Source organism: Mugil cephalus, chromosome 16, assembly GCF_022458985.1.
Source record: "Mugil cephalus isolate CIBA_MC_2020 chromosome 16, CIBA_Mcephalus_1.1, whole genome shotgun sequence".
Lineage (NCBI taxonomy): Eukaryota > Metazoa > Chordata > Actinopteri > Mugiliformes > Mugilidae > Mugil > Mugil cephalus.
The window spans coordinates 3,083,190-3,134,799 of NC_061785.1; the positions used below are offsets into that span (position 1 = coordinate 3,083,190).

The 51,610-nt window shown below is 42.2% G+C and overlaps 3 protein-coding genes across 3 annotated transcripts; all 3 read right to left on the minus strand.

Moving 5' to 3' along the window:
* Window positions 1–14,045: 14,045 nt before the first annotated feature.
* On the minus strand, window positions 14,046–31,447 carry LOC125022795 (mucin-13-like). Its single transcript, XM_047609721.1, has 14 exons — window positions 31,401–31,447; window positions 21,372–21,632; window positions 19,777–20,231; window positions 19,251–19,514; window positions 19,043–19,165; window positions 18,528–18,637; window positions 18,351–18,412; window positions 18,085–18,245; window positions 17,669–17,794; window positions 17,521–17,563; window positions 17,344–17,381; window positions 16,726–16,813; window positions 16,295–16,565; window positions 14,046–14,758 (listed from the first exon to the last, which is right to left on the minus strand). Exons 1-14 carry the CDS (start codon window positions 31,445–31,447, stop codon window positions 14,711–14,713), a joined length of 2,097 nt encoding a protein of 698 aa, XP_047465677.1. The 3' UTR covers window positions 14,046–14,710.
* Window positions 31,448–33,114: 1,667 nt separating this feature from the next.
* LOC125022365 (mucin-13-like) lies at window positions 33,115–36,467 on the minus strand. The gene is made up of 11 exons (XM_047608990.1): window positions 36,394–36,467; window positions 36,188–36,310; window positions 35,865–35,974; window positions 35,699–35,757; window positions 35,378–35,544; window positions 35,157–35,282; window positions 35,015–35,057; window positions 34,858–34,895; window positions 34,431–34,518; window positions 34,015–34,258; window positions 33,115–33,719 (listed from the first exon to the last, which is right to left on the minus strand). Exons 2-10 carry the CDS (start codon window positions 36,219–36,221, stop codon window positions 34,045–34,047), a joined length of 879 nt encoding a protein of 292 aa, XP_047464946.1. The 5' UTR covers window positions 36,222–36,310; window positions 36,394–36,467; the 3' UTR covers window positions 33,115–33,719; window positions 34,015–34,044.
* A 6,487-nt stretch (window positions 36,468–42,954) lies between these two features.
* LOC125022797 (mucin-1-like) lies at window positions 42,955–49,542 on the minus strand. The gene is made up of 6 exons (XM_047609722.1): window positions 49,192–49,542; window positions 48,695–49,113; window positions 47,376–48,600; window positions 47,178–47,265; window positions 46,778–47,025; window positions 42,955–44,625 (listed from the first exon to the last, which is right to left on the minus strand). Exons 1-5 carry the CDS (start codon window positions 49,511–49,513, stop codon window positions 46,782–46,784), a joined length of 2,298 nt encoding a protein of 765 aa, XP_047465678.1. The 5' UTR covers window positions 49,514–49,542; the 3' UTR covers window positions 42,955–44,625; window positions 46,778–46,781.
* Between the last annotated feature and the right edge of the window lie 2,068 nt (window positions 49,543–51,610).

Sequence of the window (51,610 nt, forward strand, 5' to 3'; positions counted from 1 at the left end):
GTTGTTGTCACTTCTGGGGCAACTGTTGTTATCGTCTCGACTGGAGATGCTGTTGTTGTTTGGAAGTTGTTGTATCGGGATGCACTTCTGTGGTGTGGCTTGGGAAACTGTTGTTTGTTCTGGAACTGTTGTTTTGTTTGGGGCAACTGTTGTTGTGCTTCTGGGGCAACTGTTTGTTGTTTGGGTGTGTGTGGCTTCTGGGGCACACTGTTGTTGTGGCTACTGGGCAACTGTTTGTTTGTTCTGGAACCTGTTGTTGTGCTTCTGGGCAACTTTGTTGTGGTACTGGGCACGTTTTGTGTGGTCGAAACTGTGTTGTTGCTTCTGGCAACTGTTGTTGTGGCTCACTGGATTGTTGTTTTGTCTGGCTGGCAACTGTGTTGTGGCTACTGGTCAACTGTTGTGTGTGCTTCCTGGGAGCAATGTTGTTGTCGCTTCATGGAATGCTGTTTGTGATGTGCTTATCTGGTCAACTGTTGCTTATCGGCTACTGGAACAACAGTTGTTGTGGGCTTCTGGGATATGTTGTTGTCAGCTCTCTAATCAACTGAATTTTGATCACTATTCGGAGCAAACGTTGTTGTCACCTCGGGCAACCGTTGTTAATCAGTCTGACTGGTGATGCTGTGTGGATGTGGCTTCTGGGCAACTGTTGTTGTGGCATACTGGGACACTTATTACACAACTATGTTGTTGTGGCTCCTGGCAGATCTGGTGTCACTTCTGTGGCAACTGTTGTTGTCATTCTGGCATACTGTTGTACGCTCGACTGAGATGCGTTGTGGATGTGGCTTCTGGGCAACTGTTGTTGGGCACTGGACAACTATTGTTGTGGCTTCGGAGATACTGTTGTTGTCACTTCTGGGGCAACTGTTGATGTTGTCTTGACTGCGATGCTGTTGTGGATGTGGCTTGGGGAAACGGTTGTTGTTGCTTCTGGGGCAACTGTTGTTGTGGCTTCTGGGGCAACTGTTGTTGTTGTAGATTCTGGGGCAACTGTTGTTGTCACTCCTGGGGCAACTGTTGTTATCGTCTCGACTGGAGTTGCTGTTGTGGATGTGGCTTCTGGGGCAACTGTTGTTGTTGCTTCTGGGGCAAATGTTGTTGTCACTACTGGGGCAACTGTTGTTATCGTCTCGACTGGAGATGCTGTTGTTGTCACTTCTGGGGCAACTGTTGTTGTCACTCCTGGGGCAACTGTTGTTATCGTCTCGACTGGAGATGCTGATGTGGATGTGGCTTCTGGGGCAACTGTTGTTATTGTGGCTTCTGGAGATACTGTTGTTGTTGCTTCTGGGGCAACTGTTGTTGTCACTTCTGGGGCAACTGTTGTTGTCACTCCTGGGGCAACTGTTGTTATCGTCTCAACTGGAGATGCTGAGGTGGATGTGGCTTCTGGGGCAACTGTTGTTGTGGCTACTGGGACAACTGTTGTAGTTGTGGCTTCTGGAGACACTGTTGTTGTTGCTTCTGGGGCAACTGTTGTTGTGGCTACTGAGGCATCTGTTGTTGTTGTGGTTGCTGGAGACACTGTTGTTGTTGTTGTCGCTTCTGGTTCAACTGTTGTTGTGGCTCCTGGGGCAATTGTTGTTTTTGTCACTTCTGGGTCAACTGGGCTAGATGTGGAAGTTGTGACCGTGTCAACTGTTGCTGTTCTCACTTGCGGAGACAAAGTTGTTGTGGCTTCTGGGACAACCGGCACTGTTGTTAAGATAAAGTACAACGTCATTAATCATGAAGTAAATTATCATCATATATCGAGAAAGAAACGTCAGAGCAACAACACACACACAGCCCAGTGCATCCATCAGTGGCGCACTCAGGGTGATTTTTTTTCTCCGAATCTAACAGGCTACTACTAATCCCATTCTACCATTTCATAAATCCACTACAACTTATCTAAAGCACAATAGTCAGCAGTTAGTTGTTGCAGCGCCGTGTGCAGCCCAGTAAGGAATAACACAGAGGTAACTAGAAAAAAAGGTGTGTGTTGGTGTGTGTTGTTGTAACATAATTGTGTGGGACACAGGGATCAGCTGTATTAACAGCAGAGACAGCTGATTAATGAATTGGTCTCAGCTGTGGCCCAGAGCTGAGGCTCAGGGGTTGCCGTGGCAACTCACAGTGGTCGTCAATGACGATGGAAGCGCGCTGGAGCCAAGACACAGAAAAGAGCTAAATTTCCTGGTCTTAAATTTCCTGGTCTCACATTTGGGCTCACTGTGGCACAACAGTAGCTCCTATCAGAGCTGTCTTTCTAGAGTAAATATTTTGGACACACTCGCGAGTTAAAAACAAAGGTCCTTCTTTTCTCAGAAAATCTTTGCATTGGAGAGAATCGAGAGGAGACAGGTACTTTACCACGAACAGAGGCTCGCAGTTGTAATTCTGTACATTGTGAGAGACACAAGTTTGTCTACAACTGTGGAAAGAATCATGTGTCTAGTGTGTAAATTGTGGCTGGGACGAGCGTGGAAAGATAAAAATTTCAGGCAATTTCACACACGTTCTCTCACTCTAAGTACCAACATTCCGCACTCTAAAATGTTTTTTTTTCGAAAAAGATCATGGTCATTGAACAGTGATTGATCAACAACGATAAGACCTATCAAAACAGAAATAACACACCAATACACAAGGCTTGTGTCTACATTTTAAAGTTTAAATGAAGTCTGTAGGTGAAAGTATGCCTGAGCAGAAGACCTTTGAAAAACTGTGTTTTTTTTCGGCCGTCCTATTCATTCTCAATGGGAAATTTATCACAGTTTTTATCGCACCGATCCCGATCAAGACAGACATTTTGATATATAACTTAAGGGACGAAAAAAAAGAGGAATATGAAAAATAATAATAAGAAGAAACGCGCGGGATAACAATAGGGGCTCGAGGCAAGTCTACAGCTTGCTGCTGTAGACTGGAGGCTCAGGCTTTGCCCCGTAGCCCCTAATTACGTGTTGCTAGCTAGCTTAATTGGATCAGGAAGCAGAAAGAGCATAGCGTTACATGCAGCAAGTGGACTACTAGCTAAAGCTAGTTTACCTTGGAGGACAACTGACTAATGCTTGTTAAATAAATAATAGCAGCAAGAGTAATCATCAGTGACTCCCACCTGCTTCTGTGTTGCTTCTATGCTGCATAGACATCCAACATTAGTCTGGGTGACATGACCCAAAATCTCATTTGAGGCTGAATGGAATTTTCACTAATGTAATGCTGCCTCCAGGTAGTTCACTGCTGCATTATTCATGTTGTTGCACGTAGTCTTTTAAGCAATACTGGTATTTCACTATATTTATATTTTGTTATTTCTGCATTGGGTTCTGTTATATTTTATTTTGTGCAATAAGTATCTTGTTTATATTGTGATTCATTATGGGTACATTTTGAATGCATTTTAATTGTTTTGTACTTTGAATTGTATTGTTATCACCCTTATATATTTTTTTATTCTTTGATGTCTAAGTTTATTTCATAAAGTGAAGTTAGGTGGAAACTGAATTGTACCACTTGTTTTTAACCTATCATTATTTCAGCCTACTTGTAAAACAAACACATAAACAAACAAAAAAATATAGGACATATCCAAAGTAAATTGAATGTTGTTCATGAACATTTTGGAGCTCCTGCATGGTCTTAGTCTTGGCCTTTGAAAGCCAAGACTCTGATTACTCAAGATCGATAACACTTGATTCTGACTTTTGTGATAGAAACTTCAAAATGACACACAGTTAACATGGCTTGAAATATACTGCTGGTTTGCGGGTATCACAAATGATATGATAGTTTCTTGAAAATCTAGCTCTTATAATGCAGGAAATTCCACACATCAGACTTTATTGAGGTTTCATCAATATATTTTGTGATCAAACTTTCAAATCAAACTCTAATAGTCAAACACTTTTCTAAGACTGAAAAAAAAAAAATGTTGAAAGACAAACCTTGTGTCTTTGTTGTCAACTTTTAAATAATGCAGGTAATTGTGAGTCTGCACTTTGAGTTTGTTTAAATTCAAAAACCTGAGCATAGCCTTTTGGCAGGTCATGTAGTCAAGCCTAAATTAATGGTAAAAGCAAGCAGCTACTTCGAACAGCTGATGACTCAGCAGACCTCCCCACATCCTCATACTGGACAGTGCTTTCAGCACGCCCTATTTAAATATGTTCTACCTTTGCATCTTCCTCTGCTAGCTTTCCAGCAACCCACCTCCTCACCAGCTCCTCTGTTGTTCTAGTTTACCCAGTACCAAGCTATCTCATTATCATTACCTTTTCATCCTACTAGTCAGATGTACATATGTATCTATGGTAGTTGCATGTTTATCTAGTTTTTCCTGCTGTTCTCTTTCTCTCTGTTCTCATTTCTACCTGGCTGGCCTTAGGCAGATGGGTTCCTCTATATGAGTTGGGTTCTGCTCAATGTTGAAAGGGATTTTTTTTCCTGGTCACCATCGCCTTCAGGCTTGCTCTGGAGGTTTCGAGCTGTTTTTTATAAAACACTTTGACTCAATCTGTCACTTCTGCAATCTTATTGTAAATATATGAATATAAATGACTTGAATCTATGTTTCTTTGGCTCTATGCGGTTGTTCTTTGCTGCTGCAGACCCTGCTGTAGCCCTTCATGATGGCTTGTGAAGGGCAGGAAGGTGTGCTCTGCCCGGCTTTCCATGCAACACGTGGACGAGCAAGGGTCCCAGAACAGAACCAGCCACAGAACAGGACCATACCGCCAAAAATAACTTGTGCATATAAATAAAGTTTAATTTTGACAAGTAATCCTGACTGAATATGCAATATTAACTTTTAAAGGCCAGTTGTGAGCTCATTTAACCCATCAATTTCCTTTTTATCATTGGGGTTAATTGAACCTCAGCAATTTAAAAGATTATCACAGTTAAACAATATTCATATGTCATATAAGTACATATTCTTGCTATCTATAATATTTGGTATTTGGTGACCCAATTAAATTAGGAAAAGTCATTAAATATGAAACAAAACAAATCATATATTTACAGTACAAATTTACATTAAACCAAACTGAAATTCAGTTAAAGGCGCTGGAATCAAAAGACAAGTATATTCTTCTCAATTGTAAAGGTAACATATGGTGGGAGTTTTTGATCGTCTGCTTCTCTTATCATCAACAATAAAGACTTTGCATGTGAAAGATTTGATGAAATCAGGATACTTACCAATAATTGTAACAGCTATCCAAAGCACAGTGCAGATTTTGAAGTATTGAGCCATTTTCAGTAAATGAAAGCACAAAACTCCAGTAAAAGAAAAACAGACACTGAGAGCTATGAGTGGAAGAAGCTTCAGTGCTGAACAACCTTGAAGGACAAGAGTTCAGGTGTCTTGGACTGATGGTTTTAATTGTTTGCCACTCCTTTTTGGGTGGTACAGTGTAATTATGTTTCCCACCCAGAAAAATGGCACTTATCAGTTTTCCATTGGCTATTTTATCTCCTAACCGTCAGTTAACAAATGATACAACACTAAACATCCTCTGACGCCCTTAAAGTTATATAAGATGTGTCACTGCATCTGCATGACAAGAACTTATGGCATCCTGTAAAACATATGGGTGTAAATATGGCTGGACAGAACAGTTTCACAATATTTTATAGATGGAGATCATACCTGTTCACATATCATGTTTCTTACTCATAATTTATGCACAAAATACTATCAATCAGTTTACTATTAATCAATTAATGATACTATTAATCAGTTTGATTGCCCTATGACCCTAGGGGCTATGCGCTCTGGAGCATTCTGCCCCTTGTAGGGTCTCCCAAGGCAGATTGGTCATAGGCGAAGGGTCAGACAAAGAACGGTTCAGGATCAGGCAGAGCCCAGCCCAAAATTAATATCTGGACTGTTCCTTGGTTATGGAAGCTGGCTCTTGGAACATGAAATGTCAACTCTCTGGCGGGGAAGGAGCCAGAGCTTGAGGAAGAGATCAAATGCTATTGAATAGATATCATGTTCGAACATAATAAGGTTGTTCATCTGTGCTCTTCTCCATGATGGAGAAGATCGTAGGTTGATGATTGACTTTGTAGTCCTGCCATCTGACCTGCGACCGTATGTTCTGGACACTCGGCTGACGAGGGGCAGAGCTGCCAACTGATCACCACCTGGTGGGGAGTTGGATCAGATGTACGGTTGAAGACGCTGCACAGACCTGGTAGGCCCAAATAAATAGTGAGGGTCTGCTTGGAACGCCTGCAGAATGACGACAGGCTTGAAGAAAGGAGGCCTACGGGGCATGGTCGGTCTGTAGGTCTTTGGAGGCAGCTGACTGGTACTGGATGGTTAAGTGGTCCGTGGCCAGGGCAGTTGCTGAGGCAAAAACTTGGGTGTGGGAGGAGTTCATGAGGTTATGGAGGTAGTTGTGGGTAGTTATTTGCCATCCATAATTTGTTGTCTTGGAGGCAGTCAATTATGGACTCCAAGGAAGAGTTATTACTAAGACCAGGTTCAGGTGGGAGGTATAATTGCGTATCATCACCAAAGCAATGATATGACATATTGTGCTTTTGAAAAATGGAGCCAAAAGGGAGCAAATATAGGGCGAATAGAATTCTGTCATAGTTCATCACAAGTGAGGACAGAAACTCAAATTCAATGAGGAGAGTCATAATAATAATGATAATACATTTTATTTAAAAGCGCCTTTCAGAACCTCAAGGTCACTTTACAATGAAATAAAATGAAGGTGAAATACAAAATAAAATAAAAATGAAAATAATAATATATAACAGATCACCAAAATAAGTAAATAAGTAATTAAATAAACAAGGAGACGATAACATAGAGATACCATAAAATCAAAAGTCAGTTTGAGGGTGGGTAGGCCAAAGTGAATAGATGAGTCTTTATGGTGGTTTTGAATGTGGTGAGTGAGTTAATGTTCCGGATATGGGGAGGAAGGGAGTTTCAGAGGCGGGGTGCTGAGTGGCTAAATGATCGGTGGCCAAAGGACGAGATGTTTGCGGAGAGGTAGATTGATTAAGAGGTTAGAAGAAGGATCTTGAATGTGATGCGTTAACGGATGGGTAGCCATTGGAGTTGCTGTAAAACTGGTGTGATGTGACTGGTGGTGGGAGTTCTGGTTATGATACGGGCTGCAGTGTTCTGGACCAGTTGAAGTTTGTGAAGTGATTTTAGGGGGAGACTGGAGAGCAGAGAGTTTCGGATTCCAGTGTGAGGGAGGGGCATAGGCGGTTGATCGTGCAAAGGTGGAAGTAGGTGGTCCTGGTGACTTGGTTAATGTGGGCCTGTAGTGAAAGTGTGGAATCCAGAGTAATGCCGAGGCTCTTGACCTGGGGGGATGGTGAAATGGTGGTGGAGTTGCTGAGGGGTAGTGAGAACCTGCGGGATTTGGAAAGGGTAGATTTTGTGCCAACCAGGAGGATTTTGGTCTTGTCACTGTTTAATTGTGGAAAGTTGAGTGTGAACCAGAGCTGGAGTTCCTTTAGGTAGTCTGAGAGGGACATTAGGGGGAAGGGTGAGGTGGGTTTGGAGGAGAGGTAGAGTTGGGTGTCGTCGGCATAGCAGTGAAAACTGATATTGTATTTTCTAAGGATGTGGCCAAGGGGAAGGATGTAAATAAGGAAAAGGAGGGCTCCTAGGACAGAGCCTTGGGGAATGCCGGATGTGAGGGGGAAGGGTTGGGAGCAGTGGGAGTTGACCTTGATGTAGTGGAAGCGGCCGGAGAGATGAACCATCTATGATTTGAACCAGAGGTCAGTGATGCCAATGGCGGAGGGTCTATTGATGAGGATGGAGTGGGAAATTGTATCAAATGCAGCGGTAAGGTCGAGGAGGATGAGGATGGACAGGAAACCGGAATCGGCAGCAATCAGGAGGTCGTTGGTAATTTTAAGTAGAGCTTTCTGTGCTGTGGTGGGGACGGAAACCAGACTGAAATTCTTCGTAAAGTTTATTGTGGGATAAGTGGGAGTGAAGCTGAGAGGCGATTGTTTTTTCTATGATTTTGGATAAGAAGGGGAGATTTGAGATGGGCTGAGGTTGTTGAAATCATTGGGATCTGAGCCAGGTTTTCTGAGAATGGGGGTTATGGCAGCTGTTTTGAGTGATGAGGGAAGTATGCCGGAAGAGAGCGAGGAGTGGATGATTGCAGTGATTACTGGTGCTAGGGCAGGGAGACAGGCTTTAACTAGGGGTGTGGGAAGGCTATCCAGGTGGCAGGTGGAGGGCTTTGATTTCAGGATAAGGGCAGTGATTGTCATGATGGGGAGTGTGAAGGAAGTCAAAAGGCGGGACCAGCTACAGGAGAGAACAAGTGAATTAAAGTTGAGAGGGGCAGTGAGGGAGAGTTGTTGGTGGATTTTGGAGATTTTCCTTGTAAAGAATGTCATGAGGGCCAGCACAGTGGCTTGGTGGTTGGCGCTGATGCCTCCCAACACGAAGGTCCGGGTTCGAGTCCAGGTCGGGCCTATTTGGGTGGAGTTCGCATGTTCTCCCTGTGTTCGCGTGGGTTCTCTTTGGGTACTCCGGCTTCCTCCCACCTCCGAAGAGGAGCTTGTTAGGCAGTGACTCTAAATTGACCCTAGGTGTGAATGGTTGTATGTCTCAGTGTCGCCTGCGATAGCCGCCCCTTGCCCGATGCCAGCTGGTATAGGCTCCAGCAGGATTAAGCGGTACGGGAGATGAGAAGAACGACATGAGTGAATTGGAGAGGGGGAGTGAGGCTAGGGGGTCTGGAGGGTACGTGAGTTTTTGAACCAGGGAGAACAGTGTCAGATGATATGAGTTTAGTGTAATATGAGGTTTTGGCTGAGGAAAGAGCTCCTTTGTACTGTAGGGTTTTCAGTGGGGCAAAGGCATTGAGGAGATTGTGTAGATTGGTGTTGTAGTGGTTGACCAGATCATCGGGTGAGAAATATGGGGCCATTGGGGGGAGGCAGTCGATGGCAAATGACAGAGCACCAATGTTTAAGTTTTTGATGTTCCGGAAGGAGATCTGGCGAGGTGTGCTGGTTTTTGAGTGGGGAAATGAAAGATTGGAAAAAATGGGGATGTGGTCTGAAAGAGGGAATATTGGAGGGGGTAACACCAGAGCAATGAGTGGACACCTTTACAGTGAGTGGGATAGTCGATAAATTGACAGATGGCAAAGCTGTCCAGACAGGAGGAGAGGTCGATAGTGAGAGGGTTGGAGGCATTGCTCATGTGTATGTTGAAATCTCCAAGTAAATAATGTTTGCAGAAGGAGTGCATAGGTGAGAAAGGAGAGAACGTATTTCCGGAATAAAGCCACTGTTAGTTTTAGAAGGGTGGTAGACTATGATAAGGGGGTATGGGCCGTTTATTAAACCTGCAGAGCATTCGAATGAACTGGGGACTGGAACAGTGACAGGGGAAACAGTCCAGGTGTTGCAGATAATCAGTGCAAGGCCGCTGCTTCGACCAGTGAGTCATGGTTGAGATCTAGCCTCCAGCCTGGGGGGACGATACACCACTAAAAAGAGGATGATCCATAGAGTCCCCTTACTAACAACATCTTGTTGCCAGACACCACAGGACACCCTCAGAAGGCCCAAGTCCATTCCTTGATGGGTCACAACTGTTTTGGAAGCACAATGGAGGCCTACACTATATTATGAAGGTTGTCATAATTCCTAATCAGTGTGTACTTTGGATATTCATCCAAAACATTTGGTTGTCTTGGCATTATTCAGCTACTTTTCTCACGCACACATCACAATTTCCAAGTTACAGGTGAGGTCCATAATGAAACAGTGGAAAAAAGATTACATATCTTGGCAGCGTTTTTTATGGATTTATGACAATTCCACCAAACAGAGACCTATTTTTCAAATGCCATCTCCTTGCAGGTGACCCAACTCAACCACACGTGTCCCCACACCACTACTCAGAAGTCTGTGTAAATTAAGTCCAGCGTAGTCACTAACAATAAAACTGAAAAGAAAATGTATCATCAACAACTAAAAGTGGAACAACACGTCACAGGATGACACAAGCAGGGTGTAAAAGAACATAAATTAAGTAAGTAAAAATAAATAAATATAATTTTATAGATGTAATCAGATAATTCTGCCACTCATCTGATTACCATCCATAATATTGTATCATTACCATCCATAAAATTATATCATTAGGTTGCATAACCAACTTAACATTCAACTGAATGCTTACGCAACTTCACCGTTGTCTTGTTTGTCACTGGAAATAAAACAGAATGGCTAACATGACCTTAAACCAAAGAGGTTAGGGCTTAAAAAGGGATAACTGGACTTGCATAGTTTCTTGAAGACATTTTGCTGCTCATCTGAGTAGCTTCTTCAGTTCTAAGGGACTGGTGGGAAGTTTAGGTTTAAATAGGACACTTTGTGGGTGAAATCCATCCGAATCTTGCTTGACTTGTTTCTGTTTCTGGTGCCACTAATTGCCATTAACAGATGGATATTTTAACAGGAACCCTAAAGTGGACAGGTAGCCAGTAGTGGGGGGCCAAAATGGGAGCCATGTGCTCTCCCTTTCATCACATCAAATCATCATCAAATCAAATCAAACTACAATGAGAAGAGTACAATGATAGCGGTGTCATGCGCAAACCACAGGAGTTTCACACAAGAGTCACCAGAGAACACAACCCAGCACCAGTGCTGAGAGTCTGGGTATTAGATGTGAACCTTCACAGTCTCACCTGCTGCCTCCCATTATTCAGCAGAGAAAACAGAATAACTGAGGGAAACACGTCCTTCTCCACACTAGGGGGTAATATGTGTCTTTTCAGCTGGATAATACCACGTTAATATGGTTCGTTTTCTGGTTGACCTATTACGTCATATAATAAATAAGAGTCGTTGCGGTAGACTGGCATTTAAACAACAACCAGACGGATAATAGTACAGTTCTTTTAATCTCCTACATAATGTGTGCGCTACTTATGATGCAGGTAAGATATGTGCTATGCCTCAGACAGTCCTGTTACCGTCTTCTTCTGCTTTCTTCTATGTTTTTGTTCTGGGGTCATACACCAGTTCAGCGGTTGTGGAGCATGTGCACACGCATTATGCAATTAAGGCGTGTACATGGCAGAGAAAACCGAATTCCAATCGCATTATATGGGGAGAACTCTGATTTTAGTCAGAGTGTTTACATGCACTCACGTTGTCCAGCTAGAGTCAGATTAAGGCAATAATTTGTTTTATGGGAGCTAGGACAGCTTGTGATGGAGGAACTCTGGGACGATCGTGCTGAATGCAGAGCTGAAGTCCACAAACAAGACCCATGCGTAGGACCCTGCCAAGTCAAGGTGGTTCAGGATAGTGCAGAGTCATGTTGACTGCATCATCCATGGATCTGTTAGTCCTATAGGCAAACTGAAGGGGGTCTAGCAGCAGGTTAGTGATGGTCTTCAGGTGAGCCAACACCAGTCGCTCAAAGGATTTCATGACCACAGACGTCAGGACGGCTGGTCTGTTGTCATTTAATCCACACACACAACCCCATATACAAACACAAGCTGTTAATGAGACATCGCAGGGCACTGAGGTTTGAATACCTAAGTGCAGAGCATCCAACCACCCAGGGCAAAGGGACCCAATGGATGGCACCCCTAGGGACAGACAGGAACAGCCCTGAGTGTGGCAAGCCCCCATGAGGAAACACTGGAGAAATAAAAAACTAAAACAGTAAGATGATGTAAAAAAAAAAAAAAAGAAAGAAAAAAGAAAAGAAAAGAAAAAAAGGAAAATAATTAAAAAAAAATAAATCAGTAAATAAAATAAAAATATGTTTTTTATATGAGGAGTAAAAGTCAGCTCATAGTCAAAGATCACACCCAGGTTCTATAACCAAGGCTACCTTTCACAATGCGTAAAGTTTCTCTCTCTGGGATTCAGGACCAATGACTAGAACCTCTGTTTTGTCCTGGTTGAACTTCAGGACATTCTCTGCCATTCTGGAGCAACTGGAGACGTGTGAGGGAGGACCGGCTGACCTCAAAATAAGATGTGTTACAGTAATCCAGCCAAAATGGGATGAAGGCATGGATTACTGTCTCAAAGTGTTGAGGTGCATGAAAGGGCTTCACCTTTGGCAGCCGCCTTAGGTGAGATAAACTTAACTTCTGCACCAATTCGATTGGTTTTCTTGTAACTTCTGATCTTGGCAGAGGGGAGGAATGTTGTTACTTTGTTATACTTTTTTAAATTTTTTTTTTTTATCAGAAATGTCACAATTATTGAATAACTGTGTAACAGGTCAAATTCAGTCATATCAACTTGTTCCCATTAACTAATTACAATATAAAACAATTTAACGCTATGAAAAATAAATACCGTATTTGGGGTCGGCTACAACCCTAATATATTTATAGTATATTAATGGTTGTACCAGGTTTAAATTTAATAAAAACAAAAAACAAAAAAACAATAAAATATTTAACGCCTTCATGTCAGTTGCATGGATTGCAACAGCTGAGTAGTGGCAGTTGTTCTATGTAGGTCATCTGCTCTGCAGAAACAAGGTCACACTTCCATTGCTCTCCACACCCAAAAAACACCACCCCCTACATTTATCTGAACTATTTAAAGTATTAATGCTTCATATGGACTTTTTCTCATAACCTGGAAGGGTGTTTGGGGTGGGGATATTTCTATGGGTTGTTTTTGTTGTGCTTTGCAGACGCCTGGGAAGGTTCACCATTGTTCCATGTTTTCTCCATTTCAGGATAATGGATATCGCTGTGGCTGTGGAGTCCCAAAGCTTTAGAAATGAGAAACTTTTGGCCTACTTTGTCATGCAGGTCCTATTTAAGTGATTTCTTGACTGAGAACAGGTGTGGCTGTAATCAGGCCTAGGTGTGGTCTGAACTCAGGCACAATAAACCACAGTTTAGTTATGTTTTAACAGGAGGGGCAATCACTTTTTCCACACAAGTCTTCTATAAAGGAATATTACATGAGTAAATACAGATGTATTCGCTACAAGTAGGAGGAGATTTTTTATACACATGAGACAAAGAAACTGCGAGAGCAGTTTTTGAATATTCTGAACCAGTCAAACATTTCTAATTCTATATAGATTATAATAACCTCAGCATGCTTTGATGAACAGATCCAAAATTACAAATTGTGCCAGTGTTCAAAATGCTCAGATTGAGTTTGTTTGTAATATGAAAATGTTGTGTTCTCTTCTGCATTCAGCTAACCGGCGTGCTTTAGCTTATGCGGTGAGCTAAACATGGATGACTTCAGTAATCTCTTGTGAGACTTGTACTGTGTTCTTCTGAGCTTTACTGGTGTACCATTTGTTGTTTGTAATTCAATGTAGAAACATAAATACCACATAGAAAACTATTTCAATGTGTAAAATAACAACCTCAAGTCTTCACATCAGCAACACGTGACATATCAAATAGTGATCAAAATGCTTTACGATAACATGCAGCTTTCTCTAATTAAAACTTTAGTTGACCTTAAAAACACAAATGAAGGCATCCATAACCAATCATTTTACACTGAACTTATAGATTATGCCATTCTAAAGTGCAACAAGTGAAGAAATCAGCAGACACAACACACAGGACTAACATGTTTTGAGAACTACTGACCTCTCGCTCCCAATACAAACTCACTTGCTGATTCCGCTATACCCCACTTAAAGGCACATTTACCAGACTAACCAAGATAGAAGCAAGCAGAATTGGTCACATACCAAATCTTAAGTGCAAAACATACTGACAAAACAAAACTGAGGGACAGAATAGTCCTCATCTGAGATCAGTAAGATGTCACAACTGCAAACCCAGGCCCACTGTTTTTAAAGGATATGAGAAGTCTCTCAGATATTGTTCTTTGGTATGAGCAGGATGACTTTACTGATAGGTCAGGTACAGTCTCTGTTTATCGCTCTGTTCATCTTTTAGGTTCTGCACCACGTTCCATGTGCCTGATGTCATCTACATTTTAGCTTTCTCCAATTAAACAACAAGTCAACTGTAAGAACACAAATAAAGGCACCAATATGCATCCACAATCAGTCATCTTTGCATTGAATTTACTGATTATGCCATTCTTGAGTGCAACAGATGAGGAAATCAGCAGACACAACACACAGGACAGACATGTTTTGAGAACTCCTTGGCTGCCCTCTTGCTGCCGATATAACCTCACTTGCTGCTTCTGCTCTACGCCACTAGATGGCGGTGATTGTCATCAAACTCAAAATCAATGCACTTGTCTTAAAGACACATTTACCAGATTAACCAAGAGAAAAATAAGTAGAATGTTACATAACAAATCTTAGATGAGAAAACATGCTGACAAAACAAAACTGAGAGAACGAAACATATAGAATATATATTTGCATAAAAGGAGAAAACAATAACTCACAAAATATGATAGACTTAATAAACAGAAATAAATACAGAATTACACTCTTGTTAAATGACCGCACTGATCTCTTTATAACTCACCAGCCATGGTGACTAAATGTCCAGTGATTGCACATGTTAACACAGAAGTATTCATTAACAGCAACAGAAATGAATAAGATAAATTTGTTAAGAGATATCATATCCCAAACTTCATGGTGGGAAAAACATTACATCACTTTCAGTCTTTGAGAAGTTAATTTTCATTGTCTCGCGTGTAGTAAGGGTTGTTGTAGCCCCCGCTCTGATCACCCCACTCTGATGTTCTGGGATCAAGCCCAAGTGGATGTGTTACTGGCACCGTGGTTGTTGTTCAGCCACTGAAGAAGAAAACAAAAGATTGTACATCAGAGGCGTTTGTGCAAATAGGCCAAGGAAGCACAGAGCTAGATGACAACACAGTCAATTGCAAGACTGAGCTTCCTTCAATATTATTTTATTCACATTAATTTAAAACACTAAAGAAAGGCAACTAGACATTCAGGATTTCTTCAAGATGTTTGGTCATAGTCAGTGGTTCTAAAGGACTGTAGGGATATTGGGGAACTAGGACTAGAACATTGGTGAGTGTTACCCATCAAAAACTCACATGACTAGAGTTTGTTAGCAGCCAGATACAGTCGTTGGTGGAGACTGTTTGACCATGTGCCCTTTGTTGTAGACAGTGTTGGACAAGTAATTAGTTACATTATAATATTGCTTTTTGAATTGTAAGTCATTCCATCGCTTTTGCATTACTTTTAGTAGATGTTATTGAATTCAGTATAACAGCTGTAACAACAGCACAGTATAATGGCTGCAGTTATGGCTCATGGCGCAATATATATTGTGATAGAGATACTGTAAATTTACGTGGATTGTGAGAATTATTTTGAATATGTATACTCTCTCTGCAATCTTTCCCCCATTGTCTTCACACCTTTACACAATAATGTTGATGTACCTGCCTGTCACATTCTAATTTTGTCACTGGACAGCCAGTCAGACTGTGTCATTGTCGAAGCTGCAGGCCTGCGAGCAGCTCAAGAACAGAGCAAAGTGTTGGTCTACTCCCATAACACCACTCTGTGAAGGGCAGAGATATATGTCCATTTTTTTTTTAAATCAAACAAATGAAGTTGCTGCAAACAATTGTTAATTGAGGTGCATAGGTGAATTAAATAATATGTTAATGTTCTTTGTATCACTTTCTCTGCATTCACCAGATATGCTCATTATTTTCAGAGTCCTACTCTGCAGTTAACATTTGTTTTTTGTTTTTCTCCTCTGCTAAACCCGAATTTGTATAAAAACACACAACTTAGTTAATTTAATTTATTAATTCATTTCGGGTTTAAAATCCATTGTAACATGCGTTACTGACATTTGTACCGAGTACAATCATATTACAATTATTTTTTGTAATGCCTTGTATTACCGCGTTACAGCAAAGAGTAATTGCGTTACTTTTGTAATGCATTACTCCCAACACTGGTTGTAGATAGATGTCAGTTTATATCTCAGTCCATTTCCCCAAGTTCAGGGTGGATTCTCCAACAATTGCCAGAGATGTCACATCTTTTGTCTTCTCTGGCTAAAATGTGGAAATAGTCTTCGAAGGAGCATCCTTTGTTCTTCAGTTGTAGGTGGATTCAGCTGACTCGTGTGAGTTTGTGATGGGTAACATCCACAGAGGTTACTGTTTAAACCCCAACTCCCCATCAGTCCTTCAGAACTGAAGACCATGAAAAAACATCTTAAAGAAACCCTAAAATCCAACTGCCTTTCTTTAATGTGATTTGAATATATCATGACCTGGATGACTGAGAACCTAAACGGACACATTTTCTTTATACACAGACATAGGGAATACCCACCGAGTTCCTGCAGGCAGGAAACAGGTTTTGCCGACTGTTGCTGGCAGTCATCTCCAGGTTGGTGCTGCTGTTGTTGATCGTTGCCCGTGGAAGTCTGAGAACTCCATCCTGGGTGTAAGCTCCCAAGCCAGTGATTGACCCCTTATCAAAGACTGATCCCTGGCTGTTGACTGAGTGGACATTGATCAATGGTGCTTTGGGAGCAGACAGGTTGGCGTAGGGCATTCTGACAAATTTGGTAGCGTTTGTCTTCAACTTTTTCTTTGACAGCCTAACAACATTAAAGGAAAACATCAATTAAAAGGTACATATATGACTTTCTAGGTAAAGGTGTGTATTAGAGTCTCATGTGAGTGACGGAGAAACATGGCAAAGTCTTGACAGAGGCAGTGGATGATGTGTGAAAGTGCGCATATATGTAACATACTCACTTGCAAGTGACTAAGGGTTGAAGAATGACGGCTATGAGCAGCAGCGCACCGAACACGGAGCAGATGATCACCAGGATGAGCTGCCATGCTAACAAACAACAATGTAGAGGACATTAATATAAAAGTATCACAGCAACACAGGTTTAAGTTGCATAATGCCCTCTGCTGCTCCAAAATGTTAGAAATCTGCTTCTGCTGATGTATCTTTAGTCGCCCATAGGTAATCCAAGCATCAGGTGGTGTACGCCTCTTTGGAGGAGATAATGTTAATGCCTTGGAGGTCAATATTTTATGATGGATGTATACACTTTGCGAATTGACACGAGGTACATGTGCTGAGGAACAGTCTTGCTCAAGGACACATTGGCATGTGATCTGTGCGTAATTTTTTGCTGTAGATTAGATTCAACTTTATTATCATTCCCTGCAGTTTAGCATCACACCAGAAGTACAATAAGCAGTAAGTGCATATAGCATAAATGTATGATATATAAGCACCGTGGTACAGGTTATTTTTATAGCATGTTGTCAATATTTACGGATAAAAACCTATGTACAGGTGAGACCATGTATAAGTAAGTAATCGTCCTGTTTCTTAATGATGTGCTGCATACTCACATTCACTGCAGTTAAAACCAGAATAACCAAATGGACAACTGAAAGACAAAGACAGTGATTTTATTATTCAGATAGATAGATAGATAGATAGATAGATAGATAGATAGATAGATAGATAGATAGATAGATAGATAGATAGATAGATAGATAGATAGATAGATAGATAGATGCACCTACTTGATGCACACAGAATCCACTGCTTTTTGTCCAGTGGGACAAACTGCAAAAATACAAAATGTTTGAAAGTCAGTTTGTTGTTTGGTCAAACAAATATTAACACTCTACAGACATTTCAAAATGTCTAAACTAAACTAAATCCTCTCACCACGACAGATTCTGGTACTGTGAGTCGGAATGTAGCCATCCAGACAGGCACACTTGAAATTTCCATCTCCTGAAGAGCATCTTGTGGTGAATGCATCACATGGGTTCCTCTCACACAGGTCTTCATCTATAAATTTACAGTGGGGGAAGAAGGGTTGGAATAGGATTGGAGGGGGTGATAAGACTTGTTCAAAACAACTGACGAATCAAGATGCCATGAAATTAACTGGGTCTGAATATATAGCATAATCACATGTTTGAGGAAATGTGAAAGAATGACAGAATGAGAAAGAAAGAAAGAAAGAAAGAAAGAAAGACCTGAATAGAATCCACTTTTTCAATGGCAAAAAAAATATATAAATATATACTTTTTTTCTATTGAAGTAATTAATATTTGGACTAAATCCAGTAACTCACCAGCAAAAGTTGCACCTGCCAGTGAACAGTTGGTGCAATTGGCGGCCTTTTCGATCTGTTCTTCAACTTGTGATGTTGTGATGTTGGAGATTGCTGAGTAGATGATCTCTATAGACGCATTGGTGGCAATCACCACTCTTAACAGACTGTTGTCAGCTGACCTGTAGAGACAGAAATCACTCTCAGTGATGGTAATTATTAAGTGCAGGGATCTGAGTGAACTGGTTCAAGATAGATGGATGGTTAATTCTATACTCCAAGCTTACCACAGTTCCAGCACTGTAGATCGAATGTAAGTAGGATCATTCGATCCCAAACTCTCATCCAGCTGTGTTTTGGAAGAAAGAAATATTATTAAGTCATCACCTGACAACACAGGCATATGGTTTAATACCAAAGTGTAAGTATAACTAAAAGATAGAGAGAGAAAATGCATATTTCACCTCTTCGGTAATACGGTCCACAGTCTGTTTGAACACTGGTGATGCCTTGTCTAACATATTGTTATTATATGGTACGTGAGGCAGGTGTATGTGTTCAGGGAAAACCTTGGCTAAAACAAGAAAACATGACAGTAAATCACATGTTCAGCTTTTTTTTTTTTTTTCTGGAAGAGAGTTGTTTCCTGTTTAGTGTTTAATTCTGACTCCATTATAAAAAAAAATTACATACATTTACTGAAGTATTAGAAACTCTGACCCACATTTTAATATGAAAAAGAGGTACTGTGATATTATATACATGACATCAATTCAGAAATAAAGACTATTAGGTTAAAATTAGCTCAGCAGTAGAGTGTGTAGCTAGCCTAATACCTACCATTAAGAACTTCAGGAATTCAGTAAGAAAACAAAAGTTTCCTGACTTACAGTGTTATTTTACTATTAATTAGTTATGCAATTTCCTCATGCAGCACCTCATACAAACCTCGTAGTGGTACTACTAAATGAATTCTTACCCCTCTGACAGCGGCGGGATTTGTAGTTGTATATATCACCAGCCAAACACAAGCATACAAAATCTTGATTGGCTCGAGCCTCACACGTGCTTCCTTCGCCACAAGTGTTTGTAGCACAAGGATCTGGAAAAGAAAAACAGCATCAAGAGAAAAATGGATTTGTTCTTGAAGAAGATGTGACCTGTGGATGGTATTGTCGGGAGAGTACCTGGAGCTGCTGTAGTAAAAGGTACTGGTGTAGTCACTGTTGCCGTTGGAGTCAATGTTGTTGTTGGTGTCAGTGTTGTGGTTGGAATCAATGTTGCCGGTACAGTAGTCACTGATGCAGTTGCAGTGGTCACTGTTGCTGTTGCAGTGGTCACAGTTGCTGTTGCAGTGGTGACTGTTGCTGTTGGAGTAGTCACTGTTGCTGTTGGAGTGGTCACTGTTGCTGTTGGAGTAGTCGCTGTTGCTGTTGCAGTGGTCACTGTTGCTGTTGAAGTCGTCACAGTTGGTGTTGGAGTGGTCACTGTTGCTGTTACAGTGGTCACTGTTGCTGTTGGAGTCGTCACTGTTGCAGTGGTCACTGTTGCTGTTGGAGTCGTCATTGTTGCTGTTGCAGTGGTCACTGTTGCTGTTGGAGTGGTCACTGTTGGTGTTGGAGTAGTAGCTGTTGCTGTTGGAGTGGTCACTGTTGCTGCTGGAGTCGTCACAGTTGGTGTTGGAGTGGTCACTGTTGCTGTTACAGTGGTCACTGTTGCTGTTGGAGTCGTCACTGTTGCAGTGCTCACTGTTGCTGTTGCAGTCGTCACTGTGGGTGTTGGACTCGTCACTGTGGCTGTTGGAGTGGTCAATGTTGCTGTTGCAGTGGTCAATATTGCTGTTGCAGTGGTCACCGTTGCTGTTGGAGTGGTAAATGTTGCTGTTGGAGGGGTCGATGTTGCTGTTGGAGTCGTCACTGTTGCTGTTGGAGGGGTCGATGTTGCTGTTGGAGTGGTCACTGTTGCTGTTGGAGTCGTCACAGTTGGTGTTGCAGTCGTCACTGTTGCAGTGCTCACTGTTGCTGTTGGAGTCGTCACTGTTGCTGTCAGAGTAGTCACTGTTACTGTTGGAGTTGTCACAGTTGGTGTTGCAGTGGTCACTGTTGCTGTTGGAGGGGTCGATGTTGCTGTTGGAGTGGTCACTGTTGCTGTTGGAGGGGTCGATGTTGCTGTTGGAGTGGTCACTGTTGCTGTTGGAGTGGTCACAGTTGCTGTTGGAGTCGTCACTGTTGCTGTTGGAGGGGTAAATGTTACTGTTGGAGTCGTAACTGTTGCTGTTGGAGTGGTCACAGTTGCTGTTGGAGGGGTCAATGTTGCTGTTGGAGTGGTCACTGTTGCCGTTGGAGTAGTCACCGTTGCCGTTGGAGTGGTCATTGTTGCTGTTGAAGTTGTCACAGTTGGTGTTGGAGTGGTCACTGTTGCTGTATGAGGGGTCGATGTTGCTGTTGGAGTGGTCACTGTTGCTGTTGCAGTGCTCACTGTTGCTGTTGGAGTGGTCACTGTTGCTGTTGGAGTTGTCACTGTTGCTGTTGGAGTGGTCACTGTTGCTGTTGGAGTGGTCACTGTTGCTGTTGGAGGGGTCACTGTTGCTGTTGGAGTGGTCACTGTTGCCGTTGGAGTCGTCACTGTTGCTGTTGGAGCTGTCACAGTTGGTGTTGGAGTGGTCACTGTTGCTGTTGGATTGGTCACAGTTGCTGTTGGAGTTGTCACAGTTGCTGTTGGAGTGGTCACTGTTGCTGTTGGAGTGGTCACTGTTGCTGTTGGAGTCGTCACTGTTGCCGTTGGAGTGCTCACTGTTGCCGTTGGAGGGGTCAATGTTGCTGTTGGAGTGGTCACTGTTGCCGTTGGAGTCGTCACTGTTGCTGTTGGAGTGGTCACAGTTGCTGTTGCAGTGGTCACTGTTGCTGTTGGAGTCGTCACTGTTGCTGTTGGAGTGGTTGCTGTTGGAGTGGTCACTGTTGCTGTTGGAATGGTCACTGTTGCTGTTGGAGTGGTCACTGTTGCTGTTGGTGTTGTCACTGTTGCTGTTGGAGTGGTCACTGTTGCCGTTGGAGGGGTCAATGTTCCAGTTGGAGTGGTCACTGTTGATGTTGGAGTGGTCACTGTTGCTGTTGGTGTTGTCACTGTTGCTGTTGGAGTCGTCACTGTTGCAGTTGGAGTCGTCACTGTTGCTGTTGGAGTTGTCACAGTTGCTGTTGGAGTGGTCACTGTTGCTGTTGCAGTGGTCACAGTTGCTGTTGGAGGGGTCAGTGTTCCCGTTGGAGTGGTCACTGTTGCTGTTGGAGTGGTCAGAGTTGCTGTTGGTGTACTCACTGTTGCTGTTGGAGTGGTCACTGTTGCTGTTGGAATGGTCACTGTTGGTGTTGGAGTGGTCAATGTTGCTGTTGCAGTCGCTACTGTGGCTGTTGCAGTGGTCACCGTTGTTGTTGAAGTGGTCACAGTTGCCGTTGGAGTGGTCACTGTTGCTGTTGGAGTCGTCACACTTGCTGTTGGAGTTGTCACTGTTGCTGTTGGAGTCGTCACTGTTGCTGTTGCAGTGGTCACTGTTGATGTTGGAGTTGTCGCTGTTGCTGTTGGAGTTGTCGCTGTTGCTGTTGTCACTGTTGCTGTTGGAGTGGTCACTGTTGCTGTTGGAGGGGTCACTGTTGCTGTTGGAGTGGTCACTGTTGCTGTTGGAGTCGTCAATGTTACTGTTGGTGTCGTCACTGTTTCGGTTGGAGGAGTCACTGTTGCTGTTGGAGTGGTCACTGTTCCTGTTGGAGTGGTCGCAGTTGCTGTTGGAGTGGTCACTGTTCCTGTTGGAGTGGTTGCTGTTGCTGTTGGAGTGGCCACTGTTGCTGTTGCAGTGGTCACAGTTGCTGTTGGAGTGGTCACTGTTGCTGTTGGAGTGGTCACTGTTGCTGTTGGAGTCGTCACTGTTGCTGTTGGAGTGGTCACTGTTGCTGTTGGAGTCGTCACTGTTGCTGTTGCAGTGGTCACTGTTGCAGTGGTCACTGTTGCTGTTGGAGTGGTTGCTGTTGGAGTTGTCACTGTTGCTGTTGGAGTTGTCACTGTTGCTGTTGCAGTGTCCGCTGTTGCAGTGGTCACTGTTGTTGTTGCAGTGGTCACTGCTGCTGTTGCAGTGGTCACTGTTGCTGTTGGTGTTGTCACTGTTGCTGTCAGAGTAGTCACTGTTGCTGTTGCAGTGTCCGCTGTTGCAGTGGTCACTGTTGCTGTTGGAGTGGTTGCTGTTGGAGTGGTCACTGTTGCTGTTGGAGTTGTCACTGTTGCTGTTGCAGTGGTCACTGTTCCTGTTGGAGTGGTTGCTGTTGCTGTTGGAGTGGCCACTGTTGCTGTTGCAGTGGTCACAGTTGCTGTTGGAGTGGTCACTGTTGCTGTTGGAGTGGTCACTGTTGCTGTTGGAGTCGTCACTGTTGCTGTTGGAGTCGTCACTGTTGCTGTCAGAGTAGTCACTGTTGCTGTTGCAGTGTCCGCTGTTGCAGTGGTCACTGTTGCTGTTGGAGTGGTTGCTGTTGGAGTGGTTGCTGTTGGAGTGGTCACTGTTGCTGTTGGAGTTGTCACTGTTGCTGTTGCAGTGTCCGCTGTTGCAGTGGTCACTGTTGTTGTTGCAGTGGTCACTGTTGCTGTTGCAGTGGTCACTGTTGCTGTTGGTGTTGTCACTGTTGCTGTTGGAGTGGTCACTGTTGCTGTTGGAGTGGTCACTGTTGCAGTTGGAGGGGTCAATGTTGCTGTTGGAGTGGTCACTGTTGCTGTTGGAGTGGTCACTGTTGCTGTTGGTGTCGTCACTGTTGCTGTTGGAGTGGTCACTGTTGCTGTTGGAGTGGTCACTGTTCCTGTTGGAGTGGTCACAGTTGCTGTTGGAGTGGTCACCTGTTTGGGTGTTGCTGTTGCAGTGTCTTGCGTATGTTGCTGTGGAGTGGTCACTGTTGACGTTGGAGTGGAGTTGCTGTTGGAGTTGTCACTGTTGCTGTTGCAGTGTCCGCTGTTGCAGTGGTCACTGTTGCTGTTGGAGTGGTCACTGTTGCTGTTGGAGTGGTCACTGTGCCTGTAGCAGTGGTCACTGTTGCTGTTGGAGTGGTCACAGTTGCTGTTGGAGTGGTCACTGTTGCTGTTGGAGTGGTTGCTGTTGGAGTGGTCACTGTTGCTGTTGGTGTTGTCACTGTTGCTGTTGGAGTGGTCAATGTTGCTGTTGGAGGGGTCAATGTTGCTGTTGGAGTGATCACTGTTGCTGTTGGAGTCGTCACTGTTGCTGTTGGTTTCGTCACTGTTGCTGTTGGAGGGGTCACTGTTGCTGTTGGAGTAGTCACTGTTCCTGTTGGAGTGGTCACAGTTGCTGTTGGAGTGGTCACTGTTGCTGTTGGAGTGGTTGCTGTTGGAGTGGTCACTGTTGCTGTTGGAGTGGTCACTGTTTCTGTTGGAGTGTTCATTGTTTCTGTTGCAGTGGTCACTGTTGCTGTTGGAGTGGTTGCTGCTGGAGTGGTCACTGTTGCTGTTGGAGGGGTCACTGTTGCTGTTAGGCATGTTGCGTTGCGAGTCACTGTTCCTGTTGGAAGTGGTCATGTTGCTGTTGGAGTGTCACTGTTGCTGTTGCAGTGTCACTGTTGCAGTGGTCACTGTTCGCTGTTGAGTGGTCACTGTTGCTGTTGGAGTTGTCACTGTTGCTGTTGCAGTGTCCGATGTTGCAGTGGTCACTGTTGCTGTTTGGAGTTGTCACTGTTGCTGTTGCAGTGTCCGATGTTGCAGTGGTCACTGTTGCTGTTGGAGTTGTCACTGTTGCTGTTGCAGTTGTCACTGTTGCTGTTGCAGTGTCCGCTGTTGCAGTGGTCACTGTTGCTGTTGGAGTGGTCACTGTTGCTGTTGGAGTGGTCACTGTTGCTGTTGCAGTGGTCACTGTTGCTGTTGGAGTGGTTGCTGTTGGAGTTGTCACTGTTGCTGTTGCAGTGTCCGCTGTTGCAGTGGTCACTGTTGCTGTTGGAGTTGTCACTGTTGCTGTTGCAGTGTCCGCTGTTGCTGTGGTCACTGTTGCCGTTGGAGTCGTCACTGTTGCTGTTGGAGTGGCCACTGTTGGAGTGGTCACTGTTGCTGTTGGAATGGTCATTGTTGCTGTTGGAGTCGTCACTGTTGCTGTTGCAGTGTCCGCTGTTGCTGTTGGAGTGGTCACTGTTGCTGTTGGAGTCGTCACTGTTTCTGTTGCAGTGCTCACTGTTGCTGTTGGAGTGGTCACTGTTGCTGTTGGAGTGTGATGTTGCTGTGCAGTGTCCACTGTTGTTGGAGTGGTCACTGTTGCTGTTGGAGTTGTCACTGTTGCTGTTGCAGTGTCCGCTGTTGCAGTGGTCACTTGCGTTGACGTCACTGTTGCTGTTGGAGTCGTCACTGTTGCTGTTGCAGTGTCCGCTGTTGCAGTGGTCACTGTTGCTGTTGAGTGCCACTGTTTGTCAGTGATGTTCACTGTTGCTGTTGCAGTGTCCGCTGTTGCAGTGGTCACTGTTGCTGTTGGAGTGGTCACTGTTGCTGTTGCAGTGGTCACTGTTGCTGTTGGAGTCGCCACTGTTGCTGTTGGAGTGGTCACTTTTGCTGTTGGAGTGGTCACTGTTGCTGTTGGAATCGTCACTGTTGCTGCTGCAGTGGTCACTGTTGCTGTTGCAGTGGCCGCTGTTGATTGTGCTGTAGTTGTTTGTGCAGAAAAGATAAAACTTCATTTAACCTGAAGGAAATTGTTTTGCCAAACACAAAGTAATAACAGTGTCTGAAACGGAAAGAAATATTTGTTCATTCAAATGAGAAAAAAAAACAGCAGTAGAGTTCAGTTGTTTATATAGTTTTGGCTGAGGGTGCGTCGTTATCGAGCAAGTCAAAGTTGTATTAATTCGTCCTAAGTTTTAGTGAAAGAGATAAACCTCAGATGATTTCACTACTCTAGCAATCTCAGTGCTCTTCACCCACATGTACCGAGCCCTCAGTACGTTTCCATACATCCAACATCCATATACACAAAAAGTTTAATTAAAAAATACATATGATTAAAAAGAATATTGATAAAAATCACAGACAAACAAACAAAGTACACACACATTTGGGTTTCATACATATGTTAGTAGCTGCCGTGTTTTCTACAAAGGAAATAAGTTGCTGCCAAATGGCATAAAATTTTCTGATACACCTATAGTATATCTATTGTTTTTTTTAGATGAAAATGTCTTACAACTGTCATATAATGGACACCCATTAAGGCGTTCCGGTCGAACTACCTGATGACAGTTCTAAATCATTGCGCTGGCTCAAACACTTTGGTAACCATGGCAACAGAAACACAAACTCTGTCCAGTCAACCAAGGAAGGAGGAGAATACTAAAAAAATATTGCTCGGCCAAGTCTGTGGCACATATTTTATCATGCTGTAAAGTACATTTTTGCCGAGAGGGTATTCCCTTCGGTGTGAGAGACACGTAACAACTATTGTGACTCTGATGAACATGTTTTTTTTTTCATTTAATATAACAGAAAAAGCATCAGCATTTTTGTTATAACTTTTTTACTCATTTATGCATTATGATTTAGTTTGGTAAAGTCCGAGACCGCGTTAAAACATGAACGTCATATATGACCCCATTTATTTCCATGGAAACGGGAAGCACACTCGCAAAAAAACTTTAAGGTACACCCTCTCGGGCAATATTGCTTAAATGAACGCAGTAATAATTGACCTAATATTTATTTATTTCGTAAGTGACCATGGTATAAACAGGTTTATGCACTTCAAGGAAGCGAAAAGGGAAAGTTGAAGCTAAAGCGGAAGCGAACTGTCCTCTGCGTCGTCCATTAATTTCAGATAATGGACACCTCGAGGTGGAGTGTTAAGTAGCTGTACAAGGCATCCCAGCATCTCCAAGCACGATGGGAAGCATCAAAATGACCTCTGCACAGCCGACATCCTATAGAAAATACTTGATGGACATCAGGGGCTAACAAAGTGTAGAGAGAGAGCAAATTCTTCAGTTTGGTGGCCAGGACTCTCTGCAGAACTCAAGAACACAGTGATGTCATGCCACTCATGCCAAGAGCAAAAGTGGGCCCAACAAAAAGAGCCACTCATCTCTACATCTCTGCCTGAAGAATAGCTCTTGAGGTCTGTGAGCACTAGAAAAACAACTACCTAGCAGTATCAGATTATTACTCACAGTTCCTTAAAGTGCTGCACCTATCATCCATTACAAGTGTTAAAGTGATTTTGGGACTTAAAGCAATATTGCAAGGTTTGGGATCCCGGATGAGGTGGTGAGTGACAGTAGTCTTCAATTCTCCAGTGCAGAATTCCAGGAGCTGGAAAGACAGCTAGACTTCAAGCACATCAGGTCTAGTCCTCGCCATCCTCAGGGAAATGATCTTATGGAGAGGGCAGTATGGACTGCGAAGAGAATCCTCTGACAAGAACACCCAGTAATAGCCCTCATGTGCTACAGATCAACTCCCTGTGCCACCACCAGAGTCAGTCCAGCAGAACTGTTAATGGGGAGAAAGATCAAAACAACACTCCCCACATTAGAGAGGAACCTTCAGCCTGAATTGCCCACCAGAAAGACTGTTAAACAGAAGGGGGAAACTGAAGGACTCAAAAAACAAAAGAGAAAGAGAGAAATGCCAGTGAGAGTGACATCCATCAATAGTGAAATCAAAGGGCATGGGTGTACTGTTTTCCCACATATCCTGGAGAACATCATAATCATAGACTGACAAAAACTAAACAGCTGAGACCTAAACATGTGCAGAAATGTGGCAGGGGCTTGTCTGCATCGATCATACATTTGTTCAATATTGAGTTCACTTTGTCTTAATCTTAGACAATCTCTTTTGTCCAATGAAGACAATGCCCTATTTGAAACTGAACTAGAGTGTGTCTGATGCATAATGAGGAGGAGTAGATTCTCTGTACAATTATTTTTGCCATAATGCTTCTGAAATAAATCTTTTTTCTTTTTTCCCCATTTGGTTCAAAGACATGTGAAAAGTCAGTGAGATTAAAGGTCTTTAATGCACTGGTTTTATATTGTGTTTTATCATAGACACTAAAAATGGCTTTACACTGAATGCATTATTCATTCGCCCACACACTCACCCTCTGGTGGTGGTAAACTACCTCAGTAGTAGGACTGCCTCAATATTCCTTCGAGGGAGAAGAACTGTAAAGAACTGTATTGAATCACTTCATGAACTGATTCGTTCTTTTCTCAGTTCAGTTGAACAGAGCTCAGCTGTGAACGTGTGGCCCGCACGTGCACTCTCTGACTCGTGACTCTTCTTGAATCTTCGGCCAATGACGCTAGCCGGCAGAAAGCACCAGGAAACGATGTGTGTGTGGAGGTGGGGGGTGGGGGGTGGGGGATTCATAGAATCACTCCGTCTGACAGTTCTCTGCCTCCTCCTCAGGGTGAAGCTTGGGATACGCTCTCATAACTTCTGTTTCTCCACACTAACGGCTAATGTTGAATCAATCCACACGAAAACACATGCACACATGCAGTTCCCTTTGTTTTAAGAGACTTCGGAGCACTTAGTAGTAGTAATGAGTGGAGGCGACAGAAGAGCGGTGGCAGTGAGTGTGGCAAGCTGTAGGAGCAGCAACGTGCAGGGGTGGGGGTTTCAAGAAGTTTAAAAATAAATTTAAAATAATATTAACAGTTGTATTGATTGAATTAGATAGATAGATAGATTGATAGATTGATAGATAGATAGATAGATAGATAGATAGATAGATAGATAGATAGATAGATAGATAGATAGATAGATAGATAGATAGATAGATAGATAGATAGATAGATAGATAGATAGATAGATAGATCGATCGATCGATAGATAGATAGATCTAGCATGTTTTTATATTCTTTAAGCTATTTGTTTTCTTTTTTTATTGCACATTTAAGTCTATTTAAGTTGATGTTGCCTTTTTGTATTTTTAATGTAGGCTGCAGAACTCTTAGTTTTATGACATTTTCTCACTTTTGATATACGTTTTTGCAATAAATTAAATGAGGCCCATTTTTAAGTTTTGATTGCATTTAAGTTGATATTTTATTCATATGTTAAAAGGCACAGAGTTTACAACAGTGTTTGTCATTTTGCGTTTTATCATTTTCATTTTTATTAATTTTCCACTAATTTCTTGATTTCATTTTAGTGCAATAAAATATTGTCAACAACCAGACAGTCACAGTGGCTACACTTTTTGTATTTGAAAGGCTGGAAATGCATCTCTTATTGTTGGGTCTTTAGCCTATATTGCACCAAATGGAGGAATATAATCAGTGACTGAGGAGAGTGAACAAATCAATTAAACGAATCATTTTAATTAACTGATTCGAGCGATTCAGTTCAGTCAAAAGAACTGTGGTCCCCATCACTACATCTCAACTGCGCCCCTCAAAGAAGCAGCTACAGGCACAATGGACTTTTCACACAAAACCATAGCAAAGGACAGAGGACGGAGCAGAATTCCAGGTTTTGAGCCATTTTCAGTAAATGGAATTACAAAACTACACTACATGACAGACAGATACTGACAACTATGAGTGGACAAACCTTCAGTGCTTAACGACCTTGAGCTCTGGTGGTTTTAATCATTAGCCAGTCCTTTTAGGGCAGTATGGTTATCTAAAAGCCTTTTAAACACTATCTCATTAATGCTAAAACCCAGTGCAAACTGGTATGCCTATGCCTGGACAGAAGTTCCCAAACATTTTATAGCTGGAGATAATATCTGTTCATGTACCGTGTGTCTTACTCATAATTTATACACAGAATATATAGTCATTCAACACAAAACAAATTAAGTGACATGATCATGTACCAATCAGCCCAAGTTTATGTGACAGGTACTTTATGTTTGTTTGTTGACTACATAAATAGTTGATGCTGATTTGAAGGCAAATGGTAGTAACATGAATTATTGATGTGATTTAGATTTTTATTTTGTCTGCTCATTTTGCATTTTGTAAACTGCATTTTGTAGTTTACCCATATGTATATATACATTAAACAGTGAATGGAGTCAAACTGACCCCAAAGATTATAGGAGGGTTAATCATGTTAACACCCAGTGCAAACTGGAATAATCTGACATTTGGTTAAAGGTGCTGAAATCCGAAACGAGGATATTTCTCTCAGTTTAAAGGTTATGTGACGAGGGAGTTTCTGACCCTCTACTCCTCTTATCATCAACATTAAAGACTAGGTAGTTTTAGTAGGTTTTAATAAAATCAGGGTACTTACCAATAATTGCAACAACTATCCAAAGAACAGAGCAGAATTTGAAGTTTTGAGCCATTTTCAGTAAATTGAATCACAAAATGTCAGTAAAAAAAAAAAAAGTCAGACACTGAGAGCTACGAGTGGGCGAAGCTTCAGTGCTGAACAGCCTTGAAGGATGAGAGTTCAGGTGTCTTGGACTGAAAAAAGGTACACTTATCAGTTTTCCAGACGTCAGCTGACATATCACCCCCTTGACTTGATTGTGCAAGTGTACCTATGATGATTGATGCTGGTTTTGAAGGCAAAGGGTAGTAACACCAAATCCAAATGTATCTAAATATAAATAAACAACCATTATATATATTTTTGAAAGCATTCATAGTTTACAGCGTTTTCCCCCATACTTGCCTAAAACTTTTGCACAGTGATGTATATTAGAAAGGTGGCCATAATGTTAAAAAACAAACAAAAAACTGGTAGTCCATGTTGTGCATTGGAAATGTGCCAATAGGTCACAAAATATCAAGACTGCTTAAATATTCATCCAAAGCATATGGTTGTCATGGCAAGGTTCAGCTATGTTTCTCACACACACCTCACAATTTACAAGTTACGGGTGAGGTTCATATGAAAGATGGAACAAAGATTACATGTCTTGGCAGCAGTTTTATGGATTTACAACAATTCCACCAGAGACCTATTTTTCAAATATCATCTCCTTGCAGGCGGCCCAAATGAACCATAAATGTGTCCCCACACCACTACTGAGAAATCTGTGTCCATTAAGTCCAATGCAGTCACTAACAAAGAGAAAAGGTATCTTCACACTATCATTAGGTTGACCTTGGTCTTGTTGCATAATCAACTTATTTGTTCAACTGAACTCTTTCGCAACTTCACCGTCATCTTGCTTGTCAGGGGGAAAAAAAAAAAAGCACAGTCATAACTGTATTTAGTTTGGGTTTAGTGTTTCCAATCAATAAAACAACAAAACACTTTAATACTTAATAATTTATTAATATGTCTCTATATACATGAAATCCCTGATTTTGTTAGAATAATTGCTGCATGAAAATTACATAGAACACTTTGACTGCAGGTTTCCAATAAAAGTAACAAATTCATTCATTCATTTATCCATAACTGCTTGACCTTGAGTGGACAAATAAATGACTTGAGCCAATCCCAGCTGTTATCGCACAAGAGGCAGTGTACACTGTGGACCATCTGTCAGTCCGTCACAGGAAAGCTCTTTTAGCTTTAACTATCTCAATTCGTCCATTTTGGTCACATAACATGACACTGAGATCCAGAACTAAAAAGTAGATGACGGCAATGTAACAAAATTGCACTCAGACATTTCAGGTTCTTCATAAAATGTTTCATGATTGTCAATTATCACATCATTGACAAAACCGTTCTCACAGTGAACCACAATTTTATGTATTTTTATTAAGAGTAGGATATTGTTGTTACTGTTTTCAATTTCACTGTGAGAATTTGAGGGATGCTTATTCTTCATAAAACTGATTACTGTAAGGAATACTGAGATGTTGACTGTTCAGAGTTGAACTACAGATAAAGAGTACCTTATCATATCAGTATTGTGTACAGTAATCAGTCTTATGCAGAATAAGTAACAGGTTCCTGCCACTGCTGCAGCTGCAGTGAGGTTGTTGTCTGATTTGGCATGGTCATCATCAGGGTCAGTCTCCTCCCTTAGTGCAAGTATTGTTTGAAATAGTCAGTAGACACAGTGACCTTGTTTTACCTAGACTCCACCCATAGAGAAGGGAGGAGCGCTGCCTCTCATGTGTCAGTGAATTTCCATGTGTAGCCGATTGGCTTTATCTGGTTTTTAGCGTGTGAAATATTGGGTTGTGATGTATCCTAGTTTGTGAGCAAGCTGCAGCAAAGCGGAAAACAACTCCTTATATGGTGAGATAGCAAAACGAAACATCCTGATTTTTCCCAGTGTTATACACAGACTGAAGGCCTTAATTAACCCAAATAACACAAATTACTATTGCATCCTTTCACCCAACTGCGCTGCACCCTTCACCCCACAAAAATAGCACTTATGACGCAAAATGTACTGCGACTTTGCGAGTGTGACGTCACCTGATGAAGACTGATTGGCCATGGCCTCCAGGAGCTTACGCCCATAATGGGCTGCTTCAACCTTCTATTACTGCCCAAGTGAGTAACAGTCAAATGAGATTCTCCTGGCTCACTAGAAATAAAATTCAAAGCATCCTTCCAACAGCTGTCAAAGATGGAAGTACAGTGACATTAGAAACCTCTATAGGACCTATCAGTACTTGTACGGTCAGTACTTGGATTCCTTCTTTCTAATTGATCTTCCTGAGTTCATTTCAATAATTACAGGCATCTAAACTATTCTTTTAAAACTGCTGTAATTAAAAACAAAACAAAAATACTCTTGACCCAGATCTTTTAGCCAACTATAGACCAATTTCCAATCTTCCTTTTATTTCTAAAGTTTTAGAAAAAGTTGTTGCCAATCAGTTGTGTGACCATTTAAACAGGAATGGTTGAAAAAAAAAAAAAACAGTCACGTTTTAGAGTTCATCATAGTACAGAAACAGCTCTGGTTAATGTTACCAACTATCTCCTCATGGCTTCAGACAATGGACTTGTCTCTGTACTTGTCCTGCTGGATCTTAGTGCTGCATTTGACACCACTGATCACAGTATTCCACTACAGAAACTTGAAAGTGTGATCAAGATTATAGGAACTGCATTAGACTGATTTGAATCATATCAGTCAGATGGATTGTCCATTTGTTCAACAATGAATCTTATACATGTGACAAAGTAAGCTATGATGTTCATCAGGGTTCTGTGCTTCCCTTGTCATTATTATTATTGTTAATATTATTAGAAAGCACGGCATAAACTTCCATTGCAAGGTCCAAGGTCCAGAAATAACAAACCCGATGCCTTGTCCCGTCAGTGTTCCCCAGACAGTGCTCCAACATGGACGCACAAAACAAAACAAATACACAAGAAGAGAGGGAATAACACTATTTATGGTCATGGATGCATGCGTGTATGTGTGCTTGTGTATTAGTTAGATGATTATGTTTTCTAACTTTGTGTTCTGAACCATTGTTATGAAGTGCCTATTCTTATCCGGTTCTTATCTTCGTTTCCGGTGAGAGTTGGACTTTGCTAGGGCTGCCCTTTATGACCAGTTCTAAGCGCACCTGGGTGGTGGAGGGTGTGAAGTTTGGTGATCAGAGGATCTTATCCCTTCCTTTTTCAGATGATGTCGTCCTCATAGCTTCATCCAACTATGACCTCCAGCACCTCCAAGTCTGATGTCATGGTCCTCAGGTGGAAAGGGGTCTGCAGTGATGCAGGCAGCCTATCATGGTGAAGGGAGAGCTATAAGGTAAAGCTCTCTATTTACCAGTCGATCTACTTTCCAACCCTCACCTATGGTCATGGTCATGACCTTTGGGTAATGACCAAAAGAATAAGATTGCGGATACAAGCTGTTGAAATAAATATCCTTTGCAGGGTCGACGGGCTCTGACTTAGAGATAGGGCATATAGGGAGATAGGGACTTTATACAGATGTGAAGAGTTTTTGAATATTCAATGCACAGTCAAGTATGCATTTCACTTTCTGAAGAAAAAAGTAGAGGCAGAAAAGACCCACTAACATGCAGCTGAAGACAGCTGTTGAAAAGTCCTGCAACAGTTCACACCAACCTACAGCATTATAAAGCTGTAACTTCAGCATGCTTTGGTGACTAGTTCCAAAAATACGAATTGGACAAATTGGAACAAAATTTGTTTATTTTTTGACAAAATCTGTAATATGAAAATATAGTATTCAACAAAAGGGGAAAACAATAACCCACAAAATATGACTATAAATAGAAACATATACAAAATAACTCCCCAGATATGGTGAGCAAATATCCAGTTATTGCACAGATTAACACAGAGGTAGTCATTAACAGCAATAGAAAGATACAGATACACTTATTTGTCAATAAAGATGGATGAATATTCATATTAATAAAAACAAAACAGATATATTAAAACTCAAAATCTAGAAAGGTGATTTTGTTATTGTTTTTCTCTACATTTCTCTAAATAATGAAAGGAAAACTAAATCTTATTTCATTCATCAGTTTAATTAGTCATTAAGCATAAACAATACTCTGTTATACAAAACTATAACAATGACATAAACATGTTTAATGAATTCTGCCAAAATTCATGAACACACCTGACAAGGTGGTTGGTAAAAGACAAGATTGATTTGAGCCTTCGAGAAGTTAATTTTCATTGTCTCACATGTAAGAAGTGTTGTAGCCCCCACTCTGATCATTGCAGTTGTTGTGGGATTATGTCTGAGTGGATGTGTTACTGCCACACTGCAGCAGAAAAGAAAAGATTCTCTGTCAGACATTTGTGCGAATAGGCCAAGAAAGCACAGAGCTACATGACAACACAGTTAATTGCAAGATTAAGCTTCCTAAAATGTTGTTTTCTTCACATTTATTTAAAATGAAAAAAACAAAAAACAAAAAGGCAATAGGACTTTTAAATTATCTTGAAGACAAAGTATTCAATTCTAAATGGCTGGTGGGGAACTGCTGTTTAAATAGGAATATCTATTTGTGTTAACCACCAGAAACTCACATGACTTGTGCCTGAGAGAATACTCACTGAGTTATTTCCTGCAGGAAACAGCTTTTGCTAACTATTGCTGGCAGTCATCTCCAGCCTGGTGGTGCTGTTCCAGCTGCTGTTGACCGTTGCCCGTGGAAGTCTAAGAACCCCATTCTTGGTAAAAACTGCCAAGCCAGTGGCTGACCCCTTATCAAAGACTGAAGCATGGCTGTTGAGTGAGTGGCCATTGATCAATGATGTCTTGGAAGAAGTGTCTGTCTTCGACTTTTTCTTTGAAAACCTAACAACATTAAATAAAAATATCAATTAAAAAGTACATAGAGTAGTTAACATGCATGGCTAGGTAAAGATGCGTATTAAAGTGTATTTTACTCTTGAGCAAAAGAAACATGGTAAAGGCTTGACAGGCAGTGGTGAATGTGTGAAAGTGGGTGGATAGGTGAAAAACTCACTTGCGAATGAGTAATGGCAGAAGAATGATGGCTATGAGCAGCAGTGCGGTGAACACTGAGCCAATGATCACCAGAATGAGCTGCCATGCTAGCAAACAAAAACAGAGAGGATGTCAGTATCAAGTATGTGTCGCTTCTAGGTGGCACTGAAATTTAATTTAAAATTTAAAGTTAGATAAAGTTACACATGTAACTTACATTACACATGTACAGGTACAGAGCAATGAAATTTAGTTTAGCATCTAACTAGAGGTGCAATAAGCAGTAAGTGCATGTAGTATAATTAGTATGATATATAAGTGGTATTGTACAACTTGTTTTTTGTTTTTATAGCATATGAAAAATATTTACAGATGAAAACCTATGTACAGGTGAGACCATATATGCAGGTGAGTAATTTAATTTTAATCAAGTGCTGCATACTCACATTCATTGCAGTTAAAACCAGAATAACCAAATGGACAACTGAAAGATAAAGCAAATGATCTTATTATTGAGATGGATGGATGGATGGATGGATGGATGGATGGATGGATGGATGGATGGATGGATGGATGGATGGATGGATGGATGGATGCACTTACTTGATACACTCAGAATCCCCTGCTTTTTGTCCAGAGGGACAAACTGTGAAAATACAAAATGTTTCAAATACATATTATTGTTTGGTCAAAGAAACACTCTACAGACATTTCAACTCTACAGTCTGAAACTAAATCCTCTCACCATGACACCTTCGAAGACTGTCAGTTGGGATGTGGCCCTCCTTACAGGTACAGGTAAAATTTCCATCGTTTGATGAGCATGTTGTGGTCAATTCCTCACATGGGTCCCTGTCACACAGCTTCTCATCTATAATTTTAGGGGGGATAGATAGTAAGCAAAACACTCACTTTTTTACCGTTTAAGTATTTAATGATTGGACTAAATCTAGATTATTAACTCACCAACAACAGCTGCTCCTTTCAGTGTACATGTGTTGCATGAGGTGGCTATGGCTGTGCCCAACTCATATAAGATGTGTCTTGTTGTGATGTTGGATACTGCTGAGAAGATGATCTCTATAGATGTATTGGTCCCTTGCGCCTCCCTTAATTGACTGTTGACAGCTGACCTGAAGAGACAGAAATCACTCTTAATGACAGCAATTATTAAGTGCAGGAGGATCAGAGTGAACTGTTTCAGGCAGTGTGCTCCTTCCACAGAAGAGATAGCTAAAATAATTAAAATCTTAACAATAGATAGTTAATTCTATACTCCAAACTTACCACAGTTTCAGCACTATAGATCGAACGTAGGTAGGATCAGAACTGAAAATCTCATCCAGCTGTGTTTTGGAAGAAAGAAATGTAATTTTGTTTAACACAACACAGCCATATGGTTTAATACCAAAGTGTCAGTATAACCAAAAGATAGAGAAAATTTATTTTTCACCTCTTGGGTAATACGGTCTGCAGTCTCTTTGAACATTGGTGATGCCTTGTCTGACATATTGTTTTCATATGGTATGTTAGGCAGGTTTAAGTGTGCAGGGAAAACTTTGGCTGAAACAAGAAAAAAAAACAGTGAATTACATTTTCAGTTTTTTTCTGGAAGAGAGTTGTATCATGTGTAGTATACATTTCTGTGACTACATCATATAGCTTTACATACTTTTACTGACATCAATTCACAGAGTGGTGTTAAAATATTTCTTGGTTATATAATTTCCTCATGCAACATCTTCCTCGTAGTGGTAGTACCAAACGAATTCTTACCCTTCACACAACTGCCGGTTATGTAGTTGTACATGTCACCAGCCAGACACAAACATACAAAGCCCTGAGTGGCTCGAGCCTCACACGTGCTTCCTTTGCCACAAGGGTTTGAAGCACAGGAACCTGGAAAAGAAAAGAAGCATCATGAGAAAACTGGTGTTGTTGTTGAAGAAGCTGTGACCTGGATGATGATGTTGGGAGAGTACCTGGAGCTGCTGTAGTAGTAGTACCTGGAGCTGCTGTTGTCTCTGCTGTGTTTGGAGTCACTGCTGTGGTTGGAGTTGTCTCTGCTGTGGTTGGAGTTGTTTCTGCTGTGTTTGGAGTCTCTGCTGTGGTTGGAGTTGTCTCTGCTGTGTTTGGAGTCACTGCTGTGGTTGGAGTTGTCTCTGCTGTGTTTGGAGTCACTGCTGTGATTGGAGTTGTCTCTGCTGTGTTTGGAGTCACTGCTGTGATTGGAGTTGTCTCTGCTGTGTTTGGAGTCACTGCTGTGGTTGGAGTTGTCTCTGCTGTGGTTGGAGTTGTCTCTGCTGTGTTTGGAGTCACTGCTGTGGTTGGAGTTGTCTCTGCTGTGTTTGGAGTCACTGCTGTGATTGTAGTTGTCTCTGCTGTGGTTGGAGTCACTGCTGTGGGTGGAGTTGTCTCTGCTGTGGTTGGAGTTGTCTCTGCTGTGTTTGGAGTCACTGCTGTGGTTGGAGTTGTCTCTGCTGTGTTTGGAGTCACTGCTGTGGTTGGAGTTGTCTCTGCTGTGTTTGGAGTCACTGCTGTGATTGGAGTTGTCTCTGCTGTGTTTGGAGTCACTGCTGTGATTGGAGTTGTCTCTGCTGTGTTTGGAGTCACTGCTGTGGTTGGAGTTGTCTCTGCTGTGGTTGGAGTTGTCTCTGCTGTGTTTGGAGTCACTGCTGTGGTTGGAGTTGTCTCTGCTGTGTTTGGAGTCACTGCTGTGATTGGAGTTGTCTCTGCTGTGTTTGGAGTCACTGCTGTGGTTGGAGTTGTCTCTGCTGTGGTTGGAGTTGTCTCTGCTGTGTTTGGAGTCACTGCTGTGGTTGGAGTTGTCTCTGCTGTGTTTGGAGTCACTGCTGTGGTTGGAGTTGTCTCTGCTGTGTTTAGAGTCACTGTTGTGGTTGAAGTTGTCTCTGCTGTGTTTAGAGTCACTGCTGTGGTTGAAGTTGTCTCTGCTGTGTTTGGAGTCACTGTTGTGGTTGGAGTTGTCTCTGTTGTGGGTGGAGTTGTCACTGTTGTGGTTGGAGTTGTCTCTGTTGTGGGTGGAGTTGTCACTGTTGTGGTTGGAGTTGTCTCTGTTGTGGGTGAAGTGGTAACTGTTGTGGTTGGAGTTGTCTCTGTTGTGGGTGGAGTTGTCACTGTTGTGGTTGGAGTTGTCTCTGTTGTGGGTGAAGTGGTAACTGTTGTGGTTGGAGTTGTCTCTGTTGTGGGTGGAGTTGTCACAGTTGTGGTTGGAGTTGTCTCTGTTGTGGGTGGAGTTGTTACTGCTGTGGTTGGAGTTGTCTCTGTTGTGGGTGGAGTTGTTACTGTTGTGGTTGGAGTTGTCTCTGTTGTGGGTGGAGTTGTCACTGTTGTGGTTGGAGTTGTCTCTGTTGTGGGTGAAGTGATAACTGTTGTGGGTGGAGTTGTCTCTGTTGTGGGTGGAGTTGTCACTGTTGTGGTTGGAGTTGTCTCTGTTGTGGGTGGAGTTGTCACTGTTGTGGTTGGAGTTGTCTCTGTTGTGGGTGAAGTGATAACTGTTGTGGGTGGAGTTGTCTCTGTTGTGGGTGGAGTTGTCACTGTTGTGGGTGGAGTGGTCACTGTTGTGGTTGAAGTTGTCTCTGTTGTGGTTGAAGTGGTAACTGTTGTGGGTGTAGTTGTCTCTGTTGTGGGTGGAGTTGTCACTGTTGTGGTTGGAGTGGTCACTGTTTCGGTTGGAGTGGTCACTGTTGTGGGTGTAGTTGTCTCTGTTGTGGGTGGAGTTGTCACTGTTTCGGTTGGAGTGGTCACTGTTGTGGGTGGAGTTGTCTCTGTTGTGGGTGGAGTTGTCACTGTTGTGGTTGGAGTGGTCACTGTTTCGGTTGGAGTGGTCACTGTTGTGGGTGGAGTTGTTTCTGTTGTGGGTGGAGTTGTCACTGTTGTGGGTGGAGTGGTCACTGTTTCGGTTGGAGTGGTCACTGTTGTGGTTGAAGTGGTCTCTGTTGTGGATGGAGTTGTCACTGTTGTGGGTGGAGTGTTCTCTGTTGTGGCTAGAGTCACGGTTGATTGTGCTGTAATTGTTTGTGCAGAAAAGATAAAACTTCATTAATACAGAAGGAAATTGTTTTGCCAAACACAAAATACCACATGTGTAAAAGGGAAAGAAACATTTGTTTATTCAAATCAAGAAAAGAAAAAAAACAGCACTAGAGTTTGGTTGTTTTTATTGATGTGGCTGAGGGTGCGCTGTCAAAGCACAAGTTATAAGTTGTATTAATTAGTTTTAGTGAAAAAGTTAAACTATCTCAGATGAAAAGCAACTGCCCTTTGAAAAGAAATTATTTAAATGTTTCCGAGTATTTGCCTAGATGATGGATTATGGATAAACAAATACAAATTAGCCTCAGTCGTTTTGATCAAGATCTTTTCAAATGTAACAAACAAGGGTTATAACAACGGTATACCGCTGACACATGAGACAGTCGTGTGTAGGTCCTGTCCATTCATAAAAACTCCCAATAAGCCTCACCCACATGTACTGAACCCTCAGTAAGTTTCCATAAATCCAGACATCCATGCACACAAAAGATGGTCAACCTTTGGCCAATGAAGATGAATTTAAAGTGAGTCTGAGTCTGGGCGTTTTTTAAGCCATATAAGGGATGAAATCTTACTATAGGAAGACATTGGAGAAAATAAAGAAACTTAGGGAGAACATTGATCTAAATGGTATTGAAGCGAGACATACAGCCAAATACCTAAATATTTTATTTTTTAAGGGCTAACTTTGGAGGGAGCCAACCACATGAGACAACAACATGGCCTAATTATGAGTTATCCACGGAAGAAATAAGCACAAGTTCGCTTTTCTGAACGATAACTTTATAGCTAGATATTCTTACGAAATTTGCAATTAAGTCAATAATTCAGGAACGTTAAGTTTTCTGCTTGAACTGCTTCTCATTGAATGACCTAGTTTTGTCTTTTCGACTGGAGGATAAACCACTACTGATTGAATGATCTAGTTTCAAACCTTTTATCAACAACTTTTGTGGTAAAGTGGTAAAGGTTTAAACTAGGCTCATCATGCAATGAATGAATTAAACGTGAATTAGCCATGTCTGTGGAATTCCCTATGTTATGTTACATGTGTTAGCTGAGCTAGCTGACCCGTGGAGTGCCCACCTTCAAATCAGTCAATGAGAAGCGCTCTGGGGCCCTGAACTTCATGCCCCACTACCAAAACTGAAGTGTGCACTGTACACACAGCAGTTCATCAGTCGACAACACTGCAAGCCAGGGTAGCTTCAGGCACAATGAACTATTCACACAAAACCACAGCACAGGATAGAGCGGAATTTGAAGTCTTGAGCCAGTTTCAGTAAATGGAAGGACAAAACTACACCAAAAGAAAGACAGATGCAGAGAGCTGAGTGGTGAAGCTTCAGTGCTGAACAACCTTGGAGGATGTGGATAAAATCTCACTGATTGACCTGATTGAAGAGATATGTTTAAGTGGCTTCATATAACATTTGGCATTTGGTCACCCCATTAAATTAGAAGAAGTCATTAAATCTGAAGCAAATTATATATTTAGGTCAAATTGATCCCAAAGATAATATGTGGGTTAATCATATTACACCCAATGCAAAATAGAATAATCTGAAATTCAGTTAAAGGTGCTGAAATCAAAAGATAAGGATATTTGTCTGAGTTGTAAAGTTTACACGATGAGGGGGTTTTTGCTAGCCTGCTCCTCTTATCATCAACATTAAAGACTTGCAAATGTGGTAAATGTGTAGGATTCAATGAAATCAGGATACTTACCAATAATTGCAACAACTATCCAAAGAACAAAGCAGAATTTGAAGTTTTGAGCCATCTTCAGTAAATGCACAAACCTGAAGCACAAACCTTCAGTAAAAGAAAGACAGACACTGAGAGCTATGAGTGGACAAAGCTTCAGTGCTGAACAACCTTGAAGAATGAGAGTCCAGGTGTATCGGACTGGTAGTTTTGATTGTTTGCCCCACCCAAAAAAAGACACACATCAGTCTTCCACTACATGTTTTCCATTGGCTATTTTATCTCCCGACCCAGAGGACACAGCACTAAACATAATGGTGTTCTTTTATATTTAGTGTTATGGCTCCCTATAAACCATGTGGGTGATCGCGCACCAATCAGTCACAACATTAAAACCACTGACAGGAGATAACATTAACCATCTTGAGACAATTCAGTGTCCTGCTGGGAATCATTATGACCTGGCATTCATTCATGTGGATGTTACTTAGACAAGTAGTACCCATCTAGTCCAGGCCAGACCCCCTCACCCCATAGCAATGACACTCCCTGATGGCAGCAACCATCCCCAGCAGGACGCAGCCTGACACATACACAAAAACTGTTTAGGAACTACTCAAAAACCATGAAGAACAGCACAGGGTGTTGACCCCAAACTGATGCAATATCTCTGGGATGGTCCACAGAGACAACACGAAAACTAGGGGTGGAACAACACATCAAAAGATGTCAGGCAGAATGTAAAAGTATAAAAATAAAGTGAAAGAGCTGAAAATTAAGTTGAGTACACTTGTAAACTGGATAATTGGGAATGTGAGTGTTTCAGTTTTACTGCTTTTTAACATGTGATTGCCATCCATAAAGTTATATCATCAGGCTAACCTTAATCAAAGTTGTATAACCAACTTAATGATCAACTGAACTCTTACCCAACTTCACCATTGTCTTGCTTGTGGAAATAAAATAGAATGCTGACCTTAAGATAAACCAAAAGACGCTTAAAAGGGGTCAACTGGACATGTACAGATTCTCATCGGGTCGTTTGTAACCTCTTGGATGAGTCATCTCTGAGCTCTTGGGGTGATTTTGGTTGGCCGGCCACTCCTTGGCCGGTTTTCACCATTTGTGGTTAACTGCTCTCACTTTCATTCACTGGAGTCCCAAAGCTTTAGAAATGGCTTCATAAAATTTTCCAAACTGGTAGATCTTATTAGTTTCTTTCTCATTTGCTCTGAATTTCTTTGGATCTCGGTATGATGTCTAGCTTTTGAGGATCTTTTGGTCTTCTTCCCTTCTTCTCCTTCTTTTTCTCTTGAGTTTTATCACAGTTTACTGCCCATTCGGGGAGCATTCAGATGAGAGACTAGGCAGGTGCAGTCTTGCAGTTGCAGTATAAATAAAACAAAAACAAAACATTGATCCTTTCCAGTAGTCTGTAGAAACTGAAAGAAATGCATTTGCCATCTGCATGTTTGCTAATTTTATGTAGTGCATTTAATCGCGTCCAGGGTTCCTTCCAAGCATCATCCCCTCCCCAACTTGTCTTTGTATTGCACATAAGTGTCTGCCTGTGTCTTTGAACACAATATTCTTGCCACTGTTCTCATATATGTATCTTATGAGTGCTTTCCCTTCAGTTCCCTTAACTGGACTTGAAGAGCTGGAGATCTTAGCAACTGCTTAGCTAAAATGTCCACATCCTCCTTCCCTTCGATTCCAACATGGGTAGGAATCCAAACACAGCTCACTTCCAGTGCTCTTTTCTGAATTTTACTTATTATGTCATATATTTTGAATATCAACTCTTGTTTGCATGACTTCATTGTCTAAATGCCAGTTAGGGCTGCCAAGCTATCCGATGCAATCAGTGATTTATCTTTTCCACACTCCTCTAGCCATTGCAGAGCCATTATTATTGCTATTAACTCCACTGACTGCACCAACAAATGATCAGAAAATCTTTTTTTTTTTTTGATCCTGACCTTATTAATGGTAATATACACAGCTGCACCAGTGCGTCCAGTTTCCGTGTCTTTTGAGTCATCTGTAACTGCGAACATTCTGGTTGGATATTCTCCTCTCCTCTATATATCTGCTCTATATATCTTAGCATCACTTACTTTTTCCAACTTATAATTTACCCCCTCTTTAACCATGCCATGATACAAATTACATCTGGTTTTCTGGATAATTCTAACACAAATTTCTTGAGCTCTAGTCTATTAGCGATAAGACTCCTGTCATTCCCTTGTAGGATAGTTAGGACCATGCGGAGCCACCATCACATGCTTGAGAGTTAGAAGTTTCTCCTGCTAACACTTCCTTAATGGTTTCCCAACTCAACCCTTTAGTGTTAAGATATTTCTCTGCTGACCTTAATGACGATTTACATTTTTTCCATTTTGCTGTTTGTTTGAGCCGAACAATAGATTGCTTCCACCATTAACAAGACAAAGTCAATGTTACTCACTATTAGAGAATCTTATTTTATTTGTGTGCATCCTCCGTGTGATCTTTCCGTTCTCAATGTTTTGGAACCTTGCTGAGTTGTTCACACTCTTTTCACCACTTCTGTGTATGATACTCCCTGGGAAACTCAGATTTTCACTCAGTTTAGTTACGTTTTAACTAAGGTGCAATTACTTTTTTCACACAGGACCATTTGGATGTTTTTTTCCCCTTGCAACGACAACAATAATAATGGACATCATTTAAAAACAACATTGTGTGTTTTCTTGTGTTATCTTTGTGTGTGGCAAATAATAAGAAATCAAGAAGTGGCGCAGGATATGCAGCTGAAATATTTATTGCATATTTACTTCCATTCAAGTGAGGAACACTCTCTTTGAGGCAGGCATTTCAGCATCAAAGTCTTCTATAAAGGGAAGATATCACAAGAGCAGATACAGATTGGTTCACCAGAAGAAGGAGCTTTTTATACATAGAAAACAAAGGAAGTGAGCAGGGAGTTTTTATCAGGTAGGAGAGAGTTGTTGAGGTGAGGACCCAGATGAAGGACTGATTGAAGAGGCAGGGAGTTCCAACAAATACAAAAAAGGTATTTAATGAAATCAAACAAAAGCCACTGCAAGCAAGGCAGGCAGGAAAATCTAAAATCCAAAAGAATCATGACTTGACATGACTTGGCATGACAACATGGTAACAAGGAACATGGAGACAAGGGGATAACATCAACGACGTGACAACTGATCAATCAAGGGACAAGGAAGCATAAGACAGGAAATCCAGAACTTAACAAAATAAAACAGAAAACACAAGACATGACACAGACAGAAATGACGAACCATAAGGAGACACAAAATGTGATCACAAAATAAAAGACAGACATAAACCATGGCAGTTTCTGAATATTCTTAACCCAGTCAAGCATGTATTTTACTTTCAGCTGAAGACAGCTGTAGCAAATGCCTGCAACAGTTCATTCCCAACCTACAGCATATGCATTATATAGCTATAACTTCAGCATGCTTTGGGGACCAGCTCCAAAAATACAAATTATGCCAGTGGACCGAAATCAAAGAGTTCATTTATTTATTTTTAAACAGAATCTGCTGTTATATGAAAATAAAGTATTTCATAAAAAGAGAAAACAACAACCCAGAAATTATGAAAGACTTAATAAATAGAAATAAATAGAAAATTATGCTCTGTGGACTCTTTGTAAAAGGGTCACATTGATCCATTTCTAACTCTCTAGCTATGGTGAGTAACTGACCACTGATTGCACAGATTAATTCATAAGTAGTCATTGACAACAATAGAAATGGATACAGATAAATGTATCTGTTCATATAGATGGATGAATATTCATATTTATAAAAAGAAAAATTATGTATTCCCCATGAGGAAGTCAAATATATTTAAAACACAAAAAATAGCAAGATGATTTGACTATTGCTTTTGTCTATGTAGAAGATCTTTTAGTGTGCACCTGCAACCATTTTTATGAAGTAAATCCTCTGTGTGGGAAAATTAAATCTGTTTTTCACTCATCACTTTAATGCGTCATTAAACATATACAACACCATATAAATGCTGTAAATACAGTATCTTTGATGTGCCAACCTGACAAACCCCAATTGACAGATTAAAACATTGTAAAATTTATCTGAAGAACAACTTTTTATGCAAAAAAACAAGCAAACAAACAAAAAAACAGTGACTGGTAAATTAATAAATAAAAGTTTTTAGTGCAAATAAACAACTGTTGACTCCAAAATTAGTGGACAGTACCAGGATGGGGCAAGGTGGAAAACGCAAATTTCATTGAAGGTTTTCAGCAAAAGACAAGATCGCTTTGAGTCTTTGAGAAGTTAATTTCCATTGTCTCGCATGTAGTAAGGGTTGTTGTGGCCCCCGTTCTGATCATTGGGGTTGTTCTGGGATCAAGCCTGAGTTGATGTGTTACTGCCAGCATGGTTGTCGTTCAGCTGCTACAATAGAAAACAAAAGTTTTTCCATCAGAGGCATCTGTGTGTATAGGCCAAGGAAGAACACAGCTAGATGACAACACAGTTAATTGCAAGCCTGAGCTTCCTTAAAGCTCCTTTAAGTGAATTTCTGCAGAACTCCATTATTCAATGCAATGCTATGCAGATGATATGCAAATGTATCTAGAACTGTCCCTCAGTTGAATCAAGACAAAACAGAGAAAATTGTTTTTGACACTAAAGACATAAGGACTGCTGTTAATAAATACCTTGAATCGCTGTCGTTGAAAAAAAAAGACCAAGTCCGAAACCTTAAATCGATCACCCAAACACCTTTATAACAATTACAATCTACAATGGCTCCCAGATATCTTTAGAAAAGATTCAAAGTTCTGCTATTGGTCGACAAATCACTGAATGGTTTAAGTCAGAATACATCACTGACACGATGACTGAAAACAAGCCCAGCCAAGCTTTGAGATCCATGGGCTCAGGTCAGATAGTGGAGCAGAGTTCAGTAAACTGGGTGAAGCAGTATTAGCTGTGATGCTGCACAAATATGGAAAAAACTACCAATAAAAGTGAAATCATTTGTTCGTTTTTAACTGTATTCACCTTTTTAATGTAATACACATTGAGTTGTTTGAAATGTGTGTGTTGTATAAATAAAGCAGCCTTGGCTTTCCTTGCCTTAACCATCAGAAACTCACATGACTAGTTTCTGTTAATACTTGTAGATTGATATCTGATTACACTCACCAGCCACTTTATTAGGTACACCTTGCTAGTGAAAGGTTGGACCCCATTTTGCCTAGAACTGCCTTAATTCTTCGTGGCATACTTTTAACAAGATGTAAATGGATGGAAATTTTACGCAGAGATTTTGGTCCATATTGACATGACAGCGTCACACAGTTACTGCAGATTTGTCGGCTGCACATCTATGATGAGAATCTCCCATTCCACCACATCCCAAAGATTACTTTAGATTCTATTATGCTCTATTAGATTGAGATCTGGTGGCTGTGGGGGCCATTGGAGTACAGTGAACTCATTGTCATGTTCAAGAAACCAGTTTGAGAAGATATCAGCATTGTGACATGGTGCATTATCCTGCTGGAAGTAGCCATCAGTAGATGGGTACGGTGTGGTCATAAACGGATGGACATGGTCAGCAACAATACTCAGGTAGGCTTTAAGCCATTCTCAATTTGTACTAAGGGGCCCAAAGTGTGCCAAGAAAATATCCCCCAGACCATTACACCACTACCAGCCTGAACTGTTGATACAAGTCAGGATGGATCCATGCTTTTATGTTGTTTATGCCAAATTCTGACCCTGCCATTTCAGTGTCTCAGCTGAAATCGATACTCATCAGACCAGGCAATGTTTTTCCCAGTCTTCCATTGTCCAGTTTTAGCCTGTGTGAACTGTAGTCTCAGTTTGCTGTTCTTAGCAGACAGGAGTAGCATGCAGTGTGGTCTCCTGCTGCAGTAGCCCATTCTCTTCAAGGTTGGACATGTGTGCATTCAGAGATGGTATTCTGCATTCCTTGTATCAGATGTTATTTGAGTTACTGTTGCCTTTCTATCATCTCCAACCACTGTGCCAATTCTCCTCTGATTCTCCTCTTTCTCTTTTAGAGATCTAGAGATCGTTGTGTGTGAAAAGCCCAGTAGATCAGTATTTTCTGTCAAAGTCTCTTAAATCCCCTTTCTTCCCCATTCTGATTTTGAACTTCAGCAAGTGGTCTTGATCACCTCTACCAATGCCTAAATGCATTGAATTACAGCCATGTGATTGGCTGATTAATTTGTTTTAACAAGTGATTGAAAGGGTGTACCTACTAAAGTGGCTGGTGAGTGTAAATCTCAGTCCATTTTCCCATGTACAGAGAAGGATTCTCTAACTTGACTTAGATGTCCGTTTACTCCTCTTTCAAACCTTCAGTCTTCTCTGGCTAAAAAGCGGACGTTGTTGTCTTCAAAGGAGCCTCCTTTGTCCTTCAGTCGTGGGTGGATTAGACTAAATCATTTCCTGACAAACTGGCAGACTCTAGTCATGTGAGTTTCTGATAGGTAACTTTAGTGTGATTTGAATATACCATGACCTGAATGACTGACACATTTTCATTACACACAGACAGAGAGAATACCTGCCTAGTTCCTCCCTGCAGGGACAAGGTTTTGCCAACTGTTGCTTTCACTCATCTCCAAGCTGGTGTTGCTGTTCCAGCTGTTGTTGACCTTTGCTCGTGGAAGTCTAAATACCCCATCCTGGGTATAAGGTGCCAAGCCAGTTAGTGACCACTTATTCGAGACTGAAGCTTGACTGTTGACTGAGTGGCCGTAGGGCTTTCCGAGGAATCCAGTAGTGTTTGTATTCGACATTTTCTTTGACAACCTAACAACAGTGAAGAAAAATACAGTAGTTAATATGCATTGCTAGGTAAAGGTGTGTATTAGTGTGTCACATGAGCAAAAGAGGAACATGGCAAAGGCTTCACAGAGGCAGTGGTGAATGTGTGAAAGTGGTTGGATGAGTGAAAAACTCACTTGCAAGTGACTGACATTAGAAGAAAGAGGGCTATGAGCAGAATTGCAGCGAGCACAGAGCTGACGATCACCACGGCGAGCTGCCAAGCTAACAAACAACAACGGTGTCAATATCAAAGTATTAGTTTGGAGGACACAATTAATGATGCCCTTTACAATTGGCATTAACATTATATATACCAAGCTGGGTTGTACTACCTGGAGTCGTTGTAGTACCAGGAGCTGCTGTTGAACCAGGATCTGATGTAGTAGCTGGAGCTCCTGAAGTACCTAGAGGAACTGTCGTCTCAAGAACCACTGTAGAACCACCAGTGACTGTAGTTTCTGGAGACGCTGTAGTAACAGGAGCCACTGTACTTCCTGGGGCCACTGTAGTACCAGAGTCTGCTGTAGTACCTGGAGATGCTGTAGTACCAGAAGCTGCTGTAGTACCTGGACCTGTTGTTGGAGTTGCTGTAGTACTAGAAGCTGCTGTAGAACCAGGAGCTGCTGTTGTACCAGGAGTCACTATAGTTTCTGGTGCCGCTGTGGTATCAGGAGCCACTGTACTTCCTGGGGCCGCTGTGGTATCAGGAGCCACTGTACTTCCTGGGGCAACTGTAGTACCAGAGTCTGCTGTAGTACCTGGAGATGCTGTAGTACCAGGAGCTGCTGTAGTACCTGGAACTGTTGTTGGAGTCGCTGTAGTACTAGAAGCTGCTGTAGAACCAGGAGCTGCTGTCGTAACTGGAGCTGCTGAAGTAACTTGAACTGATGTTGGAGTCGCTGTAGTACCTGGAGCTGTTGTTGGAGCTAATGTAGTACCAGGAGCCACTGTAGTTTCTGGAGCCGCTGTAGTACCAGGAGCCACTGTACTTCCTGGGGCCACTGTAGTACCAGAGTCTGCTGTAGTACCAGGAGCTGTTGTAGTACCTGGAACTATTGTTGGAGTCGCTGTAGTATCTGCAGCTGTTGTTGGAGTTAATGTAGTTGCAGGCGCCACTGTAATTTCTGGAGCTGCTGTAGTGCCAAGAGCCACTGTACTTCCTGGGGCCACTGTAGTACCAGACTCCGCTGTAGTACCTGGAGATGCTGTCGTACCAGGAGCTGCTGTATTACCTGGAACTATTGTTGGAATCGCTGTAGTATCTGCAGCTGTTGTTGGAGGTGATGTAGTTCCAGGAACCACTGTAATTTCTGGGGCCACTGTGGTACCAGGAGCTGCTGTTGTAATAGGATCTGTTGTAGTACCTGGAGATGTTGTAGTACCCGCAGCTGCTGAAGTACCTGGACCTGTTGTTGGAGTCGCTGTAGTACCTGGAGCTGTTGTTGGAGTTAATGTAGTACCAGGGACAACTGTACTTTCTGGGGCCACTGTGGTACCAGAGTCTGCTGTATACCTGAATCTGTATACAGGCTGCTGTGTACCTGACTGTTTGGATCGCTATAGTACCTGAGTTGTTGGAGTATTATGCAGTGCCACTGTAATTTCTGACTGCTGTAGTGCCAGGAGCCATGTACTCTGGCCACTGTAGTACAGTCTGCTGTAACCAGACTGTTGTAGTACCTGGAACGATTGTTGGAGTCGCTGTAGTATCTGCAGCTGCTGTTGGAGTTAATGTAGTTGCAGACGCCACTGTAATGTCTGGAGCTGCTGTAGTGCCAAGAGCCACTGTACTTCCAGGGGCCACTGCAGTACCAGACTCTGCTGTAGTACCTGGAGATGCTGTCGTACCAGAAGCTGCTGTATTACCTGGAACTATTGTAGGAATCGCTGTAGTATCTGCAGCTGTTGTTGGAGGTGATGTAGTTCCAGGAACCACTGTAATTTCTGGGGCCACTGAGGTACCAGGAGCTGCTGTTGTAATAGGATCTGTTGTAGTACCTGGTGATGTTGTAGTACCCGCAGCTGCTGAAGCATCTGGAGTTGCTGTTGGAGTCGCTGTAGTACCTGGAGCTGTTGTTGGAGATATCGTAGCGTCAGGAACCACTGTACTTTCTGAGGCTACTGTGGTACCAGAGTCTGCTGTAGTACCTGGAGATGCTGTAGTACCAGGAGCTGCTGTAGTACCTGGACCTGTTGTTGGAGTCGCTGTAGTACCTGGAGCTGTTATTGGAGTTAATGTAGTACCAGAAGCATCTGTGGTTTCTTGAGCAGCTGTAGTACCAGGAGCCACTGTACTTCCTGGGGCCACTGTAGTACCAGCAGCTACTGTTGTACCAGGATCTGCTGTAGTACCTTGAGCGGCTGTAGGACCTGGAGTTGCAATTGGAGCCGCTGTAGTACCAGGAGCCACTGTACTTTCTGGAGCCACTGTAGTACCAGAATCTGCTGTAGAACTTGGAGATGCTGTCATACCAGGAGCTGCTGTAGTACCTGGAGCTGCTGTTGGATGCTGTAGTACCTGGAGCTGTGAAGTAATGGAACTGCTGTTGTTGCTCCTGTAGTACAGAAGATGAGTAGTACCTGACCTGTTGTTGGTGCGACGTTGTATCAGGTGTACTGTAGTTTCTGGAGCTGCTGTATACCAGGAGCCACTGTACTTTCTGGAGCAACTGTAGTACCAGAATCTGCTGTAGTACCAGGAGCCTGCTAGTATCTGGAATGCCGTAGTACCAGGAGCTGCTGTTGGAGTCACTGTAGTATCTGCAGTATGTTGTTGGAGCTAGTGTAGTACCATGAGCCACTGTAGTTTCAGGAGCCGCTGTGGTACCAGGAAACATGTGCTTCTGGGCAACTGTAGTACCAGAGTCTCTGTAGTTCCGGAGATGCCGTAGTACCAGGAGCTGCTGTTGGAGTCGCTGTAGTACCTGCAGCTGTTATGGAGCTAATGTAGACCAGGAGCCACTGTAGTTTCTATGCTGCTGTAGTACCAGGAACCACTGTACTTTCTGGGGCCACTGTGTACCAGGGGCTACTGTTGTAACAGGATCTGTGTGTAACCTGGAGCTGCTGAAGTAGCGAGTAGCTGATTGAAGTCACGTGTAGTACCAGTTGTCACTGTAGTTACCTGGAGCTGTTGTGAGCTAATAGTACCAGGAGCCATGTGTACTTCCTGGGACACTGTAGTACCAGGAAACACTGTACTTCTGGACACTGTGGTACCAGCAGCTACTGTTGTAATAGAATCTGCTGTTGTACCTGCAGCTGCTGAAGTAACTGGGACTACTGTTGGTGCTGCTGTAGTACCAAAAGCTGCTGTAGTACCTGAACTGTTGTTGAGCTAATGTTGTACAGGAGTCACTGTAGTTTCTGGAGCTGCTGTAGTCCAGGAGCCACTGTACTTTCTGGGGCCACTGTAGTACCAGAATCTGCTGTAGTACCTGGGGATGCTGTAGTACCAGGAGCTGCTGTAGTAGTTGGAGCTGCAGTTGTTGCTGCTGTAGTAGCAGGAGCTGCTGAAGAACCTGGAACTGCTGTTGGAGTCGCTGTTGTACCTGGATCTGTTGTTGGGGAGCAATGAGTTTACCTGAGTCTGCTGTAGAACTTGGAGATACTGTTGTACCAGGAGCTGCTGTAGGACCTGGAGCTGCTGTTGGAGGTGCTGTAGTACCTGCAGCTGTTGTTGAAGATAATGTACTTCCAGGAGCCAATGTAGTTTCTGATGCCGTTGTAGTACCAGGAGCCACTGTACTTTCTGGGGGCACTGTGGTACCAGGAGCTACTGTTGTAACAGGATCTGTTGAAGTACCTGGAGCTTGTGAAGTAATTGGAACTGCCGTTGGTGCTCCTGTAGTACCAGAAGCTGCTGTAGTACCTGCAGCTGTTGTTGGTGCTGACGTTGTACCAGGAGTCACTGTAGTTCCTGGAGCTGCTGTAGTACCGGGAGCCACTGTACTTTCTGGAGCCACTGTAGTACCAGAATCTGCTGTAGTACCAGGAGCTGCTGTAGTATCTGGGAATGCCGTAGTACCAGGAGCTGCTGTTGGAGTCACTGTAGTATCTGCAGTTGTTGTTGGAGCTAATGTAGTACCATGAGCCACTGTAGTTTCAGGAGCCGCTGTGGTACCAGGAAACATTGTGCTTCCTGGGGCAACTGTAGTACCAGAGTCTCCTGTAGTTCCGGGAGATGCCGTAGTACCAGGAGCTGCTGTTGGAGTCGCTGTAGTACCTGCAGCTGTTGATGGAGCTAATGTAGCTCCAGGAGCCACTGTAGTTTCTATTGCTGCTGTAGTACCAGGAACCACTGTACTTTCTGGGGCCACTGTGGTACCAGGGGCTACTGTTGTAACAGGATCTGTTGTAGTACCTGGAGCTGCTGAAGTAAGCGGAGTAGCTGTTGAAGTCACTGTAGTACCAGTTGTCACTGGAGTACCAGGAGCTATTGTTGGAGGTAATGTAGTACCAGGAGCCAGTGTACTTCCTGGGGACACTGTAGTACCAGGAAACACTGTACTTTCTGGGACCACTGTGGTACCAGCAGCTACTGTTGTAATAGAATCTGCTGTTGTAC

Coding starts and splice junctions, on each gene's coding strand:
- LOC125022365 (XM_047608990.1), bottom strand. CDS start 36,221: ATGTACAACTACATAACCGGCAGTTGTGTGAAGG. Junction 35,283..35,377: donor GAAAGGAGCAGCTGTTGTTG/GTGAGTTAATAA, acceptor CTAAAATTATAG/ATGAGAAGCTGTGTGACAGG. Junction 35,058..35,156: donor CAGTCTTCGAAGGTGTCATG/GTGAGAGGATTT, acceptor GTATTTTCACAG/TTTGTCCCTCTGGACAAAAA.
- LOC125022795 (XM_047609721.1), bottom strand. CDS start 31,447: ATGGCCAATCAGTCTTCATCAGGTGACGTCACACTCGCAAAGTCGCA. Junction 21,633..31,400: donor GTCACACTCGCAAAGTCGCA/GTACATTTTGCG, acceptor CAACTCCAACAG/CAACAGCGACAACTCCAACA. Junction 17,382..17,520: donor GTGGATTCTGTGTGCATCAA/GTAGGTGCATCT, acceptor TTTGTCTTTCAG/TTGTCCATTTGGTTATTCTG.
- LOC125022797 (XM_047609722.1), bottom strand. CDS start 49,513: ATGACAGCATCTCCAAGTTCTACAGCAGATTCTGGTACTACAGTGGCT. Junction 47,266..47,375: donor TGGTACTACAACGACTCCAG/GTAGTACAACCC, acceptor GTTGTTTGTTAG/CTTGGCAGCTCGCCGTGGTG. Junction 47,026..47,177: donor CTAATGTCAGTCACTTGCAA/GTGAGTTTTTCA, acceptor CACTGTTGTTAG/GTTGTCAAAGAAAATGTCGA.